Source organism: Pinus tabuliformis, chromosome 1_1, assembly GCF_031772625.1.
Source record: "Pinus tabuliformis cultivar Carrire ecotype Pingquan chromosome 1_1, CPIR1, whole genome shotgun sequence".
Classification (NCBI taxonomy): domain Eukaryota; kingdom Viridiplantae; phylum Streptophyta; class Pinopsida; order Pinales; family Pinaceae; genus Pinus; species Pinus tabuliformis.
The window spans coordinates 546,871,655-546,943,743 of record NC_142297.1 but is presented as its reverse complement, the minus strand read 5'-3'; positions in this window follow the sequence as shown (position 1 = coordinate 546,943,743).

Sequence of the window (72,089 nt, the reverse complement as noted above, 5' to 3'; positions counted from 1 at the left end):
TTTCTCAAGACCACCTCACCAAGATCCAAATTATGTTGGTCACCTAAAGCTTAAACCAAAACAAGGAACCCACAACACCATGGCTAACCAAGAAATGGCAAGGCAAGGCTAAAAACCAATCTCAATACAGGAAAATCCCATGCCAAACAAAACAAATCAACCAAATAACAAAATACATGTACCATGCATCCAAATCTCTGCAATGAAATCACACCTGCAACCTGTTACCTGCAATGTCCTATCGTTGTAGTTTCTCTTCCAATCTTTCCTTGTTCTCCTTTTCTTTCATTTTCTTTCTTGCATGTCCAAGTGATCCCTCTCTCTTCTCTTAGAGTTCTATTTCTAAAAGTAATCAAAAGATAGAACTGGGAAAAGCTGTGAACTATTTCTCAGATGTCTTTGTATCATTGAAGTCTTGTCTCTTCCTTTCCTTTTTCCTTTTACTTTCCTTTTCCTCTAATTTCTCTCTAATTTCCCTTGCATGCATATTTGTATCTCTTCATATTCCTTTTCTCCTATTTTCCTTTATTTATCATATTAAATTTCCATTTATTGCCTCTTTGCCTTTGACAAACATATCACTTATTGGAGCTTTATAAACATAGCTCTATGTGATATTTACAATGTGTTGGGTAATTTAATTGTCAAATAAATTATTGGTCATGAAATTGTCAAACCCGGGGTTCATGAACTTGCAAAGTATACTTGCACCATATATGTTAGGAATCAACTTTCAATTTCAAAGGAGAATCCTAATCTATTGAAAGAAATGGCCAAACTGAAATTAAACCTATTCGTGAAAATTTTCTAAGATGACTATGCGCACACTTTCTTTTTCAAAAGTCTCAAATTCAGAACTTGGGAAGAAATCTTTTAATCTATGAAATTGAGATGACAATTGACATGAAAGTACACTTACTCTATTGACATGAAAATAAATTTATTCTAGTGACATGAAAGTAAATATATTCTAATTACTTGAAAGTAAATTTAATATAGAAAGCAATAAATCATATACTAAGAAAACATTGAATTCTTAAACTATGAAATTTAAAGGCAACTTATTCTAAAAAAAGTGAGAGATCAATTAAAATTACTAATGTGTGCATTTTCAAATTAGAATCATTCATGAGTATCTATCAAACAAATTGAAAAGCAATGAATCTATGAAATGAGAGAACTAATGCTTTAACATGCAAAATAACATAAATGGAATGCTCATGAAAGAATTTAAACAATAAAAAACTTAAACATGAACATAAAGACACTAAAAAAATAAATAAAACATTAGAATACATCCCATACTCATTAGGTGGTCATCCCAAAGTGCATGAGAGGTGGAAATTTGAGAAAACTCTTGATCACACACCAAACGAAGGCACAACCATATCAAAGTGAACTATACCAGTATTCTTTACATCAATCCTAAGCACAATGCCAATCCTTAATATCCAAAACTCTACATTGAAGCATGAGCATAACTCTTGTGCATTTCAATCTCAAATTTCCACTAAAACGCAACACATTTGTCCGTTTAGCTCCATAATGTCGATTTCTTAGGTGTGTATTTCATTGAGCATAGGTTGTTAGTATTAAGGAACTGTTGGAAAATGTAACTATGTTCAGTCTTCATTAATGTACTTGAGTCATTGTGTAATGTCCTTGTCAAAAGAATAAAGAAAATAATAATAATTATTATTATTATGACTTATTAAAGCATGGGTTTCATGCTTGGGACACCATGTTTTAGGTCAAAGTCCCCATTGAGGACTTCTAGGATTTATTCTGAGTCTATAAGTTATTGTACATTTAAAGAGACCCTTCTTGGGCTTCTGAATACTATAAAAAGGTTAAGTATTGAGTCAAATATGAATTATGTAACCTCCACACCATGTCGGCCTAAGGACCCTATTCGACCCCACAAGAATCCTATAAATGGAAGGTCATCGATTTCATTTGGAGTATCATTCTCTCATCAAGTTCGAATTCTCTTGTAGCTTGGAAGAAGTGCAAAAGTCTCTTGTTGCTGGGCAGAAGTGCAAAGTTCTCTTGTATCTGGGAAAGTCTGTTGTCGGGAAGCCAAAGTGAGTGCAAGTTTGGGGAAGTCTAAGGAGACAAGGAAAATCAAATTTCTCTTGTATCTGGGAAAGTCTGTTGTCGGGAAGCCAAAGTGAGTGCAAGTTTGGGGAAGTCTAAGGAGACAAGGAAAATCGAAATTTTTGTGTGTGTCTCTCTCTGTTTCGTGTCCTGGATTGGGAGATTGAAGTCTTCCAAGTTTCACAATTGCTTGAAGGTTCCAGTTGCCGTAAGTTGCTGCATAGTCGAAGTTGCTGGGAAGAGATCGAAATTCTAGGAGGTTGACTTGGTGTGGAGGGAAGGTTTGGTCTTGGTCTAGGGTGAAGAGTCTCAAAGAATTCTATTGAAAGGAAGAATTATCTTGACTGGTTTTCCCCTCGAGGGGGGTTTTTCCTTGGCATGTGCCTACTTTTGGTAATTGCTTGATGAACTAAAAGAAAGAAGATGTAAAGAATCATAATAATAAGAAACATCACAAGTAATTATCAAGAACAATAAAATCTTTACTGCCTTTCTTATTTTCTAACAGGAACATGATGGGAATGGAGTGCAAGAAACAAAGAATTATGCATGAGCTCATGAAGGGGTAAAGCTCATGTTTGGCTTTTGCCCATGTGCTAATATAATTTTTCCAAGGGAAACATCAAACTTTTTATTAAGAAAATAAAAAGTTACATAGGTAGATGCAGTAAAACTGTTAAGTTATGGTATGTTCTATGCTTATAACAGTTTACTTATTTTTCTTATTATATTCCACCGATAAGCAATCACATGTACATAAAGTAAAGTGCAGATAGAACATTAAACGATCGACAAAAAACAAGCCAAGACAAGAGACACAAGATGTGGCGGCTAGCCAGGGACAAACCCCACAATGTGTGGGGAAACCCTTTGATCAAATCTTCTTTTATCTTCAATAATTTAGTAGAGAAAAATAGTACAATAAATCTGATTCATATCAGCAGTAGCAAACCCTAGATCAACAACATCAGCATTAGCGGCTTCATTATCAAACTAGGGCAGACGATATCTCACAAACCGACCGTCAGATTGACTTCATTCCACCACCAAAAGTTTCGGCTTCCAGAGGAGGTTCAGATGAACCTACAGCGCAGTTCAGATGAGGAGATATTCTAGGCCACGCAAGTCAATCTTTACTTCTGCAGTTGCAGCGTCAATTTCAGCAGTTTCCGGCTTCAAACTAGGGCAGTCGATATCTTGCAAACCGTTCATCGGATTGACTTCATTCCACCGCCAAAAGTTGTGGCTTTCAAAGGAGGTTCAAATGAACCTACAGCGTAGTTCCAAAGAGGAGATCTTCTAGGCCACGCAAGTCAATCTTTACTTCTGCAGTTGCAGCTTCAAATTCAACAGCTTCCGGCTTCACATGTGTGAGAGAGAGAGACCCATTTCAGCGCAGTAGAGAAGAGACTCATATCTGCGCAGTAGAGAGAGAGAGATGTGATGAGATGAGTGAGTCCAAATGAGGGAAAAGTCCTCTTACATTTATACACAACGTTGGTGGGTGAATAGATGTGACTGTTGGGCTTCTGAGCCTACATGAGTTGTAGGTCGGCTTGATAATAATTCCATAATCAAAACAAATTCATATCTCCATGAATACTTATCAGAATCGGATGATCTTTATATCAATCCTACACCTCTCGACGAGAGGAATCTAATAAAAGTATTATCAGCCATGAATAAGATGACCCACATGAAGTTTTGCCTTGGTTGCCAATTTTAACACTCCCTCTCAACCATGGAGAACTTCATCTGCAATCTGTCTATCGGTCGTTACTATTCATCCATCAAATGCACTGCCCTGTACAACCTGACCCTTGCCCTGCTCTGCTCTATTCCGCCTGTTCTGCTTTGTCCCGATCTGCCTGCACTGATCTGTACTATTTTTCTCTGTTCTACTCTGCTTTTGCATTGTTTTGTTCTGCTCTGCTTTTGTCCGAATTATGAAGAAGAAGAAATGATCAAGGATGTATCATACTGACTCAAAGTCAGTCTTAGAGTATGTACCACTGGTCCCAGACCAGTCTCAACCAACCCAAAGTCAGCGTCATAGTGAGTACAACTCCAATGGTCCTAGACCAATATCATCCTCCACTGACTCAAAGTCAGTCTCAGAGTATGTACCACTGATCCCAGACCAGTCTCAACCGACCCGAAGTCAGCGTCATAGTATGGTACAACTCCTACCACTGGTCCCAGACCAGTATCATTGATCCCAGATCAATGGAGGTCATCCTAGCGTAGGGAGTACGGTAGTTACAACGATGCGTCCATCGGTACTACTATGGTCCCTAACTTCATTTCCCTGCTCATTGATCAGATGAGAGGTACTTCCCATGAGTCCCAGACTGCATGGGTAGGATGCCTCGACAGGAGAACTAATCAATCCTTTCCTCACAGGAGAACACATCAATCCTGCTACAATTTCCATGGAGAACACATCAATCCAGGCCTCACAGGAGAACACATCAATCCTGCTACAATTGCCATGGAGAACACATCAATCCAGGCCTCACAGGAGAACACATCAATCCAGGCTGCCATGGAGAACACATCAATCTAGACCTCACAGGAGAACTAATCATCCTGCTACACACGAGAGCGAATCATCCTGTCCCACAAGAGAGCGAATCATCTTGTTCCAGTGTGCACCACCAAGGGAGGGTGAGTCACCCTGTGGTCATATGTTGCTCCAGTAATAACCGCAAGCCCTCAGAGCTCCCAGAGCTCAATGTATGCAACATGCAGGACCCTTGTACAAGGGTTTCTTGCCGACTCCAAGTCGTTTGGGAAAATCACAGATTAGATCTTTCCTCGGGACTTTGACAAGGTGTATCAACCTGTACATCATCTTAATGCGATGGAGCCTCCTTGCTCATCAACTTACCATATCCCAGATGATGTCTATCTGCTGGAGCAATCGACGAATACAGGATTCCTCAATAATCGAATCCCACCTCTGGTTGTTATAGAGAATCACAGTGGTATCCAATGTAAATCCAAACAGCTCACTGAAGAGCTTTCACAACAAGACTGCCTCACACGAGGTCATGCTAGCAGCAATATATTCTGCTTCGGCGGTGCTCAAAGCCACCGACTTCTACTTCCTGCTCATCCAGGATATCGAAGCAGATCCCAAGGTGAAACAGCACCTGGAAGTGCTCTTACGGTCCACCACATTGCCTGCCCAATCAGCATCAGTATATCCAAGTAGTCTTACATCTCCGGCAGTGTATCTTAACCCATTGTACCACGAAGATATCTCAGAAGATTCTTGGCATCAATCCAGTGAGGCTCAACCAAATATGAGCTCACAATGCTAACTGCAAAACATATGTTCGGACGGAGGTTCACCAAGAACATCAATGCGAATGAGTTTTTGAAACTCAGAGGCATTTCCCAAGTCTGGTCCGACATCACTACCATATAACTTCTAAAGGTTAAGATCCTCGAGGTAGTCACAGGCTTGCAGTCCATCATACCAAATCTTTCCAATATCTTTACCACATATTTTCCTTGAGATAGGAAAATTTCCCTTGGCTTCTGCCATACTTCAATTCCTTGGTCCTTCATTTCAAATTCAGAAGCCAACTCCCTCTTACATTTGTGAATGAGAGGGTATGCACCTGTTAGAAAGAGGTCATCCACATAGAACACCAGTATGAGAGGCTTGTCATCTTCAACCTTAAAGTAAAGGTTAGGATCGGCTTCACTCCAGTGAATCCCAGCTTCATCAAGTAGCTATCGATCCTCTCATACCATGCTCGGGGTTCTTGCTTCAGCCCATAGAGAGCTTTTTTTCAACCTGCATACATGAGATTTTCGATCATAAATCTCAAATCCTTTGGGTTGCTCCACGTAGACCTCTTCTTTGATCGAGCCATGCAAGAACGCAGTCTTGACATCCATCTGATGTAGGTTCCATCCTTGTGAAGCAGCAAGGGCTATGATCGAGCGGATGGTCGTATATCAAGCAACAGGTGCAAATATCTAATCATAGTCTATACCTTCCTTTTGGGAGAAACCTCGAGCAACAAAACGAGCCTTATACTTTTCCGTGCTTCCATCTACTGCATGCTTTATCTTGTAAAGCCATTTGAAAGTAACAACAGTCTTGTCCTGGGGTCTGGGAACTACTTCCCAAACATCATTCTTTATGATAGACTCATATTCTTCGGTCATAGCATCCTTCCATACTTGATGCTTGACGACATCTGAGAATGATGAAGGCTCATTTTGTATGATCGTGCTCATGATGGTCAGGTATCCCTGATACCTGTTAAGTTTCTTACTTTGATGGAAGGTTCCTCAGGGTGTAGCATGTCCTTCAGCATCATCAAGTATCCCCCTAAGCCATGAAGGCCTCTTCCTAGAAGAGGAAGGCTCATGTGGATGAGGATCAATCGGATCCATGGGTTTTTCTACATCAGGCATTGATTCATCATCCTTTTCTTTCGGTTCCCTGGTGTCGGCTTCTTGAGAGCTCCTCAAAGTCGGAAGATTGATCACCTTGCGGAGAGCCATATCTTCGTCAAAGGTGACATCATGATTAATTATGACTTCCCTTTGACCGGCTACATAGATTCTATAGCCTTTAGTATTTTCACCATGGCCCACGAAAATTCCCTTCTTTCCAGATGCTCCCAATTTATTTCTTTTCTCTTTCGGCACATGAAAGTATACAGGGCTTCCAAAAATTTTAAAATGAGAAACATCAGGTTTCTTACCGGTGAATTTTTCTTCAGGAGTCTTGGAACCCAATGCTTGATGAGGGCATCGATTTTGTACATATACAGCAGTGTTTTCAGCTTCAGCCCATAGAAACTTTTGAAGTCTTTGATCATGTAGCATGGCCCAGACAGCTTCCATCATCGTGTGGTTCTTCCTTCCCACCACACCATTTTTCTCAGGAGTATGTGGTGTAGTAGTCTCCCTCTTAATGCCAACCTCAGGTATGCCTGAGTAAACCAATTGTAATATATCGGAGGTCTTGCTTTGGCTTGAGGGGAATGGTCCCCTTTTGTAGCCTCTGTCTTCCATTGCCAAGATGGACACTAGGTTCCTTTTGAGGTCAGGTGCATTTAATACATCGTGGACTTTCTAGCCTTCTTGAATGGTTGTCCTCTTCCTCGATCTCCAGCTCTCCTCTTACCTTTGCTGTTGAATTTGTCATTCCTTTGATTTGCCATCAGAGGGATTTTGATCATCGTCCTGGTGTGAGTCCTTTCTTTTCTTTGCATGAGAAGAAAAGGCAGTAGGAGGACCTTTAGGCATGGGCATTTCTTGCACTTCTTCCCTTGTTTCTTCTTGAATGCATCTAGCCATTAATTCCTCGAAACCAGGAATTACATTATAGTTCAGAAGAGTAGTCCTGAACACATACCATTCATATGGTAATCCTCCAAGAGTTGTGAGTGCCATTTCTCTGTTAGTAATAGTTTCCCCAATAGATAGGAGATCGTTCTTGATCTCGGTGATTCTTAAGAAGTATGCTTGCATACTTTCATCTTTACCCTTCTTGATTTCCCTCAACTTATTTCTAAGAAACAAAACTTGATTTGCATCATTAACTTTAAATAAACTCACCAGTCTGTCGTAGATTTCCTTGGAGGTGTCTAGATCAGAGATGTAGGCCACCAAGCGCTTGTCGATAGAAGTCCCGGATGATCTTCTTTGTTCTGACTTCTCCATTTTTCCATTTGTTCCAGGCAGCAGCAGATGCATTTGATGAAGGCTCAACAATATTGCCTCTTACATGGTCCAGCACTCCTTGATCTTCAAGGGATAGATCAATAGACATCTTCCATCCATGATAGTCAGCTTTCTCACGGAGCTTATCTTCGGCAGGAAAGAGTGTTGAGGACCCCATAATTCTTTTAGGATAGCCTTGCCAATCTTCTCTTTGATGATTGCTCTTGCTCTTGCTCGGGATTTGTCTTCACCTCAGCTCCGATACCATGTTAAGTTATGGTATGTTCTATGCTTATAACAGTTTACTTCTTTTTCTTATTATATTCCACCGATTAGCAATCACATGTACATAAAGTAAAGTGCAGATAGAACATTAAACGATCGACAGAAAACAAGCCAAGACGAGAGACACAAGATGTGGCGGCTAGCCAGGGACAAACCCCACAATGTGTGGGGAAACCCTTTGATCAAATCTTCTTTTATCTTCAATAATTCAGTAGAGAAAAATAGTACAATAAATCTGAGTCATATCAGCAGTAGCAAACCCTAGATCAACAGCATCAGCATTAGTGGCTTCATTATCCAACTAGGGCAGACGATATCTCACAAACCGACCGTCGGATTGACTTCATTCCACCACCAAAAGTTTCGGCTTCCAGAGGAGGTTCAGATGAACCTACAGTGCAGTTCAGATGAGGAGATCTTCTAGGCCACGCAAGTCAATCTTTACTTCTGCAGTTGCAGCTTCAGTTTCAGTAGTTTCTGGCTTCAAACTAGGGCAGTCGATATCTTGCAAACCGTTCGTCGGATTGACTTCATTCCACCACCAAAAGTTGTAGCTTTCAAAGGAGTTTCAGATGAACCTACAACGCAGTTCCAAAGAGGAGATCTTCTAGGCCACGCAAGTCAATCTTTACTTCTGCAGTTGCAGCTTCAAATTCAACAGCGGCTTCACATGTGTGAGAGAGAGAGACCCATTTCAGCGCAGTAGAGAAGAGGCTCATATCTGCACAGTAGAGAGAGAGAGATGTGATGAGATGAGTGAGTCCAAATGAGGGAAAAGTCCTCTTACATTTATACACAACGTTGGTGTGTGAATAGATGCGACTGTTGAGCTTCTGAGCCTACATGAGTTGTAGGTCGGCTTGATAATAATTCCATAATCAAGATAAATTCATATCTCCATGAATACTTATCGGAATCGGATGATCTTTATATCAATCCTACACCTCTCGACGAGAGGAATCTAATAAAAATACTATCAGCCATGAATAAGATGACCCACATGAAGTTTTGCCTTGGTTGCCAATTTTAACATTCATGAACAAGACTGTGGTTCCACAATACACAGATGGTGAAAACACAACACACTGAGAAAAGTGGAAAATAACATCACTTACTCAATACCAAAAAGCACATAGTAGCACTAATAAGAAGTCTAGAACCATATAACTGGGTCTCTCCGATCATCAGATTAAACAACCTGACCATATCAAAAAAAGGTTGTTCAAAATTATGATCATTATAAAGACATATACATCAGAAAAATATATAACATTTTAACACAATAATCTATGTAAAACACCTGATAGAAGGTCCAGTAAATCCCAAAAAATCACTAAAACAGTGATAGCAAGAACAAAAGGAAACCACAACCGACAAGGCCATTATATATATGGCGGTTGATTTGACTCGATGACCTGTCCATTTTCTGATTCGATTATATGCCAGATGTCCACAACCTATTGTAAACCTTCTTTAGAAAGGAAATCTGCTACAATGTTCCTCTCCCCTTGTTTCTTTTCTTTTCAATTCTACCCATTCCATACAACGGTGTCCTATGTTAGTTTTTGGTAGCATTGGAAGTGCTCTAGCCTTGAAAATTGGTGGAGAGGCTAAGGCACATGAGTTCTAAAGAACCCATAAACCATTTGGTGAAATTCCACCCGCATTGTATTCATTAAAATAATTAATATTTTTAATGGAGTTCCGAAGTCTAAACTTAGGGAAATTAAAATATTAATTGGTATTAATCAAAATATGGGTGAGAATGATCTAGAAGGCAGATCAAGTCGTGTTTTAATTTTAGTCGTTGATTAGAGACTTAATCTCGTCGTTGAAGACTCAACAGGAAAAGTATAAAATGGAGGCGTCGGGTTCATTTGGAAATACACACGGAGAGAACGAATTGATCTCGAGTTCGATTTTTGGGGCTAAGAAGCTGAGAAATTCGAACTAAGTGATCATTCTGTAGCAAAGGGGCAATGAGAATTCGGAAGGACTTTTTGGAGAATACTGATAGAGAGGCAAAGAGAGCTTGCAAAGAGGTAGCGCAGTAGCTGGGAGAGCTGACATTGGGCCAGTATGGGCTCATGCAGCCTTGACACAGAGCCAGAAAGGATTGCGCAGAGGGGAAAGCTGCCTGTCAAGCAGAAGCCGGAACAACCGAGAATTGCTAGAATAGCCGGGATAGCTAACGCAAAGGGCAGAGGAGCTGACGCAGAGCCTGAAAGGTTGATGCAGGGCCAGTGCAGAAATAGGCGGGGTTAGTCAGTCTTGTGCCGGATAAGCCGAAATTCTGCCAGGTGAAGTGAGGTAAAACTCACTCAGATTTTCCGCTAGTATTTTGTCTGTAAATGTTTGCTAGATGAGCATCTTAGATTTGTATTCAGATATTTATCATGCATAATAATAAACCCTCAGAGCTGCTGCACCGGTTTTCCTGCATTGGGTTTTTCCGGGGACTATTGTGTCCAAAAATAAGCGTGTCCTATGTATCTTGTTCTTTGCGCTGTTTTCTGTTTCATGAGATCAAATATTTAATTAGTGTAGACTGTAGAAGTAATTTGCTTCAGTATTCAGATGAATAACTTGGTTAATATATGTTAAAAAATCAAGTAGGTGAAGGAAGTAGGGGTTCCTTTGAGTCTAGGAATTTTCACATCCTGAATTCCAGAAGTCCCTGGTACAAGACGCCATGGTGCCATGGATTTCAGAAATGGAACGGTGAATTTTTTAATTTTATTTTGAAACGTTGGTGATGTTGATTCAAATGATAAAATAAGAGTGGAGTGCTAATATAATGTCTCGACCATCTTTTGCATTTTGTGATATTATTTTCTTTTGTACGTGGCCATGATATGGTTCTATCTTTTTTTTTTAGCTGCATCAACCTCCAGGGAAACATTTCGAGCCCTGACCCAAACATGTGGACAAGGGCAACGGCTGTACCATAGCCTTGTGGACCTAGTGGTCCTGTTGAGCTAGAGAGGGAAGATTATGAAATGGGGCATGTAATGTGCGTAGGGGAGTGAAAAATATAAAATGGATAAACAGGACCATGCTACCAAAATCAAGGTTTCCCAAGTAGTGCCCATCCTGAAGTTATAAGCCAGTAGGGGAGATCCCACAAGACTAGGGTTGAGGATTAACTCCCCATTTAATGTGAGGGAACAAGACTACAGTCAAAATCCTTCTTCCAAGTCACCCAATAATCCATATCCAATGTGCCCAAGAAAAAACAAGAATAAGCACCCAATTGCACAATGAAAAACATACTTTTAGGATTGGATGACCCACTTTCAAACATACGCTCTTGACAAGTGGGCGAGGGGACATATGATTGGCTCAAAAAATCTAGGAGAAAAATTATCTTATGGGGTCACCTAGTGGTGGTGGGTAACAATACCCACTGTAATTTCTGAGTTTAATTGGTTTTCTCAGTGAGACATTTTATCAAACAATTTGAAGTCATACTGCTGTAGGTGCTTGTTTCATAATTCGAGTCACAGTCCAATTATATAGTATGAGATTTGCTCATGAAAACACTTTTAAAACAACCACATATCATTCATGTAATACCCATAAATTATTTAGATCATAGTAGAGTGCAAATATAGGAGCATCTTCAGATTTAATGATTGGAAATGAACTGATACATACAATATTCAGCCTCTAATTAAATATGTATCAGAGTTTGCAAACTTGGAGAATGGAATAGAGGAACCTGATATATATATGTGTGTGTGTGTGTCGCTTTAGCAAATTAGCTCTCAATAGAAGCTTAGCCTCTGTATAATATCAACAGGTCGTGCAAGAGGATAAGGAACTGACATACACGCACAAGAAACTCTAACAAGAGGATACCCACCACTCCTTCATATTTCATATAAGTCTTCAACAATGAGATGTATTCAGCTCGACCCACAAACCACAATGCACTTAACTATCAATAGAATGAACTTGACCAGTAGAATGTAGGGAGGATTTCAACCAATGAAGCACGACCCTTATAAGACCCTTCAAGACTCACGAGTCTTACGAGTCATGCAGAAACAAGTCACTCACCTTCAACTTCTCTCTAAAAACTCTCCAAAATCTTCTTTTCTCAAATTGCAAGTGATAGAATGAGGAGAGATTCCTCATTTTTCTCCTTCATTTTATAATTTTGTGGCCACTTTTGCTGCCATTTTATTTTTATTTTTAATTTCATAAAGTTACTTTAGGAACTTTTCACTTTGTAAAATGAAAGTGACTTTTGATTAGCTTATTATATGTCCCTCTTTTCACCCTTTAGCATTTATAATATTTTTCCTAGGCGAATCATGTTCCCTTATTAGAATTTTCCCCGCCTTAGCCTACGAGAACTTATTAGGCTAGCGGATCACTGTTTTGTGTCTCCTAAGTGGTTGGGGACATTACGAATCTCCAGATCAAGCCTTCTACTTAAGAGACTAGTAAAAAGTACTGCTAGTTTTCCTATGCAAGCAATTGCTACATCAGGAAAACATACTGTAAGAGCTTTACTGAACTCAAAAATGGAAAGGCAATGCCATAATGGCATGCGAAAGAGCCAACTAAGTTTATCATCATTTGTTGCATCATGTATTGGCTTCCTTGGCAGTCTTTGAATAGAGCCATTTCAAAAGACAATATAACAAAGAACTCTTCCTAACGTCTCGATAACAAAAATTATTGTTCCAATCAATCTGTATTGTGCTTCCCTCCAACCATTTATAACAAAGTTGAGCAAACTTAACCGTGAAGTTTCTTGGGGCTGCAAACATTTATAACAGAGTTGCACTGCCGTAACAATCAAGTTTCCCAAAATCACCTTTTATTTGTTTATCGTTGTTAGTTTGATTGTGAAGTTTCTTGGGGCTACAAACATTTATAACAGAGTTGCACTGTTGTAACAATCAAGTTTCCCAAAATCACCTTTTATTTGTTTATCGTTGTTAGTTTGATTGTTTTCATATGCTTTTGTTTCTAAGGTTTTGTGTTTATTCATTGTGAGTAGGCTATTTCTATTAAGCAATTTGACAGGAAAGAAGAAATTGTGCCAAAGCAGCATGGAAATATATGTAGAAAAAGAACAATAAATGATGAAAACCAAGAGTAGTAGGAAGAGGATTTGTTATGGTGTCGTAAAACCTTCATTACAAGGCCTACAAGGCCATGATCAAGGTCGAGCCTCAAGAAATAAAATTTGCACTGAACATGAAATCTCCCTATATATCTTCAGCCTTTTCAAGCAACACAAACCTGACGTGATACAAAATGGCATTGAATCACTTCGATAATAATAATCAAAAGATATCACATTGATATACCCACCCCAACTTGATCTCATGCAATCCATTCACCCAATGGACACCCAAAATAGGATCCCACAACAATAACACACACTGGCTTCCTTGGCAGTCTGTCTTTGAATAATGCCATGTCAAAAGACAATATTCTGAAAGATGTGTACCTTGCGAGTACTATTCTCCATTAGATGTTTTTGGTCTTTAAATCTTCAAGTGTTGATGATGTACTCACATTTTCTGGGTTGCAGTCACGAAAGCGTTTCACCATTATTGCAAATAGGACTGAACTCCATCCAGTTATCCATCTCTCCTGATAAACATCTCTTGTATGTAAATCGCAGGGATGCAAAGATTCCAAGCCTTGACCATAGGCAAGGGTCCTCAGAAAAGCTTCTATTGTTGGTCTGGCTGATGAGCTCAATCGCCACTGGTTCTGTTAATGAATTCCTAGAGAAAACAACAGAGCTGAGCTTCAAAGAAGCCAAGCTGTTCGTTATTTCTCTGGAAAGCATATTGTGGGAAAGATTCAGAGAATTAAGGACTTCCGTAGAACCAAGGGTGGAGGGAATGACTCCTGTGAGCTATTGTATGCAAGATTAATGGAAGACAGAAACTTAGTGTCAACCGCGAAGCATGTCCAATTCCTACTGGCAAGTTTCTAGAGAATCCATTTCTTTGCAGATATAATCCAGACAAATTTCCTGCATTTGCAATTGCAGGAGCAATCTCCCCTTCAAAAGTGTTGAAGCTGAGATCCAGCATCGAAACATGTGGGAACTCCAATTTTCCCTGGGAATTCTCCCTTTCAGTTTATTTTTATTCACATGAAAACTCAACATACTCTGACAGTAATATGTGGGAACTCCAACATTCCCCTGGGAATTCTCCCTTTTAGTTTATTCTTATTCACATGAAAACGCAACATGCTCTGACAGTTTCCTTATGACTCAGGGATTTGGCCTGTAGACAAGAATTTACTGAAGCTTTCCTCCACTGCACAAATCTAGCGGAAGGGGGTCACTGAGCTTGTTCTGTGAGACATCAATCATGTTGAATTTAGATATAAATTCCAGATTTGGGGGCAAGGGCCCTGTGAAAAAGTATATAGAGCATGAATTAAGCAGACGAGCTTAAAAATAGCTTTTCATTTTCATATCTTGAGTTTTAGATGCAGATGGCAGAGTTGTTTTTTGGGCTGTTATTAAACCAGATTTGCAAGCAGAGGTTTAGATGCAGATGGTAGAGTTGTTTTTTGGGCTGTTGTTATCAAACTAGATTTGCAAGCCCAAAAATCAGAAATTGAAGCACATCATAGCAGAAGGTCATCATCAGTCACAAACTCCTTCAAGGATTCTCATAGTCTTCACTTCACATCCCTCCTTCAGTTCTAGTGGCATCATCATATCAGGTTTAACTAATAGATTCCTTGCTATGATAAATTGTCAATTTTTATTGTTAATAGTTAATCAATATTTAGTGTTAATAGTTAATCGGTTGTGTTGCATGACAAAATTACAACATCAACATCTTCACAATTCCTTCTATCTTCATTTTTAACTTTAGTATTACATGTTGTCAGTCCATAGTCTTTTATTTTCATAAGCTTGGGACCTCTAATGGCTCTGGCACCAATCTCCAGATCAAGCATTCTTCTTAAGAGACTAGTAAAAATTACTGCTAGATTTCCTACGAAGCAATTCCTACACAAGGAAAACTAACAGATCCCGTAAGAGATTCATTGAACTCAAGTTGTGCAAAGGAAATGCCATAATGGCATGCAAACCAGCCAACTAAGTTTATCATTATCAGTTGATCATGTATTGGCTTCCTTGGCAGTCTTTGAATAGAACCATTTCAAAAGGAATCCTAACAGAGAACTCTTCCCAATGTTTGGATAACGAAAACTATTATTCCTCCACTCAACCATATTGTGCTTCCCTCCAACCATTTATAACAATGTTGATCAGACTTAACAATCAAGTTTCTTGGGGATCAACAGTAAAGTTCTGCTCCTCCACTCAACCCATGTTGTGCTTCCCTCCAACCATTTATAACAATGTTGATCAGTCTTAACAATCAAGTTTCTTGGTGATCAATAGGAAAGTTCTGCAAACATTTATGACAGAGTTGCACAACCTTAGAAATCATGTTTCCCAGAATCACTTTTTTATTTGTTTATCGTTGTCTGTTAAATTATTTTCATCTATTTTTGTTTTTAAGTATTTGTGCTCATTGTGCACAGGGTATCGCTATTAAGCAACTTGACAGACATGAATGTAATGCGAGGAAACAGAAATTTGTGCCAAATGGCAATGTATTATTAACGTAGCAAAAATTGACAATTTCACGAGAAAGGTAGGGAGTTCCATTCTCCTGGAGTCAGCGCCCTCAAGCCAACCAGTGGATCCTACAAACGCACAGACTATAGCTGCAAGGAGATTGTCTACTAAGATACTAATGAGAATATTGATGGACTTCCATTCTCCTGGAATCAGTGCCCTCAAGCCAACCAGTGGATCCTACAAAGACACGGACTGTTGCTGCAAGTAGATTATCTATTAAGATATTACAAAGGCACAGACTATAGCTGCAAGGAGATTGTCTACTAAGATACTAATGAGAGTGTTGATGGACTTCCATTTCCCTGGAATCAGTGCCCTCAAGCCAACCAGTGGATCCTACAAAGACATGGACTGTAGCTGCAAGTAGATTATCTGTTAAGATATTACAAAGGCACAGACTATAGCTGCAAGGAGATTGTCTACCAAGATACAAATGAGAGTATTGATGGACTTCCAAGTTCCATTCTCCTGGAATCAGTGCCCTCAAGCCAACCAGTGGATCCTACAAATATACAGACTGTAGCTGCAAGTAGATTACCTACTAAGATATTAATGAGAGTATTGATAGAGATGACGCAGATACAAGATACATAGATACAGAGTATCCGAGAGCAGGGTTATGGTGCCAGAACTAGATTAAGGGGCATTTCATCATGGAAGGAAGGTCTACTAACCCGCTGACAACGACAACTGAGGTCCGTCACAGTTCCACCATTTTGAGGTATGACTCGGCCAATGCATTTTGAGGTATAGCTCGGCCAGTGCATGGAAATTTTGACAAACTCAAAATTTGTTTAAAAACATCAATAAATGCTGCAAACTAAAATAAGTGGTAAGAATAGTTGGGATGGTGCAGTAAAACCATCACTACAAGGCCATGATTAAAGTCGAGTGTTAAGAAAGAAAATTTGCACTGAACATGAAATGCAGACTCTGGGAGGAAAGAAAAAAATGGATTGCACACTGTTAGCATATCTTCATTCAAAAATAGAGTGTTTGATAAATGTCTTCCATAACAGTTCAAAGCACTGATAGAGAGCTTGAGTTAAAAATGACTTAAAAATGGCTTTTCATATCCTGAGTTTTAGATGCAGATGGTAGAGTTGTTTCTTGGGCTGTTGTTATCAAACCAAATTTGCAAGCAGAGTTTTAGATGCAGATGGCAGAGTTGCTTTTGGCCCGCTTTTATAAAATCAGATTTGCAAGCCCAAATCAGAGATTGAAGCACATCATAGTAATTGAAGCATATCATAGTAGAAGGTCGTTCTCAATTACAAACTCTGAGGATTCTCATAGTCTTCAGAAAGTCGTCATCAAATCGAAGCATACCATAGCAGAATGTCATCATCAATCAGAAAATTCTGGTTTTTGTCTTCACATCCCTCTTCAGTTGGCATCATCATATTCAGGTTTAGTGATTCCATATAAGAAAGTCCTTGATTCTCAGTCTTCACATCCCTCCTTCAGTTGGTCCATACAATATGGGATCCCAATTGAATATTGTCTATCTTGGACAATCAATTGGATATTGTAAATTGCACCATAAACAACATTGCGCCTAAATTGCACCATAAACAACATTGTGCCTATAACTGCAAAATGTGCTGGTTTTGCTTTTACAATAAAAAAAATAGTCAGCAAGTCAGACTTGACAACTCTTCTAACGCAGAGCACCCAATAACATTTTGGACTCGAAGATTTATACCAATGTGTTCAATGTGTTCAGATTTGGCAGCTCTTAAAAAAGCAACAGTCAGCAAGTCAGGCTTGGCAGCTCTTCTAACGCAGAGCACACAATAACATTTTGGACTCGGAGATTTAAACCAATGTGTTCAGACTTGTTCAGAGGCTTTTGGCATCTGTATTCTTGGGTAAAGCGGATACCTATCGTATTTCCTTATTCTTTGTGTTCAGTACTTCCTGCGTCACTATCTCATGTAGTGTTGTTGTTAGTTTTGAAAATATTAATTAAAAACTACTCAACAATTGATTTTCATATCCTGAGTTTTAGATGCAGATGGCAGAGTTGATTTTTGGGCTGTTGTTACCAAACCAGATTTGCAAGCATAGTTTTAGATGCAGCTGGCAGAGTTGTATTTTGGGCTGCTTTTATCAAATCAAATTTACAAACCCAAATCAGAAATTGAAGCACATCATAGTAGAAGGTCGTCATCAATTGCAAACTCTGAGGATTTTCAGTCTTCATCTGAGGATTCTCATAGTCTTCAAGCCGACAAATCAGAAATGAAGCATACCATAGCAGAATGTCATCATCAATCAGAAAATTCTGGATTCTGTCTTAACATCCCTCCTTCAGTTCCAGTGGCATCATCATATTCATGTTTAATGATTCCAGATCAAAAAGTCAGACATCCCTCCTTCAGTTCCAGTGGCATCATCATATTCAGGTTTAATGATTCCAGATCAGAAAGTCCTGGATACTCATAATCTTCACATCCCTCCTTCAATTAGTCCATACAATATGGGATCCCAATTGAATATTGTCTATATTGGACAATCAATTGGATATTGTAAATTGCACCATAAACAGCATTGCACCCAGAACTGCAAAGTGTGTTGTTTTTTCTTTTACAATAAAAACGCAACAGTCAGCAAGTCAGACATGGCAGACATGGAAGCTCTTCTAATGCAGAGCACCCAATAACATTTTGGATTCAAAGATTTATTACAATGTGTCTTTGGTGATGGATACCAATGTGTTCAGACTTGGCAGTTCTTCTAACGCAGAGCACCCAATAACATTTTGGACTCTAAGATTTATACCAATGTTGTTATGCTCTTAACCTGCAAAATAATACCCAGATACAGAATATGCGAAGAAAAGATACCCAGAACACAGAATAGCAATGATTTTATTATTCAAAGAGCAATGTTCACATGCCTCTTCGAGGGGGCAACCTCCAATATAGTAGAGCTCGATTACAAAATAAGACACGATGCTCCTCGCAGGGAGTCTCTATCCTTTATATATGACTCATACATGAAATACCACAGGTCAATACCGTGAGTGTTATTAATACCATCTATCTAATACTACGGCTACGGCCCATTTGCAACTAATTGTGGTCCCGTCATTAATTTCGGGTTAACCACTTACAAAATATATGGGCTTTATTGACTCTTTGACTATGACGTGATCCCAAGACATAAATAAGGGGGTTAGGGTGGGACCCTAACATGCCCTCCCCCTTAAGACTAGCCTTGTCCTCAAGGCTGAAGATGTGGAAACTGCTTAAGAATAGTAGCTGGTTCCCAAGTTGCATCTTCCGGAGAGGTGTCTTTCCATTTGACGAGGACTTCCTTAATCATGCGGCCGCGCAGGTGCTTGTCTCTTGTGGCGAGGACCTGTTCGGGTTGAAGCCAGATTGACCCTTCGTCGTCCAGTTCAGGTAGACTGGTTTGAACTCGACAATTGTTCCCAATTACTTTCTTGAGGCATGATACATGGAAAACTGGATGGATTTTTGTAGTAGGTGGCAAAGCCAACTTGTAAGCCACTTCTCCAATGCGCTGAAGTACTTGGTAGGGTCCATAGAATTTTGGAGATAGCTTCTGACAACCCTTGTCTTTGAGTGATGTTTGCTTATATGGTTGCAGCTTCAAAAAGACTTGGTCCCCTTCTTGAAACTGGCGCTCTGAGCGATGCTGGTCGACCTGTTGCTTCATGCGGTTCTGAGCTTGATGAAGATTCTCTCTAAGATGGGCGAGCATGGTGGCACGGTGTTGTAGGAGTTGATCCACTGCTTGTACTTTGGAGCATCCCTGGAGATAAGAAATAGGGGAAGGCAGAAGTTGACCATATACTGCTTCAAAAGGAGTCATTTTAGTAGTGGCATGATAGTTGGTGTTATACCACCATTCCGCCAGCGGTAACCACTGTACCCAAAGGTGTTGCTTTTCTGAAGTGAAACACCTGAGGTAGGTTTCTAGACATTTGTTGATGGCTTCGGTTTGACCATCCTTTTGCGGATGATAGGAAGTGCTAAGTTTTAGTTGAGTGCCCTGTATCCTGAAGAGTTCTTGCCAAAAATTACTGGTGAAGATCGGGTCGCGATCAGACACAATAGAAGTGGGCATGCCATGTAGTTTGAATATCTGATCCATGAAAGTTTGCGCAACCAAAGTTGGTGTAAATGGGTGGGGTGGGGCACAAAAATGAGCATACTTTGACAAGCGGTCCACCACCACCATGATGACTGACTTGTTCCCTGATTTTGGAAGACCTGTAATGAAATCCATGGAAACCTCCGTCCAAATTGATGTCGGAATGGGCAATGGTTGTAATGTGCCTGGTGTGTTGACGGTTTCTCCTTTGTGGCGTTGACAGACATCACATTCTGCAACAAAAGTAAGGATGTCCTTTTTCATGCCGGTCCAAAAAAATGATCTTCTGGTGCGAGCATAAGTTTTCTGAAAGCCTGAATGTCCTGCAATGGGAGATGAGTGCAATTCGGCCAATATACGACTTTTGAGGGTTGATGTTGGTGATATTACTACTCTGTCCCGGTAGCGAAGAATATCATCCTTCCAGGAGTAGCCCTTGATGGAATTTGGATCAACCTGCAATTGAGAAATGAGTTGGGATAGCCCTGGATGTGAAAACCATTCTCTGCGAGCTTCTTCAATCCATTCTGGAATGGGTAGGGAAATTGCTAGCAGAGTACTTTCTTCCTCAAATTGGCGAGATAATGCATCTGCTACCCTATTGTCTTTCCCTTTCTTGTAAATGATCTCATAATCATATCCCAGCATTTTAGCTAGCCATTTATTTTGTTGTGGGGAAGATAGGCGTTGCTCCAGAAAATATTTAAGACTGTGATGATCTGTGCGGATTTGGAAACGTCGCCCCAATAAGTAAGGGCGCCAGGTGTCGACTACATGTAAGATGGCCATCATTTCTTTTTCATAGGTAGATTGGCCCAGATTCTTCCCACTTAGTTGTTGGCTTGTGAAGGCCAAGGGTCGCCCTTCCCTGTATTAAGACTGCCCCAATACCTGTCCCTGAAGCATCACATTCAATGACAAAAGATTTGTTGAAGTCAGGTAGTGCTAAGACTGGAGTGGAACACATGGAATTTTTGAGGGCTGTAAATGCATGTTGGGCTTCCTCATTCCAGAAAAAGGAATTTTTCTTTAAGAGTTGAGTGAGGGGCTTCGCTATGCGGCCATAGTTACGGACAAATTTACGATAATAGCCGGTGAATCCCAAAAATCCTCTCAAGCTCTTCAAGGTCTTAGGTTGAGGCCATTCTTGCATTGCCTGGATCTTTTTGGGGTCCACCTTGACACCTTCCCGCCCCACAATGTGGCCCAAATACTCAACTTCTTCCATGCCAAACGAACACTTGGACAATTTGACAAATAATTTATGTGGCGGAGCAGTTGCAACAGTAGATCTACATGGTGAAGATGTGCAGCCCAAGTGCCACTAAAGATGAGGATGTCATCGAAGAAGACCAGGACAAATTTCCTGAGATATGGTTTAAGAAGGTGATTCATAAGGCTTTGAAAAGTAGAAGGGGCATTACAAACACCAAATGGCATGACCAGGAACTCATAATGGCCTTCATGAGTTCGGAACGCCGTCTTGGGAATGTCGACTTCCTTCATGCGGACTCCGATTCAATTGATTTTTTTTTTTTGAATTTGGGTATTTTTTCACAAGGAATACAGATCTCCAATTAGATTCTGCAGATCTGGCACCAAGACGTACAGATCTGATCTGCAAATTCGCTGCCCCAGAAACCCTGCATAAATGAAAAAAAATTCTCCACGGTTTGCCCAAGAAAGTGCTCTGATACCACTTGTTGTAGATCTAACCCAGAAATATTATAGATCTGATATGAAAATACATAACAATGCAAATAAACCCAGAAATAACGGGATCTGAATATAGATAGAAATGATTCTCTTTATTATCAAAACCCTTAAGGTAGGGCAACACCATACATTCACTCCTTAAGGAAGGAGAACACTCCACAAGCCATATGCCTGTTCATACAAGAATACTTCTCTTCATGCGAATTTGGTGGTAGCCTGAGCGAAGATCCAACTTAGTGAAGAATTGAGCCCCATTGAGTTCGTCCAGCAAATCGTCAACCACCGGGATGGGAAATTTATCTTTGACTGTCAACTTATTCAGGGCCCTGAAGTCGGGACACATCCGCCACTCTCCGTCTTTCTTGAGCACCATGACCACTGGGGATGAATAAGGACTAACACTGGGACGAATGACACCTGCTTCCAAAAGTTCCTTGATTATCTTTTCTATTTCATTCTTTTGGGTGAATGGATATCTGTATGGCCGCACGTTTGGGGGTTGGGCCCCTGGAACCAATGTGATGCTATGATCGTGTTCCCCTCGCGATGGTGGAAGCTCCTTAGGCTTGTCAAAGACCTGCCGATGTTTATTTAAAATTTGTTGCATCTCGGGATGAATTTACAGGGACTGGGTTTCAACGACCTGGATGGCATTGAATTGAGCTACCACGCCATGATTGCCCTTTTTTAACAATTTTTCCATCCTATGCGAGCTGATGATCGAGGGGGCTCCCGCCTGGAAGCCACGGAGGGTATATGTGTAGTTGTTTTGCTTAAAAATCATATATAACTCCTGGAAATCCATTGTGATTGGCCCCAGAGTGCGAAGCCATTCAGCGCCGAGGACAATGTCGCATCCTCCCATGTGGATGGCAAACATGTGTGTTTTCAACTGATAATCCCTCATTTGAAGTTTGACATTTTCGCAGCAACCTTCACATTTCATTGTGCCCCCATCCGCGATTTGGACTTTGAAGTTAGAGACTGCGTGTACAAAACAATGCACTGCGTCAGCGACTTTTTGATGGATGAAATTATGGGTACTTCCACTATCAATCAAGACTACTACTGGGCGATGTTTAAGAAAACCCCTGATTTTGAGAGTTTGAGGTGAAGAAATTCCTGCCAACGCATTTAGCGAAATAACTGGTTCGTCAGATACCATCACCTTTTGGTTGTCTTCTTCTATTGCCTCAGATTCCTCAAGTGGTGGATCTTCCTCGGTTGAGCTGTAGTCAGTGGCATCTATTTGAAAAAACTTGGGCTCCTTGCATTTATGACCAGGGGAATATTTTTCATCACAGTAGTAACATAGTCCTTGCTTCCTTCTTGCGGCCATTTCCTCAGGTGACACCTTTTGGACCTTAAGTTTCTGAGTCGTGTTGTGAGCTTGTGGGGGACGACCTTTAGTGGGGAAATTGGGGCGGCTGTATTGGGCTGTTATGGCACGTTCCACCTTACGAGCTACCTGGCAAGCCTCCGTCCACGTGGGAGGGTGGTGGAATAGAACTTGAGCTTTGATGGCTTCTTTAAGACCACTGATAAAACATTCCGTGTAGAACTCATCTGAGAGACTCTGAGTGCGGAAGGCTAAGGCTTCAAAAGCGGTGATATATTCATCCACTGTACCCGTCTGTCGGAGCTTAGTGAGACGTCCCAAAAAGGAGTCTCCCTGTTCATAGCGATCTCGAAGAGCTTTGGTAAATTGGGCCCAACTCTGAAAAGGTCCATTGCGACGTTGATGCCATTCCGCCCATTGCCATCGTTCATTGTCCAAGTACATGGTCCCCACCATAAGCTTAGTCCAATCATCTAGGAGACGATTCAATTTGAAATACTGGTCCATTTGTGCTAGCCATGCGGACGTGTGAGAACCGTCAAATTTCTGCATATCCAACTTGGGAGGTCGCTGACTGGGTGGTGAATGGGTGTGCCAAACGTGAGGAGAGTGGCTAGACTCACCCTCATGGTGTTCATGGCCATTATACGGTTCCTCGAGGGCTGGCTCCTTGCCCTTATTGAGTGCTTGCTGTACCTGGCTAGTTAGTCCGCTAATCATCTTTTTGAGGTCGTTCATATCTGCTTCAATTTTGTCTAGCCTTTCATTGGCCATCGCTTGAGCTCTAGTTTCTACCATACACCAACTTGATGAAAAATTGGGACCGCCAAAATTTTTTTTCTAATAAATTGAATGGTACCACCGTGCTCAGCTCGTCGTCCTGATGCTGATGGGCTAGATCACAAATAAGCGCTTCGGAAGATCTCAGACTCCTAACGGAGTTTTACTCTTTCTTGATCAATACTGCAGTCGCCAAATCCTCAAAATGTCAATGCTGCCAAACGTCCTGCGAAAAGTATACCCCGGTACAGGAACCCTTCACAACAACTCTGATCTGGTGGATCTGATAGATCTGAATGGTGGAACAACTGTTGTTGCGGATCTGATGTCTGCTGCTGCGGATCTGATGTGTGATCCCCGATAGAAAAATGAACTATGGTCTAGAGGAGTGTCAGGTGCTACAGATCGCAATATACATAAGGGTCTGACAGTAGTACTCGGCCCAATGTTTCAGGGCTCTAACTAAGGAGGATCGACCGTACCCTTAGTCGTACAACCCGACTACCCTATCGTACGAGCGAGTAATCTCTCCGAGTGCTGTTCTCGGTGTACTGTAGCCACAAGACGGCCGAAGGTTTATCTATGGCGAGGTTTCAAGGGAGCCTAGGGGGCTTCCTATATACCCAGAGGGTACGTGGAAGACAGTCCGTGCGCTGTTCTGTCTAATGCGCTACTACTCGAAGGGGTACCCACAGGGGTTACAAGGGAGTCCAATAGATGTGACCACCTCTTGTATTTCCTGCATGCATGCCTCCCCAAATCCGCAGGTTTATGCGCTTAACGACAGATCCTGTGGTTTAAAGACGCCGGAACACGTCTCTAGCCAAAAATTTTTTTTGCTGAAAATTGGAGATCCCACCGAGCCCTGGAAAGTGCTCTGATACCACTTGTTATGTTCTTAACCTGCAAAATAATACCCAGATACAGAATATGCGAAGAAAAGATACCCAGAACACAGAATATGCGAAGAAAAGATACCCAGAACAAAGAATAGCAATGATTTTATTATTCAAAGAGCAATGTTCACATGCCTCTTCGAGGGGGCAACCTCCAATAGAGCAGAGCTCGATTACAAAATAAGACACGATGCTCCTCACAGGGAGTCGCTATCCTTTATATATGACTCATACATGCAATACCACGGGTCAATACCGTGATTTTTATTAATACCATCTATCTAATACTACGGCTACGGCCCATTTGCAACTAACCGTGGTCCCGTCATTAATTTCGGGTTAACCACTTACAAAATATATGGGCTTTATTGACTCTTTGACTATGACGTGATCCCAAGACATAAATAAGGGGGTTAGGGTGGGACCCTAACAAATGTGTTCAGAATTTGGTGATGGATACCAATGTGTTCAGACTTGTTCAGAGGTTTTTGGCTTCTGTATTCTTGGGTAAAGCGGATCTCTATCCTATTTCCTCATTCTTTGTGTGTTCACTATTTCCTGCATCACTATCTGATGCAGTGTTGTTGTTGTTAGATCTGGAAATATTACTTAAAAATTACTCAAAAATTGATTTCCATATCCTGAGTTTTAGAGGCAGATGGCAGAGTTGTGTTTTGGGCTGTTGTTACCAAACCAGATCTGCAAGCAGAGTTTTAGATGCAGATGGCAGAGTTGTTCTTTGGGTTGCTGCTTTTATCAAATCAGATTTGCAAACCCAAATCAGAAATTGAAGCACATCATAGTAGAAGGTCATCATCAATTACAAACTCTGAGGATTCTCAATCTTCATCTGAGGATTCTCAATCTTCATCTGAGGATTCTCATAGTCTTCAAGCCGACAAATCAGAAATGAAGCTTCTGGATTCTGTCTTCACATCCCTCCGTCAGTTCCAGTGGCATCATCATATTCAGGTTTAATGATTCCAGATCAGAAAGTTCTGGATTCTCAGTCTTTACATCCCTCCTTCAATTGGTCCATACAATATGGGATCCCAATTGAATATTGTCTATCATGGACAATGAATTGGATATTGTAAATTGCACCATAAACAACATTGCGCTCATAATTGCAAAGTGTGTTGGGTTTTGCTTTTACAATAAAAAAGCAACAGTCAGCAAGTCAGACTTGGCAGCTCTTCTAACGCAGAGCACCCATTAACATTTTGGACTCGAAGATTTATCAGCGGTGCTAACCCACCTTTGTTCTTGAGCTTCAATCAGCCATCTGCTCAGAAACTTTAAATATACCAATAATTCCATCTACACCCTGCATTATCTACTTCTGTGTCTGCATCACTTAAGACTAACTTCATTGCAAATTGTTTAATTGTGTAATATCCTAATATTTACAGACATGTTCATTAGATTTTCACAACCCACAATGTGCTTAAGTAGCTTATCATTCCCTGTAAATGTCATCATTATATATCTATTAATCCACACATTTGTTAAACACAAATTTAGAACAAAATGGGACAGAATTCGATTTCAAAATTCAAATTTCCATCCATCATGGAGAGATTCATGAATTACATGGAATGGCACGATGGGCAGAGAGTCGACGACCACATTAAATAGAAAACGACCTGAGTTCACGGGACGTAGCATTACTGGAAGAGAAATAAACTTTAATAGGTATTAAAATAATATGCATTTGGTAGCATTAAATGTTATATATATTGGAATATAAATCTTTGAATATACATTAACATTATATGTCTTGCATTTAATGCAATGTTGTATTCATATTTTTCACATGAATATATCAATGTCTCTGCAACAATTTTAACCAGACTGCTGCAATGTGCATATTTCTTGTTGACTCAAATAGGGAGCTCTTTAGCAAAGTTATCTACCCTTTACTGAAGAGGTTTTTGGCATCTGTATTCTTGGGTAAAGCGGATCTCTATCCTATTTCCTCATTCTTTGTGTGTTCAGTACTTCCTGCGTCACTATCTGATGTAGTGTTGTTGTTGTTAGATCTGAAAATATTACTTAAAATATGATTTTCATATTCTGAGTTTTAGATGCAGATGGCAGAGTTGTTTTTTTGGGGCTGTTGTTATCAAACCAGATTTGCAAGCAAAGGGTTAGATGCAGATGGCAGAATCGTTTTTTGGGCTGATTTTATCAAATCAGATTTGTAAGCCCAAATTAGAAATTGAAGCACATCACATAGTAGAAGGTCGTCATCAATTACAAACTCTGAGGATTCTCGTAGAAATCATAAATCGAAGCTTACCATAGCAGAATGTCATCATCAATCAGAAAATTATGGATTCTGTCTTCACATCCCTCCTTCAGTTCCAGTGGCATCATATTCAGGTTGAATGATTCCAAATCAGAAAGTCTTGAATGTCATCATCAATCTGAAAAATGTCACCATCAATCAGAAAATTATGGATTCTGTCTTCACATCCCTCCTTCAGTTCCAGTGGCATCATATTCAGGTTGAATGATTCCAAATCATAAAGTCCTGGATACTCATAGGCCTCACATCTCCCCTTCAGTTGGTCCATACAATATGGGATCCCAATTGAATATTGTCTATCTTGGACAATGAATTGGCATTACACCCAGAACTACAGAGTGTGTTGCTTTAAAAAAGCAACAGTCAGCGAGTCACGGCTAATATTGTCTTTATTTCTAATGGCAGTCCATATAATATGGGATCCCAATTGAATATTGTCTATCTTGGATAATCAATAGGATATTATTGAGCCCAAAACTGCAAAAACTGCAAAGTGTGCTGGTTTGCTTTTACAATAAAAAGGCAACAAGTCGAATTTATGGTATTGCTTTTACAAGATAATCAATAGGATATTATTGATCCCAAAACTGCAAAAACTGCAAAGTGTGCTGGTTTGCTTTTACAAGATAATCAATAGGATATTATTGATCCCAAAACTGCAAAGTGTGCTGGTTTGCTTTTACAATAAAAAGGCAACCAGTCGAATTTATGGTATTGCTTTTACAAGATAATCAATAGGATATTATTGAGCCCAAAACTGCAGTGTGCTGGTTTGCTTTTACAATAATTATCTTTTACAAGATAATCAATAGGATATTATTGAGCCCAAAGTGTGCTGGTTTGCTTTTACAATAAGAATTTATGGTATTTTAGTGTGCTGGTTTTGCTTTTACAATAAAAAGGCAACAATCAGCTAAGTCGAATTGTTTGTATTTGAATTTTTTGTATCTGAACTTTTGGTTCAGAAGTGTTATGGACCTTTATACATATTTCAAGGTGGATATTGTAAATATAATTTTTTGTATTTGAACTTTTGCTTCAAAAGTGTTATGGATCTTTATACATATTTCAAGGTGGATATTGTAAATATAAATGCACTAAATACCATAAAATAATAAGCTTTAATTTTTTAAGAGATTTACATGTATATAATTTATGGTATTTGAATTTTTTGGTTAAAAAGTGTTATGGAACTACACACAAATTTCAAATTTCAAGGTGGGTGGATATGACTTCAATGCAATTTTACACCAATTTGAAAGTGGGTTGGATATGACTTCAATGCATTCCTTAGTTATATTATAAATATAAATGCATTGCACGGAATATCATCATAACTTGTTCTAAATAATAAATGTATCTTCTTTAAGAGATTTATATACAAATTTCAAGGTGGGGTGAATATGACTTCAATGGAATTTTACACCAATTTCAAAGTGGGTTGGATAACTTCAATGCGTTCTTGAGTTATATTATAAATATAAATGCATTGCACTGAATATCATCATAACTTGTTCTAAATAATAAATGTATCTTCTTTAAGAGAGCTATATATAGATCTCTATATGTATATAATTTAAGGTATTTGAAGTTTTGGCTTAAACTTGTTCTAAATGATAAATGTATCTTCTTTAAGAGATCTGTATATCTTCTTTAAGAGAGCTATATATAAATCTCTATATGTATATAATTTAAGGTATTTGAAGTTTTGGCTTAAACTTGTTCTAAATAATAAATGTATCTTCTTGAAGAGATCTATACCGTGTCGACATAGTATTTGAAATTTTGGTTCAAAAGTGTTATGGACTTTTATACATATTTCAAAGGAATGATTTTATTTTTAACAATGTTTTTCTTAAAAATAAAATTGGGTTTGTATTAAATGCCTATATTTCATAGTTATGATTTTTTTACTAATAATTTTTTTTAAAATTACTATTAATAATCTTTAAAAAAATTAATAATAACCTTTCTTTCCTAGAGTGGTAAATTAATAATAACTTTTCCTTCCTAGAGTGGTTGGTGATTTTTATTTTTATTTTTAGCATTAACCTTTAGAGGTGATTTTTCAGTAAAATTAAATTGTATAAATCTTAAAACAACACTGTATATTACATTTATTTCAAACACTTAATAACATTTCCAATACTTTGAAGAAACAATTAATGCAAACACTCATTAATATGTTGTTGATATTCCATGTTTTTTTTTCTTAGTAATGCTAATTCTATTAATAAAAACAGTAAAAGTACAACGAGGCTCCAGCCTCTACGGTGCTGAATAGAGTTATGTCATGATTAGTCAGTGAAAACTAAAATAGGACTACCCATCGAGGGGAAACCAATCCGAGTGAACCCATTAAAAAAGATGCTCACGCAGGGGTCCCAGTTCAAAACCAACATAAACATCTAAGAAATTTTACCAAAATTAACCACATAGTTTGAAAAATCATTCAAAAAAAAAGCCCAAGAATCATCGAAACCTGGCGTCTTGAACAACTGGCTGCATGGATCCACTAGGTGTCGCTTGGTGGAGGCTCTTCCACAATGAAACATCTGTACTCATCCCAGTCCTCCACCGCTGCAGACGTGCCACCAGGGATGCCCCCATTCGCGAGCATGCCACCCGAACTGCCTTCGACTGCATGCTTGCCTCCAGAGATGTCCTCACCATGTAGAGTGTTGTCATGGCCATCTTTGCGACCGGGCAAAGCAGACCTGTTGTCCGAGTGTTTCCGTTTGATGGCTTGCTTCTCCTTTACCTTCTTCTGCTTGCTGTTATCCTCTTTCTCTGGAACTAGATCATGGGTCTGAGCATCCTGCTCATCCTGCGGTCGAATTTCTTCACTGAAAGCCACTGTTACAGTGGCAATGATATCAGGATGATTCAAGGTACTGTGAAAGCGGAATTGGGTCGAGTGGTGTGACAGATGAGGGGGGGCAGGGGAGTTGGTCGTTTGTGTTGCAACATTCATTCTTCTAGCACCATAGGCATGGGCCTGACCTCTTCCGCTACGGGTGGCGGGATATTTGCCAGAGAATTGACCTCTGGACGGAGGAGACGAAGGGGAGGAAGAAGGGGTCGTCGGCTCAGGAGGTGGCGGCGAAGGGGAGCGAATGTTTCTGCCGCGACTGCTGCCTCTCTTGCTGCGCAACCGGTGGTGAAGACGTGGCATGTCTCTCCGGGCAGGTTGGCTGTTAAAGGTGTGGGCCGAGATGACAATAATGTTAGCACTGATTGCTGAGGGTGAGGCAGAGATTACGCTGGAATTGATAGAGCTATTTAGGCGAGGAACAATGGTATTCTGAGAAGAATTCAGAGCACAGTGAGCAGTTTGGGAGAAATGGAAGCCATTCCCCAAATCAACACAGCTGAGAAGCCAGCAGCGCCTCCCTGTTGTCGTGCGAGAGCTCGGCTCCGCAGCATCAGGGGGGCAAGAGAAATTTAGTGGGGAAGGGGTGAATGAGTTCAGGCTTGCAGAAGCCATAGCCTTAAGCCTGCCGCGAGCTTCTCGACCTGAGCACCAGATTAATGGCGCCTGCAGGTTGACAGTGGCTCGCCATAAATTGGTATGGATGGGGACGTGGGTGGCCATGTGGCTTGGCCATCTGTCCTCATGTCTAATCTCCATTAAATTTAGATTAATCACCCGCATCCGGGGTTGATATTCCATGTTAATGCACAATACTTTTTATTTTGTGGTATAGAAGCAAGACTTGTAATTGTCTTTTCTTCACTGTCCCATTTATGTAAAACTTTTGGAGGGTTTCATAATCTGAGAGTTTCCTCTGTAACTTTTGGAGGGTTTCATAACCCGAGAGTTTCCTCTACAACTTTTGGAGGGTTTCATAATTCGAGAGTTTCTTCTGTTATGAAGGGTTAACCATAAACCATTGTTCCATTTATATAAAGGTAGAAAGTCTAAGATAACCAATATTAACAACTAGTTCAATATTTCCTTAATAATGGTCTTTCCATCTTGACTATCTTATTTATATAAAACTTTGGGAGATTTTCCTCTATTATGAAGGTCAAAGGTCTAAGATAAACCATATTAACAACTAGTTCAATATTTCTTTAACAATGGTCTTTCTTATTTATATAAAACTTTTGGAGATTTTCCTCCATTATGGCGGTCTAAAATGAAACAACAATATTAACAATCAACTCAACATTTTCTTAACAATGGGTGAAGAATAATAAAGTTCTCAATTTAATATAATGGGTTTCATTAGTTGCTTAGCACTTTAATACTGATTATTAGATACAAATATAATGTATTTTATTTAAAATTTTCATACCAGGTAATGGTTTACAAGGTTTTAACACTAGCCTAGGGTTTATAGTAACAATTAACGAGATTTGAATCTGGACCTCACCTAGTAATCTCGGTTGGATTCCCTATATTTAGGTGTCTTTAAGGCTTTTTGCAACTTACTACCCTAATAATAATTATTGGATGTAATCTTGGTTGGATTCCCTATATTTAGGTGTCTTTAAGACTTTTTGCAACTTACTATCCGAATAATAATTATTGGATACAAATTGAATGGATTTCATTAATAATTTTCATATGCTCCTCTCTCCTAAAAATATGCTTTCTCAAATAACATTTAAAATTAATCCCACAAATAAAATCATATATTACACTATTACAATTTTACCTCACACCCAAAAAATAGATTGACAACATTGACATTTTTTTCTTTTATACTCTCATAGCCTTTAGGATTGTAATAGATTTCCAAGAAGTTTACATCTATTTGCTTCTCATTGTTTGCAAATTCGAGGTCATTTGCTCTTCCTTTTGACTAGAAATGTCTTTGAAATAAACCCATTCTCACTAATAAAATTTAGATCTCGACAAGCTTTATCAAAATATGTCCACAAAAAATCGTCCATTTATACCTTTGATAAAATTTTCTATAGTTTAACCATTCAAATAACATTATAATATGCAAATAAACCACTGCTAAAACAAACAAACAAACAAACATAATTTCATCGTCCAACAAAATAAAGTTTCTCAATATCCCATCAAAAATAAAATGGTCCTCGAACACTTTAAATCTAAATCTTGTTAAAAAAAGCCAACATTAAAACATATATTTATGATTTACCTTTCCATATTTATAATTTATTTTTGAAAATTATTCCAATAATTGTAGAATTATCCATTAATATATCTCCATTTATACATCGTAAACCTCCAAATTAAAGAATTGCTCATTATGTTTTTTGATAAAATAACTTTATAATCTTATTATCATTATTTGAAGCACATGTTTCATTTTCTCTTCAAACAAAATATATATTTTTACCATTAAAAAAAGCCCAACGCCTTATTTCAAACTTTTAGCAAAAGCAATATGAAACTCATTCGGCTCAATCTCGGTGGACATTATTAGAAGGCGCGACCGGTCATGAGACGGTACATTTGCCTGGGATCATTCGCTAACAACTCCGGCATTTCGCATTTCTCGGGCATGAAACAGTAAAAATAACTGTCGCAGAAAATCATCTGATGCTCTGAAAATCATCACATTCTCTGAAATATTCCCTTGATCCTCCATGTTTTTACAGAGGAATTGTATATTACGTTTGAGGTAGTACTCTGACCCATGGGGATCATACATTATAGATGTGATTATTAATAAATTTGAGAAAATATGGCAGACAATTTCTTGCAGGAGCGCTCAGTTTCCGCGGCTAAAATGGTGAGTGGCCTAGATAGGGCCATTGGATGGCTGCCACTTGGCATGCGGTGAGTAGCCCAGATGGGGCCATTGGATGGCTGCCACTTGGCGCGCGGTGAGTGGCCCAGATGGGGCCATTGGATGGCTGCCACTTGGCGCACGGTGAGTGGCCCAGATGGGGCCATTGGATGGCTACCACTTGGCGCGTGGTGAGTGGCCCAGATGGGGCCATTGGATGGCTGCCACATGGATCTGCCTGCGCATTTTTATATTTTTCGCAGGACAAAAAATTTAAATTCTTTTTAGCTCGTTTGCGCTGGTCAATGGCTTCTATATCTGTATGACCTCGATGTCAATCTCATTCAACAACAACTAGGTCCATTCGAAATAGGTTTGGCCGACTATTTACCTATTTCTTTATTCGTTTTTCCTGGAATTTCATGTAAACCAGGCTTAATGGAAATATCATTTTTATGGTCCAATAACTTTCCCCGGTATATAGTAGAGGGAAGGGAGGCCCACTTAAGTGAGTCCAATTTGTTCCAATTAAAGAAACATTTCCTTATATATATTTATTAGAATTTTATAATGAGTAAAACTTTATAATTATGTTTTTACTTTTATTTCTTTCTTTTTGAAATTAGAAAAGTTAAAGATTTTAGTTTATCTAAACCCTACTTGTTACTAAGGAAAAAAACATTTCTTTATAAGTGTTTTAGTTAATAGATGAAATAAACCATTTAAAATGATGGAGATTTCATAACGAAAAGTTAAAGATTTTAGTTTATCTAAACCCTACTATAAATATTTGTCACTAAGGAAAAAAAAAACATTTCCTTATAGTGTTTTAGTTAATAGATGAAATAAACCATTTAAAATGATGGAGATTTCATAACGAAAATATTATATAGTTATAATAGGAATTTTATAAGGTATAATTCTTATATATTTTTTTTATTAATATGGGAAGTAAACTATATATATATATATAATGATAGAGATTACATAACAATATAATTTTATAATTATCTTTTTACTTTTATTTCTTCCTTTCTGAAATTAGTCAACTCATCTAAACTTGTGATAAGTTTATTTCATCTAAATTTATTATAAATAGGAAAAAAATATTTTTTATAAGTTTTTATTAATATGTGAAGTAAACTATATAAAAATGATGGAGATTTCATCACGAATATAATTTTATAATTATGCTTTTATTTTTATTTCTTCTTTTCTTGAAATTAGTTATCTCATGTAAAACTTGAGATAAGTTTATGGTATAAGTGAAATCTTATGATTTCATTATTGAATTTTTTTTTCAATAAATTTTTTTTTAATTGTAATTTGATTGAAATAATTATAATGATAGACTTCTCACTTGCCCATGTGCAAAATTTGAGGAATAGAGAGTTTGTTTTTTCCTTAATCATCCTCAAAAATTGAAAACCTAAATCTCAAACCTAAGGGTAAGTTAGTTTATTTTCCCTAATTTGTTTGCACTTGGAATCATTCCAAAGAAACCCTAAAATGGTATCTAAGACTAAATGACACTGCGATAATATTAAGTACAAGACGCAAGATGGCCAACACATAATCAGAGAGAATGTGGTAAGATAAAACAAAGTATCACGCATCCCTACAACATAAAATTATCTAAATATGGAGGCAGGTTCATGAGTATAAAGGAGGACAGAAAGAATATGTAAGGGACTTCAATATTCTCAAGTAATTACAACAAATATTGAAATATAGATATACTTGAGAATAATATATTCTCAGGTGGTTACAACTCATAAATAGTTCATGTGGAAATAAGTCTTGTGGGTTTTAATAACATGGTCAAATTATGTTCAAAAATATCTATTAATGGTGTTGGGGCACCTAGAGTCATGGTATATACATGGGGTACTTTCAATCTATAGTAAAAAAGAATATGCACACATGGGCACATAGAAATTCGTCTTCCAATAATTAAAACCATGAAATATATGTTTTATTGTCTTCCTCAAGTGGCTATCTGGTAGTGGTCGATTTCCTCTTTTGTGGCATGCTAATTCTGCAACACATGGATCTACAAATGCTCCACACCATCATTTCAAATTTTCTTCAACCAAGGTAGCTTGTGGACCCAACGCATAAGAACTTGAAGTAATATCTTGGAACAACTTGTCCACGCATGAGCCTTTACTTCAAAAGTAAATACATAATACACTAATGCTCCCTGATGTTAATCATAATTCAATGAATAATAAGAAATGTAATGGAAAATATTTTGTGCCTAGATCCTGCATATGAGCATTAAAATGAACTAATATAAGCTTTCAAGTAAATGAAAAGGGATTAAAAAATAAGGAAAAGAGCATAACAAAAGTTGGTAAATAATAACTCATCAAGGACCCCTTCTATTAGGCTTCACCTTTGTTGATAATCTTAATTAGATGAGATATTATTCTTCCCCTCGGGTTCTAGTCTCTTATTCCTAATCCTTAGATGAAATAAAACCAATTTTAAAGAGAGGTTTTCTCCTTAACTACGTAAGCCCCCTTTGATCTTTGTAGAAGCACAAATTTGTCACAAAGAAGAGACTAGGATTGAGGTTGCCAAAACCGCTCCCTATGTTTTTATGTAATCTTTAATTATCGAAGGATCTTGTTGTTGACATTTCTATTGTTTGAAGAGGTTGTTCTTGCTTCCTTTATTAATTTCATCATTGTGTTGATGCATCTTGTTTAACAACTCACACTTTATTCCTGCATATTTGAAAATTTGTTTTGGGCTAATTATGGCATAAGCTTAATTTTATCTTCTCTATAAAATCCAATCTCTATTGTTCTAAATCTAACAAAACTACATAGCCCAATTGGATCACCGCTACTCTTGGTAAATTCTACCACCATCTTATGAAAACTACCCAAAACATTTTATTACAAGGGCTTTCCCCTTTTGTCGAAAAGGAATTGGCCTATAGTTAGAGGAAGAATTCACAAGGTGATGGTGGGAAACCCTCCTAAGTTCCCCTAGGGTTGCATTTTGTTAAAGGACATGAATATATTTGATGTGTTGGTTTGAGAGGCGACAACTCGTTGTTGTTGTCAAGGACAAAATCCAATACAAATTCAGTAGATATGCTAGAGTAAAGTGATGAGACATTCCTTTTGAATATTTATGCTCTCGTTTGGTGACTTCATGGAGGAACAAAGCGTTGTTCCAAGATTTTGAATTCACAAGTTGTTTGTGGAGGTGAGAGCAATCAATAATGGGTGAGGCATTTTTGAAGACTCACGTAGTGTTTGTACTTATATGGATGATGGTAATGTGTTTCAAAATTTCATATCAATTTTTCATTTTGAATATTTGGAAGTGAAACAATATGCCATCATTCCAAGAAAAATTGGTTCTTGAATTTTTTTGTTTTTATACGTTTGGGTATTCCTACATAATCAAATGAGCTCTCTTCCAAAATGGATCGAGAAAATCTCTAAGTTTCATGGACAAATTGGCTCAACTACACTCTATATGACATCTTCAATCATTGTTTCTAGATCTTAATGTTGTCAATGAGTCTCTCTTGATGAAAATGCTTGTTTTTACCTTTGGCAGATAATGTAGATTGATGTTACGAAAAAAAGGTTTATTTCTTATAGTTTTTTTCTAGAAACTACCCACTTATCCCTTGTTTCTTAAAGTTGTATCATTGAATTTTTCTAGTAACATGAGAGAGATATTGTTGGGGGATTTAGATTAGAATTTCCATGAAACTTTTGTAAGATATTAGGATGAAAATGGGTTGTCTCATTCTTATTTCAAACATTGGATAAATCATTCATGTAGCATTGCACATTAATGTTAGTGTGATCTCCATTTTATATTATATTAGGAGTTCCCTACATTTCTGTTGCAAAGTGACCAATGCTCAAGATTATTTTGTTAGATATTTGATGTAACATTATTTTGGTTTAGTACCACACACAAGGGAAGATGTGACAATTGCATTGGTTGTTTGGTTTCACTTATCATTACATCTTCCTATTATAGAGTGGGGTAGGAAGAATAATCTCAATGTTTGTAAGTAGTAGATTTCTTTTATGTTATGCTCTATTTGGCATTTTGGACTCATGCCTTATCTATAAAAACTCATGGGAATGATTAGTTAGATAATCATTCCCAATTTTTTTGGAACATAATGGGATTGAAGACGCTTTGTAGCATGTGAAGTTTTTGACCCATTCCATCATGAACAACAATCACTTTGATTCACCTTGCAAGTACATAATATAGATATTGCCTATTTCTCTTGCACCTTGCAAGAGAGTGCAACCCCTACATGGAGTTAGTGTTATCCATGGAAAATGCACAATTTATTTCAAATTTTCATTGCACATTTTTGTTGCTGACATAGTGCAAATCAGTGGGAGCCTAAGTGATAGTTATAAGTTGTGAGGAGACACCTAGAAGCTATCATACATTATTCTATCTTTCATAAGCATCATTATACTCATCATCCTGGGTAAGAATAGAGGTGTAAAGGGGTGATCTTGGCTTGATGGAGGCATTGTTCAAGATTTGTTTAAGATATTTGGAGGAGAGTTTCATTTTGAGGCCTTTAGGGTCAAGGGCACATAGTTTGAGGCTTTTGCTACATATTTGAAGATATCCTTGCATGAGGAGATGTCATGTAGCATTGTTGACATGGTCAAACCTTCAAATGAATAATAAATGCATTCTCTAATTTATTTATTTTTTCTTTTGAAGAATGCAAGTGGACTTGATACCTCATCCAAAACCCTTCTAATAATATTTTATGAAGGGTTGAATCATCTTAAATTAATGGAGGAAAAGGTGGATAATGATATTCTCGATCTTTATTAATAATATTTTGATGCAAATTAGTTGGAAGGGAAATCCATAAAAAGAGATCCATTCTCATTGTTAAAAGGCCTAGGTGGAAGATAAGAATTTATCTCCCAAGTACTTCATTGAATATCTTTTAGGAAATTTGGAAGAAGGGAATTGGTTCAAGTTTTGGTTTCCTCATCCTTTATTCATTTCATGGATTATTAGGGTTTTGCAAGAATTTCCATTAGTTTGTTGTTGAAATATTATCTATGTGATGTTTTGATAATGATAGTAGGAAATACATGACGTGTTTATTTGGATTGTTGGAATCCACAATGCTGAGGGTCAACAATAAACACCTTGAAGGTTGTAGGAAACTTTACTAAAATGAGAGTGGGGGTGAATCAATTTAGTACATTCATGGACATAAAATTTATGTTTACTTTTCCTTCAAATATTTATCTGAACTTATTAACTAATAAGAAGAGCATCATATGAACAAAAAATTTAACTTATAACCAATATTTAACATGTAAATCACAACATAAAAATCAACAAATAAAAGAAATCACATGTGGACACCATATATAAATGGAAACCCATAAAGGGAGAAAACCACGAATTTGTTGTTGTGATGGAAAATCAAACTCATACTTCCTCTATTACATCAACTTTTGGAGGTTCCAACCTCTCTGCTATTTTGCAAGCTATAACTTGTTGGGAAGCTCCTACTCCAACTTACATAATTTTTTTGCAGGCTAATGTTAGAGAATGTAACTAGTGTCAGTCTTCATAATGAGAGATATTAATTAATAAATTTATTTTTATTATTTTATCAAGCATGTTCTTCATTCTTTTGAAGTCAAAAGAATTCAAATTAATATATATTTGAGTCATGGCATTTGAGATTTGAAAATATGGATTTTTTTTTTGGTCAATTATAGCTAGTCAAAAGGTTCAAGTCGTCCCTCTCTTAGTCAAGTCATCGTGTGTGGGTAATTAACACCTCATGATCAACTATTAATAGACACCTACTCGAGCTCTTTTAAGGAGAAGAAAATAATATTGAAATAGTTTGATCTATGTAGCAGATAAAAAGTAAGACAAGTCAAGTTTTCAAGAACAAGAAAAAAACAAAAATATGAGGAAGACCAAAGTTTTGTACTTTATGTTTCACAGGTGCGAGTTTCCTGTAATCCTTTGACAGGGCCGAGGAAATCTGAAGCATCTTGTAGTTTCGTTAAAGGCAAAAATCTGAGTTGACTTGAAGTTGGTAACAATATTGAGACTCTTGTAGCTAAAGTGAAGTTTGAGGAAGGTTGAATATATCTTGAGAAAATAGATTCAAGGAAGTTGACCATATTTTACTTTGACTTGAGAGGATGGCTGACGTGGAACCTTTAAGGGAGTATTTAGTCTTAGGTTGGATATCTATTTTTCATATGATTCTATAAGAAGTGGATTGTTCGGGTTTTCCCCAGTTGCAGAGTTTTGACCTGGCATGGAGACTATATCTTGTGTTCTTTGTGTTTTGTGATCTTAATTTTTTTTATAATTGCTTGATGAAGAAGTAAAAACAAAATAATAAAATGGCAACAAATATCACGACTAATTATTAAGTAAGGAGAATCAACATAAATCTATAAATACCTTGATTTTCCAACATGGTATTAGAGTTAAGGCCGGTAAAAGTAGGAATCTTGAATATCACCATTATTGGCATAGTTGATACCTCTACAACAATCTCCTTCACCAAATACTATGATAAGGCAGTTTTGTTTAAGTGTATTCTTGAAGATCAAAATTTTTGTTCTTCTACAATCAAGAAGGATGAAGAAAGGTTGAATTTGAAGGAGGATTACAAGATCAGAATTTTCGTGATACAAGAATTCTGAGAAAGATCAAAATCCTGAAGCGTGAAGGACAGTTAGAAGATATGTAAGGTATGGGATGTCACTAAAGTCATGCTACAATATATGAAAATACAATCATGTGAGGCTCTACTGTCTAAATACAAAGTTCTATGATCCAAGTTGTCGACTGCAAGGCGAAATACATCTTTCGTAATGACAAGAAGGCATGACTATATGATCCAAGTTCCCGTTCATCTGAGTTAAGACTCTGAGATATGACATAAAGCCATATCCTCTTAGACAATTATATATTTGAAAAAATGACAGCAATCTGAAGTCATACAAGCTATGAAGTTGTTTTATGATTCAAAGAGGGCATAAGTTGATAGTAGTACGAGTTACACCATTGATTTGTAACACCTCCTCCAAGATATGATGAAGATACAAATTTCTGGAGCAATTATTCGATTCAATCCAAAAGCAGTGACTTATATCCGAGCCTATGGCAAGACACTACACCTTATCTATACTACACCTATACAATGATATGAGTTAATATAAGATCTAAAGGTCTTTTAATGCAAGGTTTAAAGATCCAAGCTTTCTCCAAAAGCGAATTAATTCTCGAGAAGATGTAAAAAAAAGTCGAGATGTAGTCTATGCATAGGGTGAACTTGCAGGATTAGATGGGATGCTAAAAAAGGCTATGATCTTATCCATTCAAAGAGCAACGAAACATAAGGAAGACATCTCTTAATTATGCCACAAACATTTGAATCCTAGAAAATAAGAAAAGGAGACCTTGTTTGATGAATTTTTTTGTGATTGCTTGGGCAGATTCAAATAAAGGAGTAGGCTAAGTATTTAAATGAAGTTGTGGGTAAATTTGTGTGAATTTTTGGGAGGCATATTTCTCTAAAATCATACCACACTCTCTGTGATTTTTGGAGGGAGGGTCTAGCGTTGAACTTCATACTTGAAGAGGAAAGAAAGGCCTTATAGTGGGCTAAAAGCATCTGTAGAAGCCAGGGCATGATAAGGTCTTGTAGGAAGAGGAGGAATGCAACTTGAGGAGGGTTTTTGGGAAAAGGAAGATAGGGTTTAAGTAGACCGATAAAATCCCTAACCAAGCCAAGAACCTACAATAGATGCACAAACCTAGAAAAGTATTGAAAGGTATGTAGCATGGTGTTTTCAAGTTGATTTTGTTGCTAGTGGATGAGGTCCAAGTTAGGACAGTTTGTTTGGGCATCTAAAAGACTGTTTGAGGGAAGAAAAACGTGTCTTTGAAGCCCTAGAACATTTGTCCAAATTCTGGAGGGATAGTTTTGAGAAAAAGGAGGATTCTCATAGTCAAGAGGGAATAAGGCTTATGTGTAATTGCAAATTGAAAGAAGGATCTGTTTTGGGGACCAAGCTTCTTAGTAGGCCTTCCCAAACAAGGTCACATCTCCCTGTAGCAACTATCAGGAAGAGTTCCTTTTGTGAGGGTTCTTTTTTTTTGCAAGTACAATGAAGCCCTAGGCATGACTAAATGGTGTATGCCCAAATTTGAAATTGTTCAGAAAGAAGACTTGAAGAAGCACTTTGTACAATGAGTGCAAGAGTTGGTTCACCATTATGTGGCTAGAATTGTGAAAAAACCATAAGGGCAATGAAGCAACGGAGATTCACTATCAAGTGGGTTGATCCAAAATTAAAATGAAGGTTTCATATTGTTTTTTGCAAGATAGCTTGTCTTTTAAGCAATGGATCGTGATTGCAAAAGCACACAAACTAAAGTAAATTTTGCAAATTTTTAATAGTTAAAATGGACAATAAGCAGCATCAAAACACAACAAATTAATGATGAATTTCACCCCTCCTGGGCTACATATCTAGGTCCAGCGTCCAATGGTGGCCTTTTTTATTATAATCTCAAATGTTCAAATACATCAACATACAAGTCTTAGCTTGTAAAAATAACACTGCCATTGCATCCAGAATGCCCAAAATACCCTATGTAGGCTCTTCTTGGGCTCAAAAAGGCTGAAAATAGCCAAAATAGGCCTCCTTCAAACTACCTGCAAATAGCTTGTTAAATTTTCTTAGGGCTATATTTGTCTTTGCTTTGATAATTGCATTTATTCATTAACACATTACATTCACCCCATAACATCATAACATTATTCATATTTACATCATTATTCAACAACATATGAAATTATATAGAAAGAACAATATCATCATCATCAATGTAGCAGAACATAAAGGAACAATAGAAGAAAAGTAGTCACACATAGAGACACCAGGATTGGTCGGAGACTAGGGTAAAACCCACTGTGGGGAAAAACCTTTCCAGATTTTCATAGAATTATTCAAAAAAATATAGTACAATTATCCATATCTTCATTCATACTACTATTCATCAAAATAAACTACAACATCCATGAAATGAACCCAATAATGCTTATACTCAAAATCCTGATTCTGAAGCCTGTAATGAACTATCATTTTCTATGGTCAATTGTCGAACACTGTAGTCACTGTGCGAAATATTTTGACAACTAAAATTCCATCATTTAGGTCATGTTCATATGGAGTAGGAGTCATGCATGTAGTTGGGAAGCTTATAATCGCTTTCTGGAGCTTACAAGCGAGTGATTGTAGTTTGCAACTGAGATTCTGAAACCTAGATGTCAGTCGCACAAAGGACGAGCTGTGCGTGGGACTAGGATGATTTGGTCGTAAGGATGAGCCTAGTAGTGAGCAACTACAGTCGAGATAACTTTTTCCAATGATTGCAACTGAGGCCCAAAACCCTAGAACAGAAATGCAAGCTTCAAACCCTGCAATTTCATCTTCGAGCAAAGCTGCTCCTCCGCGGACGAGCCTCAGACCTGTGCGAGACAAAAACCAAGATAGAATAGTGTCTCATGATGATTTCAAAATGAGGTAGATGTCACTTGTATTTATAGCCTTCTAAGGGCGTCCACTTTGCTTTAGGGTTGATCTTATCAAATATGCACATGTGGGCTTTTATTCATAAGTACACTTTCCCTTATCCATTTTGAGTGATATTTAGGTCGATTTTGGTCCTCTCATAAAGAGGATTTAAATGAAATCATTATCTATATCAAATGAGCTACCCAAAGTGTAATTTTAGCATAGTTTCATATTTTAACACTCCCTCTCAACTAGGGAGAATTCCACCTGCATCATGTCACGTGTATACTATCATCAAATCATATCCAATCACAAGTATCTCATCATCATGAATCATCATTGTTCATCTTGATTCATATCTTTCTTATTCCTGCTTATCTCTTGATTGTACCTTCTCATGTGTTGAACATTCTCGAATCTAAAAGAAGAAGAATTTCGACATTGGAGGGGAGCTCAATCTACCACCCATTATCTATCAGGGAGTCACTGCTACCGCGCAGAATTTCTACCAACAGGAAGCCCAATTATACCACCTGGGAAACATTATTGGGGAGCTAAATCTACGACCTACACCATCATCAAAGATCATATTATCAGGGAGCACATCTTAACCTGGAACCACATCAGGGAGCATATCTCAACCTAGAATCTCATGTGGGAGATAAACATCTATGACCCCATATCGAACAATAGGTGATATAGGGGAGCTACTACTCAACTCATCCTATTTCCTACTAATATTCCGAACAATGAACCTTAATAAACATGTAGTAGAACACCTACATCATAATCATCTGGGGTTGTACACACTAATTACACTCTCAACCCGTTGACCAAACGGGGAGCGTATTCCCAACAAGCCTAGCTTGTGGGTATGATTCCAACTAGGGTATAATCTAAAAATACCAATATAGGGTGAGCTACTACTCCAACCCTATGGGTAGCAGATAGGGGAGCAACATATATGACCCTATTTTCTAGAGATCCCTCAACCCCAAGAGCCCTCTATCTCAATTCCTCACCATGGGAGCTCAAATGGGGGGGAAGTTGGCTCAGTGTTCTCGATCAATGATGCGGTACCTTCCTGTGTTGTGCCTCTTCCTCCTACACCATCTCCTTCTACTGTGCACCATCTGCTCCTTGATACTCCTCTTTCCTCTTGCGTGGTCCTTCACTTAGAAAAATTTAAACAAAATAATTTTTGGGCTCCAACAAGCCGCTAACACAAAATTGTGGCTCGTCCCGAGTCAATCAACCCTTCTTTTATCCCCATGGATTCAGTAACCTTTGTTCATATTAAGGTTGCCTTCACGCTTATGGCACAAAACTTTGTAAGGGCAGTGAGGTGGTTTGGTTGTCTTGGAACTCTGAAACCAGATAAGAGGGGAGTGTTACACTTCGTCTCCCCATATCTGTGCTCTCAGAAAAAGAAACTTAAGCACCACTGTTGCTCCATTCTCTAGCGAGTAGTGGCATGAATTTGACTTTCTTGCCTTCTCCATTTTTACTGCGAGGGTCAACATGGAGAGGCAGCTCATCCTTTTTTAGTTGGCTGCCACGTGCCCTCAAAGTGATTACAACTCCTTTTACCCACCATAGTAGGGGTTCTTCCCTGAGTGTCCCCATGCCCCCCAATCATGCATGGGGACAAAACCCTGTCCAGCTGCTACAACCCCCATGGTGGGGATTGCCTCGACACTAGTATACTAAATATATTCATATGGTCCTCCCAAAATCGGTGTCAGGATAAACTAACTAGTGGAGCTGCAGTGTATTGAGAAAACCATTCTAGTGAGCAGAGGGGGCCCTCCCTTGTTTACGCCACTTGATGTAACTTAATCACCCCTCATGGACGTAGTCTCTGATCCTCATTTTTCCATCCCAGGTTCTCTTGACACAGTATTCTCTTACATAGCCAAGTCACCTTATAGCCGTCAGCAGCTTTGACACTTTCTCTCAGTGTTTTCTCAACTCTTAACAATCCTCCATCAACTCCCTCTATTACTCTCATCACAACCTCCATCCCTTGCACCATCTTCACGATACTTCTCTTTCTTCGACCATGAACTACTCCAATCTCCTCTAATCTCTTCACCCCTAATATATTTTCCTTACAATTCTTATGCTACCTCTCTATCCCTTAGGTGGTATTTTATAGCTCTTCACATCCCCTGCTTCTCTTTAGGGATGATTGTGCTCTCGATTAAGTCATCATTGTTTACATGTTCGAATCACCGCTCCTCTCCATAGAACATGTGTGGAATCTTCTTTCAATTCAGATTGATAATATGGTTTACACGTGCTACTTCTCACATCCAATCTAGTCTCAACTTACTTTATTCCTCTACCTCAATATTATCATATTTCGGTTTCAATATTTCGATAATCCATGGATTGTATTAATGACTTGCATTCTTCCTGTTCTAGCCAAAATTGAATTTGACACGATTTCCAGCCGATTTCTTTCACTTCAACTGTGATTACTATACTAGGGATGGTCCATTAGAGAATTTTTTAGGTAAAAAATGGGCCTCACAACAAAAATGTACAACAAAAATCAACTTTATAAGAACCAATGGGATTCAATATGATGATGTCAACCATGGGGGTTGATTCACCCATTTTGGAATAAAAAGGTAAAAAAAAATTAAAAATTAAAAAAACTACCTTTTCAACTCGTATTTTCAACTTATCTCCCAACAATTTTACTCAAATTTCGAGTGGGGGCACTCGTTGGATGCATAATTTAATTTTTCATCCAAGGAGTACCCATGTTGCATACTTTCGATGGACCCTACTACAAGTAAAATGTGAAATACATGAAGAAACATGATTGCAATCATGTTTTTTCATGTATTTCACATTTTTCGTGTAGTAGGGTCCATCAAAAGTATGAAACATGGGTACTCCTTGGATGAAAAATTAATTTTTGCATCCAATGAGTGCCCCCACTCGAAATTTGAGTCAAATTGTAGGGAGATAAGTTGAAAATATGAGTTGAAAAAATAGTTTTTCCTTTTTTCCCTCCAAAACTTGATGAGGTAATCTAATCTTATTTTATTATTTCCACTATTATTTTATAATATTCCTTAGGATGCCCATTTTTGACCTAAAAATTTCTCTAATGATCCTTTTAAAATTCCCATCACGTGGTTCTGACCTCCACCTTAATTTTTGAGCTCCATCATGATATAACATGTCGTCGTTGGTGCAGCCAAACTCCAAGAATATGACTCCCAACCCCCTTACTAGTTTACTCAAATGATTTTTCCCTAGCGACCCTGCCCCTAACATTGCATGTTATCTATCTTTAATGCCACCCTTACGCTAAACTATCTCCAAATCATACTCCTCTCCTCCAGCACGGAGGGTGAGTTTGGTCTACGTCCTCTTAAAGATTCCTATCAATAAATTCAAAGCAAACAACTATCAACTAATGAAAACTTAATATTAACGTATACACACCATACTTTTACGTATATACATAGGGATAATGCCCCTTCCATCATTTCGTATCTAGGTCGGTCATCTTTTGGAAAGCGACACAAATTCTGATCTTGCTCGCCTTCTTATTCAACACAAGCGTTGGATTTACCCATTCAATTTCTTCCAAAGTTTCGATAATCCCCTTTATCCTAATAGGTTGCGCGTACTCGATAAACTGTAATGACGATCAATCTACTACGCATTCCCCTTCAACCTCTGGAATTTGGATATTCCAGGGATTGTCTTCATCTTCTCCATGATCTGCCTCATTATAACATTCCAAAAAAATGTTGCACCCATTGCAGATGTTTATGCGCAAGACACAATAGTTCATTCTCCAGCACTGTCGATTCCCTTATAGAGAAAAGATTTTTCCGCAACACCTTAAATGCTTCATCAAGTGTTGGTTCCTCTACTTCAAAGCTAAACATGGCTCTGAAACTTTGAGCCATATTGTTCCAGTCCTGCATTCCTATGTGCACCTCTAGCTAGACATATCAATTTGTAGGAAGTCCAGCATGTGAATGAATCGATGTACCCATTCCTTTTGCGACACACATCCTTTTGACAATATTGTGACACACCATTTTAGGTGCATTCTTGGGCACTCCATAACTGATTACTTTTCGACAAGGACCCCATAATTGGTCCCAAATCTAATACTTATCAGTTTTTTACATTGTTTCCATCCCATGACCTAGTTTTTATGCATAACCCACCATTTTATTAGGATTGCACACAACACAACATTTAGCACGAGAACCCTCTAACATTAAGGTATTTGGTCTTCAAACTCTTATAAAAAAATATTTTCCTCAAACAGTACATCAAAGCGAGTTGGATTGTGCACCTCATTCCCTATACAGTGTACCATTCTAGTGATCTGTGCACACCTCTGCGTAATGACCTCATCAATCTGTTCTACCAGTTTTCTAGCGCTTCCTCTGAATCGAAGGCGCGAGACCCAATGTTGTACCAACTTAGCACTCCATCAGCTGTGTGATTCATGTAGTACTCTCGTTGAGTTGTCACATCGTAAATGTTGTCTATCTCCTCTTGACTCAACTCGCCTTTAATTGACTTGACATATTGGTCTCCTTCGTCCAACAGTGTTATCATGCAAACATATCCACCTTCAAAGATCATTTTTCTTTTCTTCAAATTAATAATTAATTGATTTTCAAATTCCCAATTGATCCCTAGTAGAGAAAGATATGGATCGGTGTCATCCATAATCTCTATGACTTCAAAATTTTCAATTCTCGACACCTCATCAATATCTAGTAGCACTCCCATCAATCTTCCAATAGGAAAGATATAGTGTTTATTCGCCAACCTCCGCTGAATTGGAGACCAAGTCCAATTTGGTTTCCCCATTATCTCCCAAGAATATTTTGGTAAAATATTTACAACTCACCTCAAGTCCAATATGATATTGTCCATCTCATACTCCCGATCTGTGCGCCAAATTGGAACTCTTTACTGTTTCTTTTCTTGCAAGCCACGTGGTTCACTGCGCATGGTGAGGCTCGCGCAATGGTTGCTTCATATCCTTTGGCACACTATTCCACCAACTTTCTAAAATTTTCTAGTGCTTAGGTGTCCTTCAATAACTCTAATACAACTCTGAAGCAGATTCCAAACTAGATCTGTCGTTGTCATCGATTCGCTATCTACGGTATCATCGTAGATGTTTGGCATGCCTACTTCACAAATTTCCTTTGGCTTGTCCCATTTTGTAGCAACCATCTCCCTTTGTGCCTCCTTGTGCATCACCTTTTCCTGAATAGGGTTAAACTTTGAGGGGGGAGGGTGTCAAACTACAGTTGTGATGTCCCAAAATTTGCTTTGTTTGTCCCTGTCCTAGCACCTCCTCAAGTCACAATTTCAACCAGTTGTTAGGTTTGATGGGGTTTGACAATTATCATCTACACATTAGGTCCCTTCTTCTCATGCCACTTAGCAACCAATTGTGGAAAATTCTCAGTCAGATGATCCAATGCTCGAAAATAAGTACAAGTGCAGCAGGGATCAATGCAGTTCTTTGCAATATGTCCCTACTATACACAATTATAACACACTATTGTACCTTGACCTCGGCCAAATCCTCCTCTTCCTCGAGTTGGTCCTCAAAATCCTCTAGCTTCCATTCCCTGTCCTCGTCCCTACTGATTATATTGTCTAGCCTGGTTGTAACCTATTTAGTTGAAACCAAATGGCATTGTTTCAATCCCTTTGAATCCTTACATCTAAAACAAATCAAAAGTGCGGTAACGTGTTAAATCTAATGCATGATAATGGTGGATATCATGCAATACTGATTTGCAGAAATCACAAAATAGAGTGTGGGACGTAGATTTATATATCTGCATCATTGGATAGCTCTAAGGAGAATGGCCCCACACTCGACATATTTCACACCACATTCCTCTACCGCGCACAAGCAGATTTGTTGCGCCAATTTCCATATAATATGTCAGCAATTTACATTTGTTCCTATGGTAACCCTCCGTCCGACAGATGGTACACCACACCTCTTCCCGCTTCTCTTTACCCATAGTCAAATCTTGAAGTTGCAAGGTCAGTGTGGCCAACTGTGACTGCATCTAAGCCATGCCATTACTTTCTCTGTCTCCTGTTGGCGAAGCCTCCAACTTTAAAGTGAGGTATAAGGCCTATGAATCTGTACCTATCAGTTTTTATGTCAATGGTATCCTAATATAGTGTAGAAGTCAGTCAATAAACTGCTCTTTGTTTTGCACATCCGGAATCTCAAATGTCAACCTGTCCTTTAGAACCTTAAATCGTTGATGGAAATCCCACACCGAATAATTTGGGCCTTACTTAGTTTCCTTCAACTCTATAATGCATTGGGATTATGATTTCAGCTTCAAGAATTCCCTTATTAGAGCCTCTTTGATCTCATTCAAAGTCCTATTATGTCTGACTAGAGTTTCACTCTTAAACTTCATATACCATGTTAATGTGTGGTCCCTGAAAGTTGCTTCTAGCAGCACAATTTGTGTTGCCTCATCCTAGACTTGCTTAATTGTCCATATGGCGTTACAAACAAACAAGTCTTGTTCTAGGTCTTCATTCCCAACGTCATGAAACATTGGCATCCTTAAGTCCACACCTGCCATTGTAATTTGCATTGTACTTCCAAATGAAGTACTTCCACCTGCACCTGTTTAACTACTAGAAAATAGTGCGCTCGTCTATGCAAAAAATAGAACATGAGCACCATGTGTTGATCCCCCTATAGTTTGACAAATCCCACTACTACTAGTATTCCCACCTCCTTGACTATAATTACCTTTTACACTAGTCATATCAGTGTGTTGAGTTCTTACCTCTTAGTTTGTAGAAGCACGTGGGTCATGGGTTCAACACCAGGCACTGACTTATTCTATTGTCTAGGTTTCAAAGACTTTGTAATGCGTAGACTCAACTACTCTCTTTTCTCCTCTTCTATGCACAGATTACCAAATTTCATTCCTTCATAACTTTGGGCACTTGCGCTGCTCCTCGTCCTTTGGTGGCCTCTCCTAGTCCCTCTCCCTAGGCTTCTCCTCTTGGAAGGCATCGATGCTAACATGCCTCCTCCCGTGTCACCCCATCGAAACCTCCTTCTGCTCCTCAAAGTGCCACCCTTAAAACCCTCTCCCTCTATGTTATCTCCTCTCCTACCCTTTCACAGTCTTGTGCCCACTATCAGCTTCCACCGCAATCCTCCTTCCTTTTCTCCCTTTCCTCTTCTTAGAACATCTCCTTTTCCTCCCCCACTCCCCCTTGGCGCACAAAAAATCTTAGCATCTCATCTTGTCTGATTCCATAGGAAAAAAATTGTGGTCATACAACAACATCTTGATGGTCAAGGGAAATGACCGTATAAATCTACCTCGCAATCCCTTCAGAAACTTTCTTTGCACTTTTGTATACGATACTATCACTTCTACCACAAACTCAACAATATACCCCATAAACACACTTTTAAATCAAGTGTTTACAGCACGTGAAGTTTTGTTACTTACCGCTTGAAGTTGGTATACCTCCTCTAATGTCAACCTCCTAAGTATGTTGCAAGTGTTGAAAAATCTTCTGAAGCCAAAGCTTTGAATTCTCTTCTCTGCCATGAAGATCTTGTACATAATGACAAGGGCTACACAATCTTATAGAGTTAAAAAAAGAAATATTAGGGAATCTTCCATTCAAATTCTCTACTAGAGCTTGAACATATTCTTTTGAAAGTTCTTTGAAACTCTGTTGTGAACCACCAATGTAAGCTTTCCATGATTGTTTTTGTGTATCAAGAAAATCATCATATGCATGTGGAATTGCTACAAATGGAAATTCATGCTTAAGCACAATTCCCTCCTTATCAGTGATTTCTAGATAACCAATATTAGAGGCATATTAAAATTTAGATAAGTAAGATGTGCCATCTTCAAATGTGTCACTTCTTAGTAACCATTTTTTCAAAGTGTTTATTGTAACATCTATGGTTGCTCCTAAAGAGGTAACATCAACATACTCTTCCTAAAATTTCTTATTCAACTTGTTTAGTTCACACATTACATCTGCAAGCATATACAAACAAAATTGAACAGAAATTATTATTGCCTTACCATACCATAAGTCATAAGTCATCCCTTTCATTTTTCCAAAAATTCAATATGGGAGGTATCAATACACCAAGTCTTTCAATGACTTGTCCTCTTGAATGTCATCTCATTATGTGGATTTGAAGAGCTTAAAGAGTTTCAAGTTTCATAAGTTCTTGTAGAGAAATAAGTTAAGTATTTCTTTTAGTAGAATTTTGCACCCAAGTATATACCTTGTTTTCCAATTTCTCAACAAATAATAATTCAGGTATTCTTTTGGAAGCATTTGATGCAGCTAAAGCTTCACGGTGAGAAATACAATGAATACCTAGAAGATTTGGTAGTTTTTTAAAACAGTAACAAAGCCATTTTCATTTCCAACCATGGGATGATGCACCATCTATGGAAACTACTATCGGTCTTTTATTTGAAAGGCCCCAAGCTTCCTTTAAATCATTAACTTCATCATATGTTGTTTCATCCTCTTCCATCAAAAATAGTTATCAGTTTTAAAAACTATGAAATTGGAGGCCGCAACCCTTGTGATCCTAGAAATGTGGCATAAACCATGAGATGTTTCTATAAACTACGATATGTACTTTCATCTAACATCAATGAATAAAAATGGCTATCCAACATTCTTGCTATGTGTACCTCTTCAAGAGACTCACATATAGCAAAAAGGATTTTTTTTTGCAGCCATGTGATTTGTATATGATATGTAATCTTTATTCTTTGGCATGTTGGTTGTATGGTCTAACTTCCTTATATGTTTCATAATATATGCATTTCATAAATACTTATCCTTCATGTTATGTCTCTCTCAAACACTTTCACTTAGTTTTCCATTCCTCGGGAAACTCTCTTTTCACTTTCAGTTTTTTTTCTTTCTTTTATTTTCTTTTGTGTGCTAGGTTTTTCACCTTTAATTTCTTCAATGCATTATTCATTATATATGAATATGTCCAAGTCTTCATTCAAATTAAAAATAAGCACCTCTTTATTATAATATGAAACTTGCAATGCAATAGACCATCCAAAAAACTTTTTGATAAAAGGTTCGCTCTTTTTTGCTTGAGACATTTTTTTTTGTAATCCAAAGGAACTTGGTAGCTTGCGTGACACAAGGCTACTAATAAACCTCTGTGGGTCTAAGTCCAGTCTTGATCTCCATAAACCGAGTCACAATGGGGGAGATTTGAACCTTGGATCTCTTAGTTACCACAAACTCACATTATTTTGATTACCAATTGAGTTGCCCCCTGAGATTGTTTGAGACATTTTTTGATATGATAACTACATAATAAAAAATTGAAAGTAATTAGATGTTGCATAAACATGCCATAAAATTTATAATTCCTACTTAAAATATCAAACTACAACATATAGAAATAAAACAATATTACTATTAATTCTTCTTATACAATATAATTTTAATATTATAGCAATAATAAACATATTAAGAAAGTTATTATTTTATTTGTATTAACTTTTGTGAAATGCAAGGAACTCAATTCTCTTTTTCTTTTCCTGAAGGCAAGAAAAATCTCTTATATGCATTCGATATGAGATTCTAATTATTTTGATTAATTAAATAATAATAAAAAATAAAAAATAAAATTGTGATTTAGCTCTAATTATAGATTAATCATCTTTATCTTATTAGATTATTTACCATGATTTTAAAGCATACTTTCACACTTACAACCATTAAATTTTCATGAATAGGCATGACTTTAGAAATAAACAGATTCCAATTAAAACTCATTTACTATGATTTTAAAGCATATTTTTAGTCTTACACAATCATTAAATTTTTATGAATAAACGTGACTTTAGAAATAAATAAATTCAAATTATGAGTAAAATCTTTTGGGAATAGTTTATGGACATTGTATAATCCTAGCCTTGATATTTTTTATTAATTAAAAAAATATGTATATGATTTAGCTCTGAGTATTGAATAATCTTCTTTATCTTATTAGATTATTTAATATGATTTTAAAGTATACTTTCAGTGTTATAAAACCATTAACTTTTTATGAATAAACATTACTTTAGAAATAAATAAATTCAAATTAAAACTCAGTTACTATGATTTTGACTTAAAGAAAAAAACCACAAGTACAATTTACAGTGCTCCTCCTCATACCTCTCTTGTTCAATGGGAAAGTTGTAGCCAAAGGACACGAGAGTATGACCATCGATTGATCGAGGCAGAAGTTGAAACTATGGGAACCATTTGCCACAAAATCATAGGGAAGATTTATTGTTATTTGTCCAATATGCATTCTAATATGTTGGCCCATGAATACATGCCTAATGGGAACTTGTTTGAAACTCTGCATAGCAATGATAATTTGGATTGGCCAACATGACACAATATTGTAGTAGGAACAACTCATGGATTATCTTATCTTCACCATGATTTCTACCTTGCAATTATTCATAGAGATGTCATGTCTACCAATATCTTGTTGGATCAATTTTATGAGGCCAAGATTGCAAATTTTGGTCTTGCAAAATTTCTTCAAGCTCGTAACAGAGGAGGGGATTCAACAATTTTTGTAGGCACTTACGGTTACATTTCTCCTGGTAAGTTTACCCTCCCTTTTGCCTGGCCTATGTGTTCCATTTTATTCCTTGATGTTTCCCACACAAGGTTCTTTTCTTTTAAGTTGCGAATTTTTGTAACAGGTTTTGCAGTCCTTGATATATAACATTATTAAGATATTCATTTTATTAATATTTTTTGCAAATGGATGAACCGTGAATTGTACCTTGTTTATCTAATTTTCTGTAGAACATGCATACTCTTTGAAGGTTTTAGAAAAAAACGTCGTTTACAGTTTTGTTGTGGTTTTGTTGGAGCTCATAATTGACAAATGACCCATTAAACTGAAGTTTGGGAGGACAAGGATATTGTTTGTGGTACTTCTCACAAAATCTATGAGAAGGAAGATGCGCTTGTGGTTCTTGACTTGAAGATTTCCATGTCATTTAAGGAAGAAATGCTTCGAACTTTGAGAATTGCAATATCTTGTACACATAAACTGCCATCATTGTGGTCGTCTATGAGAGAAGTTGTGCAATTGTTGCAAGATGTATATCCTTGTAACTAGAATAAAACCATGCAAGTAAAGGACTGAAATCATGCAAATGTTATAGTTGATATCCCTAGAAGACTTAATAAATTGTGAACTTCAAAGAAAACCCTAATTGTAAACTACTACTGCCTGAACGAGAGTTTTTCCTAGCCTCTGGATGATGAATGAGGCATGTATGGTAATTTTCAAATGTTCAATTCTTAGCATAATAAGGCCACACATGGATTAAATAATGTATCATATAATCCATTATTGGTCATTAACTTCAGCTTTATGTTATACATATAAGACTTTATTTTTGTATTGTTTTGTATTGGTAATTTTAATGGGGGATCCATAGGTCATCCATACAACCCTTTCCCTATTATCCTTGTAGTGAAGCTCATTTACCTTAACTATCACCTCGCTGACCTTTGGAAATGAGTGAGAGATGTCAATGGGTCTCTAACTCAACAGGAAGAAGGTGCAATAGTTGATCATTGAGGCCAACTTCATACCTAGGCGTAAGATTCCTAATTTAGGTCTCATGTAGGTCCCAAAACCTTCTTTGGAGGCCATGTTCCTAGGGCTACGAGTTTTCCTCAAGCTAGAATCACTACGACTTCCTTCAATACTTCTCTGTGAAAGGCCATTGGTGAGGTTCACATCTTGCCATTTCCTCTTTGACACTAAATGCATAAATTTATATGGTTATCAAGGTTACCAGTTTGAATAGTCATGGATTATTCTCATCCTTAACATAAGTTCAAAAATTTTACATGGAACCCTGGAATCATATATCAATAACAATCAATGTATTGTTATGTGTGGCACACAGCTATAACTTATGTGCATTGTAACTTCGAACAAGAATTCATTGTTGAAGAGCGTTTTTCGCAACTTGCTAAGAGTTTTTGCTTGTGGTCCCAAAAATATCATAAAGAGGTTGGAAGCCTATTTGTGTCTATGCCAGTTGCATCCCTTCCGAAAATCTGTCTATAGTGGTACAATCTTTCTCCTAAGTTTGTCTCTTTACTTCTGCAAGTTAGTTTCCTTCCATCATATTTATGGTAAACCAATTTACATGAACCCCTTACCCATTCTAGTCACTGTAATATTTTTAAATGCCACAGTAAGCCTAGATAAGCCCAAGAGAATACAAGCACTATACTTACAAGGTGTTTTAAAATTTATAGCAATAGACTGCAATAGATAAACATGGAGGGTTTGTCAAGGTGAAAAATGGTCATATCAAGTTTGTGTTATACTAGAACATGGAATGAATTTGGAGATTATTAGTCTTGTATAATGTTTCAATCCATTTATCTTTTTGGTTACGGGAGCCAAAACACTTGAGGAAGTCAAATGTATGAATTCTAGTTGTGATTGGAACTTAAAAATTGTTTTGCAACACTTCATTCTTGTGGAAATTGACCATTAAAGTAAATCTAGAATGCAAATCCTAATCCCCACTCATTTAGTCTTAGCATGCTTTGATTACACTTCAATTCATTCATCATATGATTTACAGACAAACATGTGAATATGAAGTCATGAACCTTGGTGTTATTGTTCAGTAGTTGAAATATGTTAGCCTTTTATAATGGTTGGATTTGGTTATCAAAGTGGAAAGTCTTGTAGTTTTGGTATGATAACAAACAAATATGTGAAAATGAAGATGTAAATTTCAGTGTTAGTGTGAATAATTCAAATAGGTTAGCTTTTCACAATTAAGATTAGTATGGTCATCAAAGTGGAACATAAAATGTAAATAGTAAATAGCGAAATGCATGGAAAAAAAAATTGTTAATGTATCTTTCTGTCTTAAGGTATATGGCCTACAAGTAATGAAGGCCATACCTGTAGACAACTTTACCTGTTAGAGTAGGGTTGAGCCTATATTGAGGAGAGTTGTAGAGTGTTTTGCATCTAATATAAAACATAACTTTCATGATGCAAAGTTGTCTAATATTTGATGAACCTGTGATGAAACGATAACAATGGTCAATACCATGTTATGTCACATCCTGAATCTATTGTTATAGAATCAAGGTGTCCAGACGCACACTGAGGGTATGAACTTTTATTTAGGGCCATCTACCCTTCTAGCTTTATAACAACAAGGCAACATTTCACTTTCTAAGAATTGAATCCATGCTACCAATTACCTAAACAACAACAATTAAGCAATGTTATACAGAGATGCACTCCACCAAGTGGGGCATGCCCCATGTTTCTCACATTGTTGGGATGGGGATGTTCCCACATCCCCCCTTTGGGAATGCTTGGTGAAAATTTAGGGTATGCTTCCCTTTTGTGAGAAACTCTTGGACAATGCCTCTTTGAAAAGGGGATCCCTAGATATCTCCCTACAATTTTTACCCCATGGCTTTAGAAAATACTTATTTTTAAAGACAATTAAAAACCTTAAAGTAAATGTAACACTTGTATGTATTATATTGCCTCGTAATCTTGCATTTCATGCTATCAGGTCTTGCAATTATTTGTTATCATTAGCTAATCAACTATAGTGTGTTGCGTCCTCAATATTTGTACCTTATGCTCGTAGTGGAATTGCATTAAAAGTTATTTCCTTTTAATCATGAAATTGGGCCAAAGCTTTTGACAAAGAAGCTATAACATGCAACCAATGTTGCTTTACTATATAGAACATGGCATTGCTATATAGAACATGGTATTTTTGCCAGTTCTCTGAATTCAAACCTCCAAAAAATAACAAAATTAATACACACACACATATATCATTTGCATGGTTATGAAATCAAACTACAACTTCTTCCAATTTAACAATCCTATCGGCGTACCTTTACACCTTTTTGGGGCAATTGCTAGTTTTATTTTACCGAGTTAAAATGTTTACATAACATAACATAACATAACAATACATCTCTTCTGTTGGAGAGTTGTCTACACAATAATTAGCTATGGAGACCTGCCTATGCAATAATTAGCTATGGAAAAAATCAAATTCTCCATGATTAATTATGGAAAAGTTCTTATTAATTCTACTTGTTATTTTATGGAAAAATAAAAACTTTTTCACTTTATGGAAAAATTAAAATTTTATGTTGAAATTCTTTATTATCTCAAAGGTTTACTTGATTATACTAGAAATTAAGTTTCCAAATTTAAGAGCTAGAACTACTATTTATTTGGAACATAAAGTGGAATGTGTGTGTGTATATATATATATATGGGTAAATTTTAAATATACCTGCCAAATTGATGTTTTAAAATATTAACTAAATGTCATTAATGACATGCATAGTATTAAAATGTCAGTAAATGACAACTTAAAAAGTGAAATATGGGAAAATTCCTATCAAATTTAACCATTGATAGTCTCAATAATATAATAACATATTTTGTTATATTATATTAAAGCTCTCTAGCCTAATGCATTAATATATATTATAATATATTAAACATAATATTTTATTATATTACCATAGAGTTATTAAATCTAATAATATTAATATGAGAATATATTAGTATTAAACATTTAATAGTAATATTTAGTTTTTGTATGTAAAATACTTTAATTTTTGTCAGTTAATTTTGTATTGCCTCAAAAATTCAAATTACAGCTTCCCCATCATCATAGTTCAAACTATTTTGAACTCAATTTGCCACAAGGGAAACCAAATCGGATGACTCGTATTTTAAAATAAATTACATCAAAATAAAGTATCTTGTTTTGAGTACTACAATAGTTGACTGGTACTACACTACATAGAGAATCAAGAAAAAATGCATAGAGACATAACATGAGGTCAGGAGTCAAAAGAAGTCACTAGAGTAGGATATTGTGCACTTGTACTAGATGGAGCATAAGGCTTGAGCTCGCATTGAAGGTGGCTTTCCAGGTAACCTAGATGAGCATCCAAGCTAGCCAAACAAGAACATTGATATTATTGCACCCACTTAATATCGTTTATTCCTAGGGAATAAATGATGTCATTATGATCTTCATGCTTCTCTTTCAGGACTCTACCCAAAAGAGTTTTCATCTGCCAAAGGAGGGTGATGGAATTAAAGTATCGGTTCCATCTTCCCCTAGTCTGAGAAAGGCCAGGAAACCAATTAGATACCTCCTCTATAATATCATAGTTAGAATATGCCTCACGGTCATTAGTAGTGAGTGTTTCAAGCTAGTAGATTTCTTCACAAATGTTAGGAGGTGTTGCAAAGTGGAAAATAACAACGACTACCTAAGTTTGGGCCTAGGCACATTTCCAACCTTGTAGTCCCCTGCCACTGCCTCCCCTGTGGCTATGCATGTGTTTTTAGGTCATTTTGGACCAATAGAGATGAAGCAAAGTGAGATTACAAACCCTCAACAAGTTTGAATTCCATGGAATAAGACTAAAAAGATTGTGACATAAGTAATGCCAGAAGATGCAAGGAGTTTGGGATAGCCTCAACCAACACAAAAACAAATACCAATACAACATAAGCCCATAAGGCACCCACTAGGTAAAAGAAGTTTCTCGCCAAGAAACACAAAGGCATAGGGCTCAATGAAACCTCGGGGATGTTAACAAAATATTACTAGACTTGACATCATCATCTTGAATCCTATTGGTTCTTATAAAGTTTATTTTGGTCGTACATTTTTCTTAGGAGGCCCATTTTAGACCTCAAAAGTCCCCTAATGATTAGGCCTACCTAGAGAGCATATTGGATCAACCCGTGTACATGCTACAAAAGTCACGTGCAACAATGTTAGGTGGCAACCCTCTTGGAATCTTGATGTGTTGTGGCCTTGATGGACTAAGGCACAACTAGTGAGCAGTTCAGGTGCGAAGGACCGGCAGGACAAGATATGACATCGAGTCTGCACAGGATGTTTGTCATTATATCTTGTATACCATAGACTGTTGTATTATTAAGTTTTGGTTTAATATTTTTAATTAATGGAAAAACCTGTGAGCAATTTTTGAAACCGACGTTTCGGACTAGCTAGGTGAGTCCATCATCAGGGTAATGAGATCTGCATTTTGAGAAAGAGAGAGTCAAGAAAATGAGAACCTATTAATAGAAGGATGGATGGGGTTGTACAATTTGTACAATTTGTTAAAAATTGTATATATTTGTGCATGTGTGATTTACTTCTTTATATTTCCGCTATGCAAAGTAGTTTATGGTTGAGATTCTTGGTTTGGTAGTGTCAATGATTTGAAGACTCTAACCTAGACCCAAGGTCATGGAAATTCAACATGGTATTAGAGTGTGTCTGAGCTACTTTGGAAGTAAGTAAATCAAAGTTGTGTTCAGCGAAATACAAAGTGAGAGGGAGTTAGTCACGTTGTAAGTGAAGGGCTCACTACAATGTCAAAGTTGCAGGCAGGGTCTCCAGTATGAGGACAAGTTGGAGGGGCTGTCCAACTATACTCCTTAGAAGGAAGGTATCAAGTTGGTCTTGCAGGTCAACAAGATCCGGGAGTTCGTCGAGAAAGAGATCAAGAAGCCAACTGACCCTAAGGAGCTGGAAATATATGAAGATTTGGATGCGAGGGCGAGATTGATAATCGTAAATCGTGTGAAGGATGCCCTAATACCTCATTTTCTCGGGAGAACAATGCACATGGGATGTGGATGGCTCTTCATATTTTTTTCCAGAATAAGAACGAGAATTAGGTATTGGTATTGGAGGATAAGTTGAAGTCCAGCAAGATGATAAAGGGTAAAAGTGTGACCTCGTATTTGACGAGATTGTCTCAGGTCAAAGATGAGCTTACTGTCATCGGTGTGACTATCTCAGATGGAGATATGGTAAGGATTGTGGTGAGGCTCATCAATAGGTATATTATATGGGTCACAATGCCATCCTCCAGCTTATTAATTTATATTTTTCTCACATTTATCTACAAATTTCATTATATTATGCTTAGTTTGAGAGTAAAAGATGTGTTGATATGTCTTGTGGCCTAATGTGTGTTAAATGCGAGAATTGGAGCAATTTTCAGTTGAGTTGAGTGCAGGAACTCAGAGTAGACAAGAAATAGAGATTATAGGAGGTTTTCCACCTCCTTAACTCCTGCAATCAGTCGACGATCCCCACTCTATCTATCACCAACTCGATCTCGTTGGTAACCAAGCAGGTTGAGTTCATTGGCAGCTAAGACAATACCAGTCAAAGCAGAGTTAGATTCACCTGTAGTTAGAGTCAAATCCCAACTCGATTAGAGGGATTTGACTGATTGTGGCCTAATGTGTGTTAAATGCGAGAATTGGAGCAATTTTAAGTTGAGTTGAGTGCATGAACTCAGAGTAGACAAGTAATAGAGATTATAGGAGGTTTTCCACCTCCTTAACTCCTGCGATCAGTCGACAATCCCCACTCTATCTATCACCAACTCGATCTCGTTGGTAACCAAGCAAGTTGAGTTCATTGGCAGCTAAGACAATACCAGTCAAAGCAGAGTTAGATTCACCTATAGTTAGAGTCAAATCCCAACTCGATTAGAGGGATTTGACTGATTCACCTATAGTTAGAGTAAAATCCCAACTCTGTAATATATAGGAAAGGATTCTTAATTGCCCTTTGTTTATGATTATCCTTTGTTCCTCATTTTAATTCCGGTCTGAGAATTCTTAATTGCTCTCTCACCCTGGTTAAGACCATTTCACCCCTTTGGCCCAAAGACATGCACTGTACTCTGATAGCTTGCCCTTTGAACACTCCCTTTAGTGAGTTAATTCCAGTTTTGCTGCCCTTCTATTGACTCCATAGCCCAATGGTCTAAAGACATCATTCTATCCATCTGTTTTAAGGATTCCACCATCCAATCTTCAATACAAATAAAAAAACCCCCCTGAACATTTAGAACTAGCCTAAAATCCCAACAAACAAAGCTAAATCATATAGAGAGAGCCTTCTCTGAGCCATAGGTTGGCTAGAGCCTATGCTTAAAAGTTGGTTTGTGGTTACCTCAGTCATTTTCTTTATTCTGATAACTTCTAGAGAAAATTTTGAGTGACAACAATACAATTATATGAAGGTTGTGGAAAATGTAGGGAAGGTTATCAACACCCTTAGCCAAGCCTAGTACTTCAAGAAAGCCAGATTTGGGCTAAGATGGCTACTCACAGTGACCGAAAAACAGAGATCTAGAACATGGGTTGGCATGCATCAAAAGAAGGTGGAGAAGACCTAAATGGAGTTCGTGGAAGGGGTCCTTGCCTGCAGATCCAACAACCCTGCAATAACACATGCACCTGTTTCTCTCTTCATTTGAAAATTATTACAAGTCAATGTGGAAAATATGAATTGAATTTGGAAAAGCTTATCTAACTGATGCTAAGAACACTATCTATGCAATGAGATACCTTTTAAACTACAACAATCATGAGAAGCAAAATAACAAATGTAAATCTTTCCAAGAAATCATAAACAACTATCTAACCAATGCTAAAACTTGATCTATGAATAGGAAATCACACTCTCTTTTTGGGGTTGTGATAGTGGGGTCCTCTAATCATGATCCCGCGAGGGAGATGATATAGTGGTCAGTATCACAGTATTTTTGATGGATTTTTCCCTACTGAACTGCAACAACTAATGTACCCTCTAAGCCGAAGGAAACATGAATAAGCAACAACTTAATCAATCTTCTAAGTTAAAAGAAACATGAATAAAATTCAGCAATTAATCAACATTCTAGATTAAGAATATAGATACAAGAGAGGAACTTCTGCTGCTAGGGTTGGGCCCTAACCCAAGAGCTTCAGCCCTCTGAGTCAACTCAGTGCTGGATAAAAACAGAACTTCTCATTATCATTAAAAAAGTGTCAAATACATCATCAAAAGCATAGTAAAATGTGTGTTCATCTCAGTGGCCTCTTTGCTATAATAAAACTTTGAATCGTAATGCATTTCTTAGACTGATTATTTATACAAAAATGGGGCTACCAACAGCTCCCTATAAAATAGGGATTTGACTCTAACTCTAGGGATTTATCAGAGTTAGATTCACCTTAACTTAGATAATCAGTAGAAAACATTTAAATGCATAATAGTTAAAACAGAGTGAAATTAAGCAAATTTTGAGATATTATTCCATGTTATAGCATTCAGATACAGAAATACATTAAATATTGTGGAAAAACTTTCAGAAAGATAACAACAACATGAGAAAATACTTGTCTGCAATTTGCTCTAAGTTGGGAGGGGCTAAGATGTGGGGTCGAGGTACTCAGAGATGATGCAGTGGTGGATGAATAACCAGGACTAGTAGGTGATGAATGGGAGATGATAGGTTGGTGAGGGAGAGTAGCTATAAATGGTGGTGAAGAATGGACTTCAGAAGGTATTATTGATGAAGTTGAAGGGAATAATGGTGAACTCAAGGTAATGGACGATTGTTCGGAAAGCTCAGGGGTTGTGGCAGTATTGATGGATGATTGTGGAGATTTCAGAATGTATTCATCAATGGATTTGTTGGCCTATTGAACTTCAAGGTCTGCAATAAAGTTAGGATCTATAACAGTTTCAATGAGTGCATTTTCATATTTTGTTCTAAATAATGAAAGATTAAATGGCACATCAAAGGGAAGTTCTTCTAAAAATAACCACTCATCAGGACATGAATTAGCTTTAACTAATGGTATCTAGCTAACTAAACTTTCTTCTTTTTTGGATTTTCTTGAAATTAGGTTAGGATTATCAACTACTGGGGCAAGGTTTGGATCTGGATTAGCCCTAGTAAAATGAGTCTTCCTGGAAGCCAAAATTTCAAATTTTTTAATTGTTTTTGTGAGATTTTTTCTAGATAACTTCTAACAAATGACTTTAAGAGGCTCAGAATGTATATTTAGAATTTTCTTAAAGCTTTATTAGGACTGAGGATTCGATTCCCCAGTGGAGTCGCCACTATGTTATAACTCAGAATTTTCTCTAGAAGTTATCAGAAGAAAGAAAATGGCCGAGGTAACCACAAACCAACTTTTAAGCATAGGCTCTAGCCAACCTATGGCTCAGAGAGGGCTCTCTCTATATGATTTAGCTTTGTTTGTTGGGATTTTAGGCTAGTTCTGAATGTTTAGGGGGGTTTTTTATTTGTATTGAAGATTGGATGGTGGAATCCTTAAAACAGATGGATAGAATGATGTCTTTAGACCATTGGGCTATGGAGTCAACAAAAGGGCAGCAAAACTGGAATTAACTCACTAAAGGGAGTGTTCAAAGGCTAAGCTAGTAGAGTACAGTGTAGGTCTTTGGGCCAAAGGGGTGAAATGGTCTTAACCAGGGTGAGAGAGCAATTAAGAATTCTCAAACCGGGATTAAAATGAGGAACATAGGATAATCAGAAACAAAGGGCAATTAAGAATCCTTTGCTATAGATTACAGAGAGACAACCTAAACTAAGGAGCCATTAAGAATTCCTTAACTTAGATAATCAGTAGAAAACATTTAAATGCATAACAGTTAAAACAAAGTGCAATTAAGAAAATTCTGAGATATCATTCCATGTTATAGCATTCAGATACAAAAATACATTAAAGATTGTGGAAAAACTTTCAGAAAGATAACAACAACATGAGAAAATACTTGTCTGCACTTTGCTCTACACATGAATCCTGTGAAATATCTTGTCTTTATTCATCAATCCAGCTTGCTGGTCCAGTCAGTGATACAATAGCTTTCCAGTCTTTTGATCAAGAAGTCTATAGAAATGTCTAAGAATCCACCCTACATACTTCAATTTGTGAAGTATTTATACAAAAATTTATTACAAAATATCTCAAACTAACTTGAGATTTAATCTAGGAAATACAAATATCTTCTTGCAAGAAGATAGAGACAGCTATTGAACTACTTTCATGTTGTCCCTTTTATTTTGGTGTTGTTGGCCTTTATGGTTTGGTTTGTAGCCCTTTATGCTCTTTTCTTTTTGAACTTCCACGCTGGAGGCTTTTTGTTACTTTTGGCTTTCATCTAATACTCTTTGGCACTGATACTCTTTAGCCATGCTGACTTGTCTTTACCCTTTACTCTGTTGACTATACATTAACCTTTTTACTACATTTTACTATAGTAAATCAGTCAATTTTTCCCATAATTTAGCATCAGGTAACTTGATTTTCAACATCCTTCTATATATCTCATCTGCCTCGGTGTACTTAGCAAAAGTAGGCCTAGTGATGAATAGGTGTTTCACCTCATGCTGGAGGAAAAACAGGTCTTCAAATGTCTAGTAAAGAACTTTACCTGTTGGCAATGCCTTTACTGATGATGTACTAGCCTGTTCTTTAGCTAGCTCTCTGATTTTGTTGTTATAATCCTGTTGTGTCATGAGCTTATCATTTATGACCAAGGGACTGGGTAACCCTTTCTCTCTTAAAATTTGAAACTTGGTCATAAATCTATCAACTGCGACCTGCATATTTTGACATTTTTCATCCAATTTTATCATTAAGTTTCTCTTGGAAAGGACCTTTCTTAACTACAAAATTGTTTTTGTCCTATCCTCTATATCCAATTCTTGAAGTTCATACTTGTTCTTACTGTTGAGGAAGTGGATAAGTCTAGTTGCATCTTTAGGCATGTCTCCTAGTTCTTCCTTGACTTTTTGGATAGCTTTTGTAGCTACCATTAAGTGTCTATCTGTTCAAAAATCACTTGAATTGATGGCCAAATATCATTGATAGAGTCAATGATATTGACCCATAATAGTTCCTTGGCTTGCCCAAGGGGTTCCTTTAGTGTTAGATCTTTCTCCATGGCCTTTAATCTTTCATTCATTCTGGCAGCTTTCTGCACTTCTTCCTTATGCATGATCTTGGCAAGCTTGCAATCTGTTTCCAAGCTTGTCACCTTTTCTTTCAGTTTGTTCATTTATATAGCCTGAATAGACATTTCCTCCATGGCTCTGACCAACTTTGCTGCTTTTTCTCCTGATGCACCTGCTGCTGATCTAGACTTTGTTGAAATTGGATGTGTTGTAGGCATGGGAGCTGTGGGAGCCAATGAGGCTGCCAGCATTGAAGGGACTGCTGCTAAGATCGTTGGGATGACATTTGTCGATGTACTGGCAATATCACTTTGCTTCAATTGAATTAAAGTGTCTAATTCCTTCTCTGTCTCCCTTAACTGATCATTAAGTTTTAGGACCAAGTCCATCAACTCTTCATGTCTGGTTTGGCTCTCTAAGACCTCCTGTGTTTGGGGATGTTGCAGCTGAGGTAACCTCAATTTTTTTTTTCAGTGCAACAATGTCATCATTCTTTCTTTTAATCAGCTGCTCTATGGCTTTAATATCTTTGGGATCATGTCCCAATTCAATTACTAAGTCTTCCAAAGACTTGATCCTAGTATCCTTGGCATGTGAGGAGGCCTTCTCTAATTGATATTGAGCTGAGATATTGCTCAATGAATTCTGCAACTGATGAGCAGTTATGGCCTTATCTGTGAGGGTGGAGTATATCATCTCTCCAGCCTATTTGTGTAACTCGATTTGTTCGATGGGATGAATATCCCTTGCCATCACTTCAAAATCAATTCTCTTATAATCTGTTGATGTCCTTGGCTATTATGCAGTTGGTTTTATGAAGGACATCTGTGATTTTCCCTCCTTGATGTCCAAAGCTGACATCAACCTTGTTTGATTGGTAGGTGTGAGTTTGAGATACTGAGCATAAGTTTGGGCTTTTAGTTTCTCATTTCTCATCTAGATATCTTTATATCTATCTTTTATATCCTTATCCTTATCAGCAGGCCTACTGAATGAGGATACTTCTACACTTAGCTGCCTTTCCAAGATCTGGGTTTGTGATGTGGAGAGTCGTTGTGTTTCTTCAAATAGCATTGTGCCTTTACTTCTGTCCAGCTCAGTATCATTTATTTCTACTGAGCCTTCTGTGTCTTCCTGCTCTAAAACAAGATTCAGCCTAGGTTTTTTGCTCTGACTGGTCTCATATTGTACATTTGATGTGCCCATTCCTGAACTTGAGGGTTCCTCCCTAGGCATTTTGGGGTTCTTTTCCTCATTCTAAGGAGTCTGCATGATAGGAAGGGTACTCATGGTTGGTTCTTACTGTTTAGGTACCTACAGAAACGAGCTCTAATCAAACTGTCTTTCTAAGTCACATAAGGCATTCTCTACATCTACCTTTGTACTGTCTCTTTCTACAAGAGTGTTTTCCACCCACTCAGATTGATTTGCATATCTTTCTATCTCTGGTATGGGGTGGTGTATATAAGGTCTTAACTTGGCCTTTTTTCTCAATCTGGTCATAAATTCTTGAGGGGCATACATCCACATGAAACTCTTTTGGAACTTCATTTGCTGCAAAATTTGGTCTGCTTCCTTCCCTGCCTCTCTAGAATTGCAGATGAAGGGGCATGACTGGTTTTTTTACTTTGAATTGTGATATTTTCTTGGCCGAGACAAAATTTATCTCATCAGAGTTCATTATTTGTCTATAGTACTCTAGAGCAAATAACCTCATGGGGAGGTATTTAGTTAGTTTTTATGGTGCAAGCTGGCAACCATAAATTCTTATCTCTGTGTGGTTTTGGTAAAGGTACCAATCTCCCACTTTGCTTTGTTTATACAACTGAAGGACCCTTTTGATCTCTGGACATATCCTGGGTGGAGGGCTTCCTGTTAGCATAGTCATGACTAGATGGACAAAAGAATCTATGAAATCTGAATAGGTCTATGGTGACTCAAACTTATGGAACAGGGGGGTCCAAAAAATGACAGACCTGGGTTGGCCTTTGGTATCCAGCTTCTGGAGGGGAAAAGGAAATCTGTCTGGGTGATAATATGGGAACATATGGTAGAGGATAGATGAGTATTTGAACACTCTTTCATTGTTCATCCTGGTGAACTGTTCATGCATTCTCTCATCTATAAACTCAGCATACTCGTACAAAACAGTAGGAGGTTGTCCTAGGGTATAGATTGACATGAAGGCCAGGATAAGTTCATCAAAAAATTCATCAGCGAAGCAGCCTAGGACACATGATATCATGGTGATGATTTGTTTGCCCCTTTCAGAGAACATGGAGAAAAGATATTGGGGGGGGGGGTTTAGGAATGTGTTGCTCTTCAACAATGAAATCTTGGAACAATTGGGCCAGTCTAGAGGGACTTAACTTGGAATATTGGTCTAACAAATCTCCAATTGAGAGTGGGGTCAGTTTTGGTCCTGGTTGGAGTTGCATCATTTCATTTATGGATTCAGTTGTAATGGTGAACAAAATCTTTTGGTTAGGGGACATAATACCTCTCGGGCTGTGAATGTAATAGGCATGGCACTAGTGGAAAATTTCAGGGAAAACATGTACCTGTGGGAACTGGTATTTGGGAAAATTTGACTCCCAAGGGCCAATATCATCAGCATGGTTGAGGTATCTGTCTCTACTTAAATAATGGATTTTAAGCAAGAGGCTCTAGGTAGATGTATCCTTAATTTGGAAATCCCTATCAGCCAAGGGAAGGTGGTCGAGGTCCAAATGGGGAGTCGTGATAGGTCTAACGTCTAGGGCAATAAGGGAAGCCATAATTTAGTTCTTGTGTATTTAAATTAGGCTTTACAGTTTTATTCTGAAGTTTTTTACGACAACTAGGATTTTTCAGAGGGTTTGGCCGTGGGTTTCAAAATTTAAAGTATTTATTCAATTAATTTTAATTAATTGAAACACTGAACAAGGCTGAGCATTTCCGAATTTGAAAGGGCGAGTGATAATTTGTGGTAAAATACCTGGAATTGGGTGAATAATCTGCAAATTTGGAGACAACTGCAGAGGTTTGAATGGTTCTAGTACGGACTGAGAGGTCGACTGGGGTCTCTGTTACTTTCTTCAGGGGTGAATTCAGAGTTTAAATGGTGAATTTGGCATTTGCAGGGATCACTGGTTTGCAGAGGTTCACAGAGAAAATGAGTGAAAAAAATGAGGAAAGGGGCTTCTCGGCCTTTTATGGCGCAACGGTTATTTTTTGGCTGCAATTTTATGAATGAACAGTAGGTGGTTTGGCGGGTTGAGCGGGGAGGCAGTATTGGGGCCATCGCACCGCTTTTGTGGCATGGGTGGTTTTTAGGAGGGGTCACCCGATCTACTTTAGAGCACAACATGTAGCATTCGGGGGGTCGGGGAAAACCGCCTTATCGGGTGGGTAAAGGTCAGCTATCGGGCTCGGCCGATATGGCTGTGGTCCATTAGATTTGGGCGCTTGTGATCTAACGGTAGTCGGGCGGAGAAGATGCCCGAAGGAAATGAACGGGAGTTGAGGGGGGGCCCAAGGGTTTTAATCACAACAGTTTGGGATTAATTTAGGAATTAATCCTAAGTTAAGTGATCGGGCGAGGCTTAATCGCGGGTTTAGGGAACCAGGTGAGGTTAATCACGGGATTAACTTAGGTTTATCAAGATTAGGTAAATTAAGTAAGCTTGTATTGGGATATGTGTCATTTATATAGTTTTTATTAAAACTAAGGGTTGGTGGTAGATACATAGGGATTTAGTTAATATATGGGAAAAGGGTTTCATTGGGGAGTTATACAATAAAGTTAATAATTAATATGAAATGTGGCAGATTGGGTTTTTCCTTGAGTAAAAAGGTAAAATGTAATTTTTGTGCACATACACTCAATACTTAGGATAAAAAGGTTTTTGTAGGTTTTTGGGTGAAAAGGGATTTACATGGGGGGTTTTCACTTTTCCTAGGCAAATGGTATTTCCTTAGGAAAAGGGGTTTTATTTAGCTAATGAGGGGAAATGAAGGGAGATGAATTTTATGAAGGGGATTCTAGCACTTGTGTCCATAAATCATTAAGCCGAGGGTCTGGTCCCACCAAAAGTTAGAGAAATGATCTGAGCCTCCTTGACTTGTAGGATTTAAAGTACTAGAACATACTTGTGGATAGGAAATTAGTAAGTAAAGGGGAAGAATGAATGAGGGGAGTTAATCATACTAACTCACAAACTTTTGTTTTTGCTTTCACAGTTGATCATACATATTGAAATACGAGTGTAAGCATGATGCATGTACTTTGATCCAATTAACTTTATAATTCAGCAACCTTTCTTCTACTTACCCATTTCTTACCCTATTTTTTCTTCATTTATTTGGGGGCATTTAGGCTAGCAAACCCTTATTCTATCTTTTCTTTAATAAACCAAACTATCTATTTCTAACCTTATATCATCCAAGGGCTCAAATTAAACTGATGAGCTCCTTTTATTTTCTCTACCTATCTAATGATCTGCCAAGATTAAACTGTTTGGTCAAATTTTATTCTCTAACTATAAACATAAAATTCAAAGCATGATATAATCAAGATTAAACAGTTTGATTACCATGGATTGTGGCATGAATAACAAGCTGCACACAATCATTAGTATGCATAAAAGTAAATAGTAGTGGCATTTAGACTTTCTCACTTTCATGGTCTCTTTTTGTTTTTTTTTTTGTGGCTCATATATTTTCATTTTTTTTACATTTTCTCATTCTTTTTGTCCTTTGATTATTGTTTTAGGACATACCCTCTTTACATTTTTTAATATGGAAAACATTTGCAGAAAGCAAAGGTATGTACAATATTACAATGCTTATCCTTAGTCATTCAAAATTATGACTCCTATTGGTATAGGAACCTAACAGTGGCTCCACTTGGGGATGACATTTTCTAGTGAAATGTCAAGAACTTTAAAGATCAGTGGCCTTCGAATTGTCATTGATGTTACCTTGCAAAGTGCTCTTCTGTGCATCTTCATTATTGATACTTATGACAACCAATCTTTTAAAGCTTAGGGGCTTCTCTTCGGGCTTCAACTTCAAAGATCAGCACCCAATCCAAACTAGATTTTTGACAATAGAATATGTACAAATGGGAAATGAAAATTAGTAACTAGGTTCAAAGTAATGTTTTAGCATTCGACCATTCACTGGCCCACCTTCTACGTCTGTACCATCAATTTCTCTCAAAAAGAAATCATTATTTCCTCTGTAAGCATAAATGACATAGGGACCTTTCCATAGGAAATCAAATTTTCCATGTTTACCTTTGTCTTCCCTCCTTGAATCCCACTTGAGCACCTTGTCCCCCAGGTAGAAATCTTTAGCCTTGGTTCTCTGATCAAAAATCTTTTTAACCCTTTCCCGCACAACTTGAGACCTGATATAGACCTCTTCTTTGGTTTGTTGTAGATGAATAGTTTGGTTGATTATTCTTTGGATACTATTTGGTTAAACCTACAATTCTTGAAGTATCTTCATTACTGGTACTCCCAAAGAGGATGGAAAGACAACTTCCATCCCATACACTAGTTGATAGGGAGAAGTACCAATTGATTTCTTAGTAGTCAATATGTCTGCCCATAAGGCATTGACTAGCTTTTTATTCCAAGTTTTCTTATTTTCCTCTAGTAACTTCTTGATGATGTTTACCAGGGTTTTGTTTGAGGATTCTACCAGTCCATTACCTTGAGGGTAATAGGTTGTAGAATGGCCCAGGGTGATATGATACTTATTGCATAAATATATCATTCTTTTGGATTTAAAGGTTGCTGCATTATCAGTAATGAGCTTATTTGGACATCCAAATCTTGATAGAATATTTTTTTCAAGGAAGGTTATGATAACAGTATCTGTGGCTTGCCTTGAAGGTATGGCCTCTATCCATTTTTTGAAGTAGTCTGTGGCTGTGAGGATCCATTTGTGTTGGGCAGAGGAGGGTGGGTGAATTTCACCAATGAAGTCTAAACCCCATTGTTGAAAAGGTATTTCAGCAGAGATCGGCTTGAGGGGTAAAGGTAAAAGCTTTTTCTTCCCCTAAAAAATTTGACATTTGTGACAGGAGGTCACATATTTTTTGACATCAGCAAACAAGGTAGGCCAGTAGAAACCATCTCTAAGGATTTTATCTATGGTGGTCTTCCAGTAAAGGTGTCCTCCACAGTCACCTGCATGAAACTCTTGCAAAACTTTATCAGATTCCTCTTTTAATAAGAAATTGAGAAGAATACCTTCATGATCTCCACAAAACAAAGTATTGTCTAATATACAAAATTTCAAGGATTTCATCTTCAAAAACCTGCTTTTAGTTCTAGATAATTCAAGAGGAGCTTGTAAGTTCAGTAAAACGTAACTAATATCAGTGTACCAAGTTGATTCAATAAAGGCCTGGCTGATTAGTGGAGTTGCCATCTCCTCTCCATCATCTATTGTTGCAATAAAGTTTATATCCAAGGCCTGACAATTCGATTCAGCCATGAGCTTGGCTAAACCTTGGCCTTTAATTAACTTAGTAGCTTTGATTTCTATATCATACTCTAAAATAGTGGCAATCCACTTTCCCCTCTTTCCATCAGGACCATCCTGAGTTAGGATGTCTTTGACTACTGAATTTGGAACGTAGGCTACTATATGAGAATATAAGATGTATACCCTAAAGTCCTTAATGGCTTTGACTAAAGCCAATGATTGTTTTTCCATTATATTGTATTTCAAGGGGGCATATCTCAAGGCTTTGCTAAAGAAAGCAATGGGTTGTTCATAGCCCTGGTCATTTTTCTGCAATAGAACTACAGCAATTGTGTGCTCAGAAGCGAAGGAAAACAAGATGAAATCTCTGTCAAATTTAGGACTGATTAACACAGGTGTTTTAGTTAAGGCTAGTTTAATATCTTCAAAGGATTTTTTAGCCTCAATAGTCCATTTTATGGTGGAATCTTTTTTCAACATGTTGTTTAGTGATCTAATTAATTCTGCTAGATTAGATATAAATCTTTTAAGAAAGTTAATTTTTTCTAAGAAAGCTTGTAACTCTTTAATGTTCCTCGGGTGTTGTATTTGCAAGATGGCTTCTATTCTCGCAGGGTCTATTCTTATACCATCTTTTGAAATTATGTGACCTAACATCTTTCCTTCTTCTAACCCAAACAAAGACTTTTTGGGGTTCAAGGAGATTCCAAATTTCCTTCATTTAATAAAAACTTGTCTTAGATGATCCAAATGTTGATTGTCAGATTTTGAAAATACAGTAATATCATCTAGATATATCACAAGGAAATCATGAATTTCTTTTGCAAAGGCTATATCCATAGCCCTCTGGAAAGTGGCTCTTGCATTCATTAGCCCAAAAGGCATTTTCACATACATAAATGTGCCCCAAGGAGTAGTAAAGGCAGTTTTGGGTTGGTCATCAAGATGAACCAAGATTTGATTGTAGCCAGAAAACCCATCCAACAATGAGATTCTGGTTGATCCGACTACTCTCTGTAAAATGTTGTCCATTTTGGGGAGAGGGTAATTGTCTTTCAGTGACACTTTGTTGAGGTTTCTAAGATCCACACAGAGTTTGATCTCACCAGTTTTCTTTCTAGTCGGCACAAGGTTTGAGACCCAATCAAAAAATCTGATTGGTGCAATTATTTTGGCATCATACATCCTTTGAATTTCTTTTTCAATTGCAGGCAATAAGACAGGATTGATCCTTCTAAGATTTTGTTTGAAAGGCTTTTGATTTTCCTTAATAGGAATTGTGTGCTGGATGATGTTGGTGTCATAGGATTTGAGGTCCTCATAACTCCAAGGAAAGACATCCTGAAATTCTTTCAACAACTCAATGTATTTTACTTTTTCAGTTGGAGGTAATTATTTTGAAATTTTGATCAGTTTAGGATTTTCATTGGTGCCTATATTACATTCCTCTATATCAAACCTTAATGGTTCCATTT